This window comes from Thermobia domestica, chromosome 17 (assembly GCF_964235325.1).
Source record: "Thermobia domestica chromosome 17, izTheDome1.hap1.1, whole genome shotgun sequence".
Taxonomy (NCBI): Eukaryota; Metazoa; Arthropoda; class Insecta; order Zygentoma; family Lepismatidae; genus Thermobia; species Thermobia domestica.
The window spans coordinates 67,944,669-68,016,757 of NC_137470.1; the positions used below are offsets into that span (position 1 = coordinate 67,944,669).

The 72,089-nt window shown below is 35.7% G+C and overlaps 1 long non-coding RNA gene across 1 annotated transcript; it reads left to right on the forward strand.

Moving 5' to 3' along the window:
- The first annotated feature begins 28,318 nt into the window (after positions 1–28,318).
- Positions 28,319–56,675, forward strand: LOC145674287 (uncharacterized). The gene is made up of 3 exons (XR_014128884.1): positions 28,319–28,435; positions 38,456–38,523; positions 56,435–56,675. It is a non-coding gene; the product is annotated as an uncharacterized LOC145674287 (long non-coding RNA).
- The last annotated feature ends 15,414 nt before the right edge of the window (positions 56,676–72,089 follow it).

A 72,089-nucleotide genomic window follows, 5' to 3' on the forward strand; every position in this document is an offset into this window, starting at 1 on the left:
TGATTTCACATTCTGTTGGTTCTGGGTTCGATTCCCGTTGTATAATTAAATGAACCTTTTATCATTTGTAATGTTGATACTTCCTATCTAAGATAACATGGAAACTATTCTATTTCTTTCTATCTTAGTATTGAGACGACTTTCTTCAGTATACTCGGAATAGAATAGTGACCTATGAAACACGACTACAAGATGACGTCAGACGTATCAACCTTGATTCGTACTGTCTGGGAATGTAACGTGTTTAGCGAACAATTGATGAATACGTAAGAAAAATCGTTAGTAGGTAAAAAATACGACTCGTCAAAAACAAAGGTTATTGTTCCCAGCGAATGCTCATGTTTCTCCTACTTCTACTACTACTGCCAATAGAAATATTAATGTTTTAAGCAATTTATCATTTCAGATACGTTCCATATCAACAAAAAAACTTGAAATTGAATAATCAAAAACTTCATAAAATGCAAAATATGCAGCCAAGTCCCGACTTTTCATTAATAATAATAATACTAATAATACTTATAATAATAATAATAATAATAATAATAATAACAGAATTACAACACCAATTACGTAAAGAATACCTTCCAGTAAGGAAAAATGCCACAATCGGTTTCAAACTCCCGTATCTGCCATACGAGTGTCATGCTTTGTCAACCTTTTTTTTTTTTTTCAATTCGTCCCAACCGCGGTATTGTTGGCCTATGGCACCTCACTTACTTTCGACTTATTCCAAACACGACAGGGACAGTAACACAGAAATAACGAGGATACTTAAAATTTCGACTTTGCTCTTCAGAGGGATTCGAACCCTCAATTTGTTTCACCTCTCAATCGTCAGTAACCTGCCACAGATACCTCATACAAAGAAATAAAATAAACTAGTAATTACTGAAGATGCAAATAAAAACTTTCTATTTGTACACGTGTTGATACAATTCGAAGGATCAAAAGATAATGTTTCCCGTCTTTTATTCTTTGGAAGTTAGAAGTTAATGTGACGAAGAATAGTAATGTAAATCTGGATAATCGTTCAAAACGATGAGGTAGTCTCAACTTGAAGAACGTTTTGTGATATTGTTCTATTGACGATGGTGTATATAACTTGCTTTTGAGTTAAAGAAGGAAATCTCGAGTAAGTCATAGTGACACTCACATAAGCAACGTCTCCTTGTACGATCACTAGCATTTGTGTATAGTCTTACATTCAACGATTTTAACTAGCTAATTGTTTGACTGGAATCTGAAGTGACGCGGTACGGAAGTGGTTATCGCATTGTAGTTCTATTCGGGTGACCCAGGCTCAAGTCCCGGAAATGTTCAAAATCAAAGAGCGCTTTGACTGACTAACGGAACATATTACATTTTTTCTTAATTTAACTCAGCGAAGGGTACGTGATGGTAGTGCTAAATAATAATAGACGCACTGAAAACAGTGCAAAAAGTTTTTGCAATTTAGATCTTATTATAAATATATAATTTAGTGATGTAATATGGGGTAGTTCAGTGCAGTGCTGTTTGAAATAAATACTTTTAGAACAAACAAAAAAATACAATAGAAAAACAATACTCCCGCTGCGTGTGAAGTGCGAGCAGTGAAAATGGTGTGAAATAATAAGGAGCGAGAAATCTACGGGAACTGAGTGCTGATCTGTGTTATTGTGAAGTAACAAATCTGCATGATACTTTCCTGAACAAAGTTCACAAGGTCGTCTGTAATGACGGTTGACCTCCCACTGTACTACTTATCACGCACATTTTAGCGTCCTTCTTAAAATTGTCTACTCCAGCGACAGACCATCTGCTTGCTCGTGATGTTAGGTCCATAGGCCTGGCACAACTGAAGACGGATTTCAGTTTGCGCTATGCCTTGTGCATTCAAAGGCTTTATAACTGCCCGCACTTCACATGTGGCGGAAACTGGAATAGGAAACCACTTCCACCTTCAAGGACTGCCACGACCCTTCTGAGAGCAGTAGGAAAGTTTCCCTGGCGCATGCGACAAGGTAGGACTTGACTCTCTCACGTCAATGCAGTCGCTGCCCGCCATATACGGTTTCCTAGCTACGGGACACGTGGGATTAAAGTCACTTTCTGGATGGGCCTCGTACAAATATTTTTATATGGGTGTTCCGTACAAATATTTTTATAAGTGTGTGAAGCGACGTGCCGGAGGGGGCAAGCCGGGCGACGTAAGAGGAGCGCAAAATTCTGGAAGAAAAAAGAAAACATATTTATATAAAATAGAAAGAAAAAGTAATAAAAAACCAAGGAAGAGGAGGGTATATAAAAAACCGTGCTCAAAACCAAGGAAGAGGAGGGTTTATTTTTGAAAATTTTCTTGCGCTTTGCGCTAACCATGATGGCACTTCGCGGATGATCTTTCGACTTCACTCATATGTACGAGGGGAGGGAGCCGTCGAATACTCTCGCTCCGGGCGCTGATTTTCCAAGGCACGGCACTCCTCATGTACTCAACTGCTTTTTAAATTTTGAAAACAGGACCTAAATGTGAATCATGAATTTCACCTTCCGAACGGGATCTAAACTGTACTTTTCTAAAATATTTTATATTTCTTCTATATTCATTTTACTTGCATCAAACAAGATAACTTCTGTAAAATTAAGTAGGTTTCGATTATCGAACGTGCTGCAGTCAAACGCAGAAAGTTTATCACAACCATCAACCTGCAAAAGTGCGTTTCTTCTTCGCTGGATGTGAGGTGAATAGTATTTCCTCAAGAACTGAGTCTCAGTAAGTATTTAATACGTCCGACAACCGACCAGGTTATTACGTAAAAAGCGAGTTAGACTCGTGTTCCGCCGTTTTCGAATAAACATACAAAACGTGTCTGACTCGGTCTTAGGATCGGAAGTATTAACTAACAAGAGTAGATACTGCTTTTGTTCATATTTTGAGTGAAGTTTGCTGTAGTCTTCCATCAGGGCAACCCCATGTTCAGCTACATCATTAATAATGTTAACACTCGCCCAACGGAGATTGGGTCATTTTTTACCCTAAATATTTTATTTTAACTTTTTTTCTATTTCTTCTTCCTTTTTCCGGTCATCCACCTAAATATGCTTCTTTTAACCTATGTACTATGTAGTAACACTTATATTACCCTAACCTTCCTTATTTGTCAAGCACAAATAAACAATCCTTTGTCTGGGTCTTGAATGACCCGGTCTTCGCTATTTACGTGAACGATATTTTATTTGTCTTGTCTATCTCACACACGGGCGGTACTTTCAAATGCCCTGGGCGGTACTTTCAATTGCCCCGTTTTTAATTCGCAAACCTTATTTTGACAGAGAATGTTCAGGTATTAAGAAAAAGTAAGGTACCATACTTAAAAACATGTATGAAAAGGAAAAGGAAACAAAAATTGAACTACCTTCCTCCAATGCTTAAGTAATATTTAAATGACTCCATACATGACACACTATTCAGTGTGATCGATTTCGCTATACGTGATATACACCAGGGCATACAGAAAATTTTAAAAATATATATGCTTTAGTCCGACTAAGAATTTTAAATTTATAAGCTTAGTTTATATCAAAAGGTGTTTCCAATAATGTGGAGCATGAAGATAATATAGTGAATCAGATATTACGGCAAAAGTAAGTGATTAGCCTAAGCCTTATACCGTACTAAAACACAATACACAAATTTTTACATACTTTAATTGAAAAAAAAAACTTTTCTTGCTTTCATATGAGCAAATTCCTTTATCACATTCGCATAGTCCAATGTTTCAGCCAATTCGTGTTCCATTGATATCATAACTAGACCACCTAAGCGTGTTTCAGATATGGAAGAACGTAGACAATTTTTAATAAGCTTAGAGTAAGTTTCGAAAAACTTCTTTCTTTACTTGCCACAGTTACTGGTAAGGTATACAAAATCATAAGTGCAACACTGACATTGGAAGCAAAGTTATATTCCTTAATTAATTTTAGTCTCTTTTGTTGAACTTTTAGTCTTAATTATAGCCGATAATAGTTTCAGTTCGTCTTTCAAATCACTGGGGTTAATATATTTCGATTCTTCGCGTATTAAAATGCAGGCACTTTTCAGACAAAAGTTCAGGTGGCATATTTTTAAGATTACTTATATCGTAAATAAAAACGAAATACTCGCTGTGATGTTTAAGTTGCACAAACCTTTGTCTTAAAGCTAACACAATCACGTCTAGAAGTTTGTAATAAAAATCTATCTTGTATCTTATTTGTGGATCTTCAATAGCTTCATCCTCTGCCTTGTACTGAAGCTGTGTCTTCTTTCGCTTCGAGCTTGCACTGTATTACGTATCCGTGGAACATCTATATCTAATGCTGATGCCAACTCCATCGCATCAACTAAGTAAGGTTGGAACTTTGCATAATTTCTGCTCCTCTCAAAGTATTTAGATATATTTTGAAGAAACCCGACTGCATCCGAAACATGAGAATCAATGCTTTGGAGACTTATGCTTACTATGTTTATGTGGAGTGAAAAGTCATACCAGATAACGAGTGAGCAAAGAAAGTAAAGCCACGCAGCTGGTTTGCTATACATAGAGAATCGCGGGCGACCATTCTATCTGTTCTATTGTCGTTACTTATTTGAAGTAAGGCATCATAAAAAAATCTATCCTATCTAAGTGGCATTAGAGCATCGATTCGGCTCTGCCACCGCGTGGTGCTGAATAGTTTTAAAGTGAGGCTGCTAATATGTTCCTTTAGTGTAGCCCAACGTTGAACTCACGCAGAAAAGAAGTCATAAACATTTTTCATTATACAGAAAATGAAACGGTGGACTGAGATGTTCTGGCTGCATCGTTAACGACAAAGTTTAGTAAAGGAACATAAAAGGCTTGGGAATTTATTTCTAATATTCTCTTCTGAATACCTGAATGTTTGCTTTTCATATTGGAACCATTGTCATATCTTTGGCCCTTCTTGTCTTCGATAGGAAGCTCATTTCCTTTAGCTGTTTATTACTTCTGTCAGTCCTAGACCAGTGGTGTCTGTTACTGGTACGAAACCAGGAAAGTGTACGCAAATTTTTACAAGGCATTCTTCATTACTGTAAACGATTGTAGTTATTTGCTCTGTAACAGAAATATATCGTGTACAGTTTAGTATTATATTATAAAATGTTGCAACTCTCAACAAAGACAGTATTTTACTTTTAATTTACTCACTAAGAATTGGAATAATTTCATTTTGAACATCTTTTACTTAGTAATGGTGGTATTTATTTTGTCATTTCATGATTCTTTTAATGGGTACGGCCATAACGCTGTCAAATTTATATTGCTTAAATATAAAAACAATTATATATAACGTGTTCTCTAAAATACAATTGTTGATAAGATATGGAGAATTTGTAAATTGGTTAAAATCTCACAGCTAGAACCGAAATGTCTCTAGGTGTTGTAGGCTATAGAACCGCTTGTCTCAAGTGGGATTGTACCTTTTGTATACTTGGAGTGGAGCGTTAGAATATTGCTGAATAGAAAAAAAAATATATCAAAGACACTTGATAATCTTATCCGCCCTAGTTGAAAATCTTATCTACGCCGCTGCAAGGGAAATCTTGAACAAGATACCTGTGGCTAGTAGTTTGATCATTGAAAATGAGGGGGAATGACTTGAATTTCCTGAGTGAGTATTTTCCTGAATGAGAGTGAATTAAGTTTAATTACATTCTCAGGTGAACACAAGTTTATTTTTCCATGTGGGCCTATTACGACCCATTATATTTTGATACTATTCTTTTCCTTTCCAAATTTTGCCGCCCACTAGATATGCCGCCCTGGGCGGTGGCACGGCTCGATCCCCCTCGCGCCGGCCCCTACCTCACATCGTCCGATTTGTTGCCATTTATTCACTCTGCATTATCACTTCTATTCATTATCACTTGCTCATTCCTTTAGTATGCTTCAACATGTCAGCAGTTTTGCCAGGTGGCAAGAAAATACTCACAAAACGGGAAATTCATATCAGTAGCGGGAATGCAGGATATTTTCTTCCAAATATGTACGATATGAGATAATTTTCTTCAAAATATGTACCCATGGAAACGCATGGTAATATATATATGCATATCTGGGTGTGTTTGTGTGTCTTATATAATTGCGGGAAACATTGAATCATATTAGAAAATTCCGTGTCTATACGGACGGGAAATTTCCCTTCATAAACTGGTAACACTGCCTGTCAGAGTAAATATCAAACATTTTTATCCTATTTGACTCATGCAGACGAAGAATTTAAATAAATTGTGCGCGTCTGTTCTCTGTGCGGTAATAATATTTCGAGCAAAAGTTTTTGAAATCTTCAGATGGGATACTTCGTGAACTGATTAGACAGCAAAAAGAAAGTGCTGAAGCTATCATAGTCTGGGTTCTGGCTGCTCGCTCCCATTTTTACCTTCTAGATCCGCCACTGAAGACCAGTATGCTCACCACTAATATCAAACTTTAAATTAATTGGAAATCAAGTAATAAGACAATGGTCTCCATTAAAAAAAAAACAATTAAAATATTGATGGGTCAAAAATGACTATGTTTGTTGGATACGTTACTTCTAGTATCTTCGCTGGGCGAGTGTTAAATGAACTAGCTATTGCCTTGCTTTTCTTGTAGGATTCGTTGTGTTTCCAGGCACTTACGCCTGTTTGCAAAAATTCTCATGGTAGATCCAGGATTTTGAAAACCTCATGCTGCTACTAGACACAAAATCTTGCAAGACCTTCGTAAGAACGATATCATTATAAATTTTGGACGTTTCAATAAGTCATTGTCTTCATTTTTTTTGAAGTATCCAACATTTTCCTATTAGTTTCCTGGGGAGCATCGTCATCAAAAGAAGCAAGCGCAACAAGCTCTTCTGATAGGCACCACAAATGTCGGAGAAACTTTTTCACTACACACTTTGAAATTTCCTCATTGACACTTTGATTTTCCTTTAAATTTCTCAAAAGTTGCAAGTCATTTCTAGGGACAGTACAAGCAGATGGAGCTTGAAACCAGCTGTTAACGTAAACTTTCACAACAAATGAACAAATGTTACGAATTCTTGTTTATTCTTGTTTGAAAAATTTGAACTGATCTCTAAATAAGTATATCTCTAGCGAGTAATTTGCTTTTGCCATCCATCGGGCTCGACACACTTCCCCTAGAGCTCTGAAATGTATACCACTTTCTGAACTTCTCCAAGGAATATGATTGTCAGCTCTAAATTTTTTTGTAATGTTATGGTGGTTGAAACTCCTGAAATTGCTTTTTAGTAAACTGAATGATATGTGTTTCATTCTTGGTAACATTTTTATGAAGTAAATGGTCGTATGTGGCGGGTTTGAAATTACTGTGGTCAATCGGGTTCCACAAACCCTTACGTTACTTAAACAGCTACATGTCAGGCCCTGTTGAAGCTACAATTGACTTACTAACAACTTCCCCAAGCATAATTCCGTCGATGTGACGTCGGCAAGCCAAATAAAGCATTTCTTTTTTCATCTTTTGCTTTAGAAGAACACATACTCCACTATGCACCCAGTTTTAATTGATATTGCACGAAAACACATACATTTCATTGGTCTGTAACTCTCTAGCATTCCTATAGCTTGTTTAACAGCACAAGCTATTGCTTCCCCTGTTCCTGATTGAAGTTCCGGAAGAGTCAGTTACAAGCTCAATGCCGTTTCCTGAAACATTATTTGCTAACATATTAACCGTTTCACTACCTGAAATATCCTCTAAAAGTTTTCCGTCCCAGTGAACGGTCAAATGCACACTAACTGAAAATTGACTATTTAAGTCTTGAGTTCTCTTTTCTCTGCTTTTGATTCTGAGAGGGCAAATAGAAGATTTGCTCACATTATAGTCGGAAGGATCGCATCCCACACTTTGTAGTGTACTAGTCAAAACAACAGCTGTCCTTCTGTCACTCAAATAGGCTACACCAAGGTTTGCAGCTACATTGTTCTGTTAATATCCTTTCTACCTCTTTTATTTGGAGGTGGATCACAAGATGAAACCACTTCTTCGTGTATTGAACTACTTTCACTTTCAGTTGAACTGTTTTGTTCACATGCATCTGAAAGAATTGATGTTCGTTCAAAACTTAATACACTATGTGATCAAAAGTATCCGGATACCCCAAAAACATACGTTTTTAATATTAGGTGCATTGTGCTGCCACCTACTGCCAGGTACTCATTATCAGCGTCCTCAGTAGTCTTTAGGCATCGTGAGAAAGCAGAATGGGGCGCCTTGCTTAACTCATGGACTTCGAAAGTGGTCAGGTGATTGGGTGCCACTTGTGTCAGAAGTCTGTACGCGAGATTTCCACACTCCTAAACATCCCTAAGTCCACTGTGTCTGATGTAATAATGAAGTGGAAACATGAAGGGACACGTACAGCACAAAAGCGTACAGGCTTACCTCGTCTGTTGACTGACAGACACCACCGACAGTTCTCCTTTAGCCTAACCGGCATAACCGTGGGACGTAAAACTCAAATTTCAAAAAACCACCGACAGTTAAGAGGGTCGTAAAGTGTAATAGGCAGACATCTATCCAGACCATCACACAGGAATTCCGAACTGCATCAGGATTCGCTCCAAGTGCTAAGACAGGCGTGAGGTAAGAAACCTTGGATGTCATGGTCTAGCGGCTGCTCACAAGCCACATATCACGCAGGTTAATGCCAAACGACGCCTCGCTTGGTGTAAGGAGCGTAAACATTGGAGGATTGAACAGTGGAAAAACGTTGTATGGAGTGACGTATCACGGTACACAATGTGACGATCCTATGGCAGGGTGTGGGTATGGCGAATGCCCGGTGAACGTCATCTATCAGCGTGTGTAGTGCCAACAGTAAAATTCGGAGGTGGTGGTGTTATGCTGTGATCGTGGTTTTCTTCGAGGGGGCTTGCACCCCTTGTTATTTTCCGTGCCACTCTCACAGCGCAGGCCTACATTGATGTTTTAAGCATCTTCTTGGTTCCTACTGTTGAAGAGCAATTCGGGGATGGTGATTGCATCTTTCAACACGATGGAGCACCTGTTCATACTGCACGGCCTGTGGCGGAGTGGTTACACGAGCATAACATCTCTGTAATGGACTGTACTGCGCACAGTCCTGACTTGAAACTTATAGAATACCTTCGGGATGTTTTGGAACGCCAACTTCGTGCCAGGCCTCACCGACCTACATCGATACCTCTCTTCAGTTCAGTATTCCGTGAAGAATGGGCTGCCATTCCCCAAGAAACCTTCCAGCACCTGATTGCAAGTATGCCTGCAAGAGTGGAAACTGTCATCAAGGCAAGGGTGCGCCAACACCATATTGAATTCCAGCAGTGCCGTGGAGGGCGCCACGAACGCGTAAATCATTTTCAGCCAGGTTTCCGGATACTTTTGATCACATGGTGTATTTTAATTTCTTCTTCACGCTCTTTCATTTTCTCCAAACGTGCTTTTCTTTCCCTTGAATCTGCTTCATTCTTTACAAATTTCATGTCAACATTTCCCATTTTACCGGGTCGTTCTTTTTGTCTCTGAGCGATCAGAAAACCTTTATCTTCTTCTACTTTCATCATATTGAGAACATTAGCGAGGGTAATATGAAAAAGACTTCCAGAGACATCTCTAAATCATTTTCTTTCTTCTTCAATCTTTCTGAGCACCTGTCTCTGTTTAATTTGTTCTTCAGCTTTTGCAAATCTTTAAACAGATTTTCAATTTTATCAAGCATATCTTTATTTTTTAATCTTGTAGGAATATTAGCCTTTTCCCAAATCTGAATCACATCACTAGCAGCACAGTGAGCTGTGTCCCTTATATTTAAGTTTAATTCCTATTTATAACGAAAGAAAATACTAAGAATGGTAACTTTGTGTTATTCGGTGATATGTATATTTGACAACTAGCCAAATATTTGTAGATGTTCTCGTTGCAACGGTCTCCTTACTAATACTTGCCATTCTTAAAGATCTCAAAGTCCAAACACCAAACAGCATGAAATAATTCCTAACTCACTGACTTAACAAACTGTCAATGCACCTTTTTCTTAAAGCATTTAACTCTCTTGGGCTGATAAGTTATCTTTTGATAAATTTTAGTTCACTAAACTACGCTAAAGCAACGAGATAAAGTAGAGTTTAACAAGTTACTATAAACTGGAATAATATGTTTTTACAAACATTTTAATGTATTGTCTGTAGGAATAACGTAGAACAGAGCATTTAAAAACACACACAGACAAAACTGCACAAACACTCTTCGAAGTACAATAGCTAATAGGAAACTGAGCTCTTAATTCGGGCCTGAATAGCACGGCGAAGTGGGGCGAGTCTGGACATAAAAAATTCGGTCTCAACGTGAAACCTGGTGTGATTTTCCAATCATTCCCAGCGTAAATAATTACTTATTTGTAGGGCGGTGTATTTATTGTTATTAACCATTGTTGACAATGTTGAAAATTTGCAATTGTTTAAAGCAAGAATACCAACGTTTAATTTTGAAGGAAAATTTCCCTTGTGTCACAAAAATGACAATACTGCGTATACATCTTCGTGGGTCCATGCCGAAAAGCCTTAGTATTGTTGTATGGCTTTAATTTAAGCAGAATTACCGATGCGAAAGTATACTGAAAAACAGAATTGGAAGGTTACTTACGAATTATTGTAGACTGTAAAACATTACAAAACTGAACGGGCCCACATGCATTTTGCATGTTTGTACTTACAATTTTGCGCCCTGGACTTATTTAAATAACGAAATATTTGTTAATAGGTGTTGTTTTGACTCTTAACCATTTTTTGCATCCCACCCTTGTAGGCATGCGACTTGTGACTGCTGAGAGGTTTATATGAAAGTACTGTCCTATTTTAGTAATTTGATTGATAATGTCATGTTCGTCTTTAGCAGTGTGATTATTTTAGTAGCAATTTCATTTTAAAAAATCGATTATGTTGAATAATAGCGACCCCTAATACACTTTTTTTTAAAAAAACTAAAGAATTTATGGAAGTCGGTTTCTAAATAGTAGATCAAAACTCAGTTAAATTATTAAAGTTAGTTCTTAAGGAACACCCTCTATATTACTTTCTATTTTATTATGACCGAAACAATAGTTTTACAACATCGAAATTATAAAACTGTGTAATTTTCTGAAGACATTTCACACCAAGTTTATCCGCACTTGATAACAAGGATGTCTTAGAGTAGTGTCATAAGCGTTGATTTCACATTCTGGTGGTTCTGGGTTCGATTCCCGTTGTATAAATAAAGGAACCTTTTATCATTTGAGTTGTTGATACTTCCTATTTAAGATAACATGGAAAATATTCAATTTCTCTCGATCTTAGTATTGAGTCGACTTTCTTCAGTATACTCGGAATAGAATAGTGACCTACGAAACACAACTACAAGATGACGTCAGACGTATCAACCTTGATTCGTACTGTCTGGGAATGTAACCTAATTAGCGAACAATTGATGGATACGTAAGAAAAATCGTTAGTAGTTCAAAAATACGACTGATCAAAAACAAAGGTTATTGTTTCCGAGCGAATGCTCGTGTTTCTACTACTTCTTCTACTACTGCCAATAGAAATATTAATGTTTTAAGCAATTTGCCATTTCAGATATGTTCCATATCAACAAAAAATATTGAAATTGAACAATCAAAAACTTCATAAAATGTAAAATATGCAGCCAAGTCTCGACTTTTCAATAATAATAATAATAATAATAATAATAATAATAAAATAACAGAATTACAACACAATTACGTAAACAATACCTTCCAGTAAGGAAAAACTTGTCACAATGGGTTTCGAACCCCCGTCCCTGCCATACGAGTGTCATGCTTTGTCAATCTTTTTTTTCTTTTTCAATTCGTCCCAACCGCGGTATTGTTGGCCTATGGCACCTCACTTACTGTCGACTTATTCCAAACATGAAAGGGACACGAACACAGAAATAACAATGATACTTAAAATTTCGACTTTGCTCTTCAGAGGGATTGGAACCCCCAATGGGTTTCACCTCTCAATCGTCAGTAATCTGCCACAGATACCTCATACAAAGATAATAAAATAAACTAGTAGTTACGGAAGATGCAAATAGAACTTTCTATTTGTACACGTGTTGATACAATTCGAAGAATCAAAAAATAACGTCTGCCGTCTTTTATATCTTTGGAAGTTAGAAGTTAAGGTGACGAAGAATAGTAATGTAAATCTGGATAATCGTTCAAAACGATGAGGTAGTCTCAACTTGAAGAACGTTTTGTGATATTGTTCTATTGACGAAGGTCCATATAACTTGCTTTTCAGTTAAAGAAGGAAATCTCGGGTAAGTCATAGTGACACTCACATAAAGAATGTCTGCTTATACGACCACTAGCATTTCTGTATGATCTTACATGCAACGATTTTAACTAGCTAATTGTTTGACTGGAATCTCAAGTGACGCGATACGGAAGTGGTTATCCCGGAAATGATCAAATCCCGGAAATGATCAAACATTTTTAGATGTTTCAATTTTAATTTTAATACACAAACTGTGTAGCAAACAAGATTTCTTCACAAAGAGAAAGATGTTGAAATGAGGAGATTTTTAGAAGTTATCTCAATAGAAGCAAACATTTAAAAATTATTTCCAGCAATTATTCTACATTTGATAATTTCACCTTCTTTCAAGCATTTTCTGATTCCTTGCGTGGTCAGTGTTTTTATTTCTCTGAACATACAGCATACAACAAAATAATACACAGCAATATTCCGATTAATATATGGTATTCATTGGACAACATGCTCTGAACCAGAGATATCCATCTCAAAATGGAGAAATGTTTCGTGGTTCATCTACTCGGAATTCTACTTTCATAAAGACCTGACACAGTATTACGAATTGCTGTCAGTACCGAGAAAAATTACGCGCAAGTTGGGTTGCATCTACCCAGGCGTTTATTAAATTGCAAATTACCTGGACACCTATAATAGAATTTGTGCACTTAGAGGGGAGGCACTTTTGCTGGTAGCTGTACGTTTGTGTATTCTACTTCGTTTTGGATATATAAGTCTAAATATTAGGAGAGCATATCAAGATATATATATATATATACCGGCTGGTTCATTTACGACGTACAGTACTGAAGTTGGACAACCAACCATACAATGAAGTAAGCTGGGTTACCTAAGGGGATAACCTGCTGCTTACAAAAGCCATTTGTGTTCGTCTAAAAAAATGTATCATACATTTAAGAACTATATTAGGGTATTCATGCGAGTCACTTTCGCCGATTCTAAAGGTAACGAATTGTATTCGAATAGTATAAGAGACATGGAATTTGTTTAGAAATTATTAAAGTTCAAAGAAACATAGATTTAACAACAATCCACATTTACGGTAAATGTGGTAAAAGAAAGAAAGAAATAAATATAAGGAAAATAACCCTAACGTCCGAGTCAAGAAAACTGCTAAGGCAGGTTACGTGTTTCAGCAATTACCCCATGACGAAAGAACTGTTGCATCAATCGTGAGTTGTTGTTCATAATTAAGTCTAGCAAAAATTTTGAATAATAAACTAGCAATTAGTAAACAACGCACTGATCTAATTCGTTCACCAATTGAACAGAAAAATCTTATTTTAGACAATCTAAACTACACTTATAATTTCCAATTAGCAGACAACAGCGGGTTTCAAAACCATTACTTAATAACACATCTTCCATCTAAAATACATAACCTCTTGCTACTGACTTAAGCCACACATTCCAGATAATAGCATCAAACCCATCAGTATGATCATTAGGAATACAATTAAGTCATAGAGAAACCATCTTATCTATTTAAAAATAAGATTACACTATCGTAATTTACTGAACGTTCTAAAGTAGCATGCACACCGAAACAAACGATAGAGAATACTAGCATACGAACATTTGGAGAACATTCGTAGATCTTCATTTGCATTCCCTGCTGCAAATTCCGTGCGTAGTTTAGACCACCAACAACAACTTAATTTGAGTCAGTATTATCACAGGCAGTAGTCGAAATATCACACTCAAGTGTCTAAAATTATACATAAGTTTAAATAATCTATATTATACTATGTTGAACATTTATGTTCATTCCATTTTTGCGAATAGTAATTATGCTAGTATGTGCACAGGATATAGTAGCTTAGACGATTTGTATTAACACAACGTAGGGAGGCAATAAGTTAAGCTAAACTACATAAAAAGCACAAATTTGTATTATAGAATTATACATACCCGCACCAAAATTACATGCCTGGACATTAACCGGACACACACACCTTGACGAAAAGCAGATGTATTCGTTGTTGCTCGTTCGTTAGTCTTATCTACTGTTCGATTCTTTGTAAATGAGACTGAAAAATCATCCAGTAAAGCCTTAGGAATAAAATCAACTATATCTATTAATTTTAAGCATCTTTCAAAAATGTATTCACGTGTGTTTAAAATAATTTAGACCTATATTTCGAGTTAACAAAACATTTCACACTGACAAAGTACTAACCCAATGAAAATTACGAAACTGAATTACATTTTCTAATGTTTCATTCGCTGTTAATCAATTGTTAAATCATATCACTGAATCAATACAGCAAAAAATATAACAATAATAACATCTGAAATTGTCATATTTTGTGTGGTGCTTATATTCCATTTCATAGGGTCTACCAGTTTACAATGAGTTGTACGTCTGTAGTTGTAATTTAGGTGATTACAGATTCATTTGTAATGCCGTAATTATGACGGTATCTTGTAACTTAAGCTCTAGCATCTACCACACAGTGTCGAGTCCTAAAATACTACACAGCAAAGGCCGTTGAAAGAATGATTCAAATTGTTATTGTTAACTTTGTTACATATGCTTTTAAAAACATGAAACGTGATAAAGCACCAGCACAAGATGCAGTTAACATTAGACATACTAAAAGAAGCTGGTTAGAAAGTGAAAAAAATCCTAACACAGCTTTATACTAGGATGCAAGAAGGTAGTGTCCTTGTGAAACAAAAAAAGTACCATGATGATATTGTTGCACAATAAAAGAGACATCTATCTACGGAATTACAGACTCATAAGTCTCTTTCCGCCAATAAAGTATTAACAAAAGTACTGACGCGTCGACTAGAAATACAGCTAGACCTCGTCCAACCAAGAGAACAGATCGAATTTAGGAGTTACTATTGCACAAGAAACCATATCAAAATAGTGAACGAACTGATCCAAATATCAGGCGAGTATAGGTTGTCTCTATCAAAGTCGTTGCAAATATCTATCAAGAAGTCAGTGCGACTATTTTGTTATTTGATTTTTCAAAGACTGTACGAATTAAAAAGAGAATACGACAGGGAAATATAATTTCTCCCTAAATGTTTACAAACACGCTTGAAAGTGTATTTCGTTTTTTTTTTTTTTTTAATTGGGAAAATTAGGGAATAACCATTAACGGGGAATGTCAGCCCCATCTACATGTCACCTATGATATAATTCTCTTATCTAACAACAATGCAGAAATTCAAATATGATAGAAGAGCTAAATCTATCAACAAGGAAGTCGGTTTAAAAATTAATATGGAGAAATTGAAGGAGCTGCTTAACATGTTTACAATGAAATCAAAGAAGAAATGGAAGACACACAGTTAGAAAAATATAAAACGTAAGTTTACCTGAGGCAGAAGATCTCTATGGCTGGAAACATTAAAGAAAAAGAAATACAGACGCATCGAACTAGATTGAAGTGCCTTCAGAAGAAACAACTTCACATTGGAAAGTAGATGAAGATGTGCCTGGAATGGAAAAAAGTTTAACGAATGCATTCTACCTGTTTTAAGTTATGGATCGGAGACTTGCACAATTTTAAAATCAGACACTTACTGTCTTCAGACTGTACAAAGAAACATGGAGAAACATTTTCTCTGTATAAGCCGAGAAAAAGAGGAAAAGTAATACATGGATCAGAAAGACAACAGGAATGACAGATAAAATCACGAAAATAAGGGGCCTCGTCAATTCTCCCAGTACGACAATATCTTGATGCAGTGTATCTTGAACGATGGATTGGTCATGGGGGTCCTATCGTGTGACCACCACGGTTCCCAGATTTAATCTCTGTTGATTTTTTCTTGAGGTAATTCACTAAGGAGCAAGTGTTTAAAGCGGAACCTGAAAGCCGTCGGATTCTACAACAAAGCATTATTCACGCATGTGTCTGTGTGACACCAGCGATGCTTCGAAGAGTACATGCCAATACACATGAACATTTCACTCAGTGAATCAGGCATAACGAACAAGCATTTAAACACTTATATTACGAATAAAGTCAAAAACATTTTGTCTTGCATTATAAGTTTCATTGGTAGATGTCTCTAGAAATAAACCTAAATTAGTACTACAGACGTAGAAGTCTTCGTAAGCTGGTATACCCTATGAGATGGAATATAAGTACTACATAAAAGTATGAACATTTGAGATGTTATTATTGTTATATTAATTGCTGTATTGATTCAGTGATATGATTTAACAATTGATTAACAGTATATCTGATACAATATCAGATACAGCAGATTGATACAATATTTGCTTTTCATCGAGATGTGTGTGTCTGGTTAATGTCCAGGCATGTAATTTTGGTGCGAGTATGTAAAATTCTATAATACAAATTTGTGCTTTTTATGTAGTTTAGCTTAACTTATTGCCTCCCTACGTTGTGTTAATACAAATCGTCTAAGCTACTATATCCTGTGCACATACTAGCATAATTACTATTCGCAAAAATGGAATGAACATAAATGTTCAACATAGTATAATATAGATTATTTAAACTTATGTATAATTTTAGACACTTGGGTGTGATATTTCGACTACTGCCTGTGATAATACTGACTCAAATTAAGTTGTTGTTGGTGGTCTAAACTACGCACGGAATTTGCAGCAGGGAATGCATATGAAGATCTACGAATGTTCTCCAAATGTTTGTATGCTAGTATTCTCTATCGTTTGTTTCGGTGTGCATGCTACTTTAGAACGTTCAGCAAATTACGATAGTGTAATCTTATTTTTAAATAGATAAGATGGTTTCTCTATGACTTAATTGTATTCCTAATGTTCATACTGATGGGTTTGATACTATTATCTGGCATGTGTGGCTTAAGTCAGTAGCGAGAGGTTATTTATTTTAAATGGAAGATGTGTTATTAATTGATAGTTTTGAAACCCGCTGTCGTCTGCTAATATGAAATTATAGGTGTGGTTTAGATTTTCTAAAATAAGATTTTTCTGTTCAATTGGTGAACGAATTAGATCAGTGCGTTGTTTACTAATTGCTAGTTTATTAATCAGAATTTTTGCTAGACTTAATTATGAACAATAACTCACGATTGATGCAACAGTTCTTTCGTCATGGGGTAATTGCTGAAACACGTAACCTGCCTTAGCAGTTTTCTTGACTCGGACGTTTTGGTTATTTTCCTTTTTTATTTCTTTCTTTTACCTTATTTACCGTAAATGTGGATTGTTGTTAAATCTGTTTCTTGGAAAAAGGATTTTTGTAACCATGTTATCCCCTTAGGCAACCCAGCTTACTTCACTGTATGGTTGGTTGTCCAACTTCATTATTGTAGGGCACAAACGAACTTACTGGTATATATATATATATATATATATATATATATATATATATATATATATATATATATAAGGTGAACCTTTCATCTTGGAACTTTTAAACTAATAAAAGCCTTGAAATTTTGCACAAAGCAATTATGGGCGGGAAATATTGTTTGGGACACTTTGCGATACCACAAGCTTAACAGCGTTTGCACACGTCCCCGGCAATGCCGGATCCGGTTCCGACAATGCCGGCGATGGAATCGGCGGCAATGAGATCAAATGGTAGCTTGCACACGCTTTTCGACCCGGCAAAAAAGCCAGCGGAACTCCCGGCTCCGGCAAGTGCAGCTGGACTAGCCGCCGATATGTCGGTGTCGGCTCCGGCTCCGGTTTTGTCGGCGGCAATGTTTTCTTATGCGTGGATGCACACGCAGCCGGTAAAGACGGAGCCGGCTTGCTGATAGGTTTCTTCAATCTAGCTAGAGTGAGTGAGTGGCAAGGCGTTGTGTATTCTTGTTTCTTTTCCTGTATTTGGATTTTTTGTTTGCTTCAGTTTTTTTTTTAATATTTTCTTTTTTTCACATCATATGAATATATAATGAAGAATGAAATAATCAAAATGGCTGTGAGGTACCACAAATATAGCGGCTTGCTATTTACATAAATTCTCAGCAAGGGAAATTCGGATCTTGTTTGAATTATCCAACTACGGCAACGCGGAAAGTGAGTTTCACAGATGTATGTATGTATATTAATTTGTTATCTTCTACAGCAGAAACTTACTTAAACGATTTAAACAAAGGGTCATTGGATTCGGTTTGATAGAGAATATGTGAGCATATATGAAGTCATAATTTTAAAAAAATCAACATGGCGGAAATGAGCAAAATGGAGATACGAAGCAATCTAGGATAGTTGTCCAGTGTTATCCTGTTAATTATGCAACCCAGTATGTACGGTATAAATATACATCATGATCGTAGAAGTAGGCATTCCCAAGCATAATAAAGCTTGTAAATAAAATTAAAGTAAATAAAAACTACAACACAACTACAGAAAGAACTGAAAAAACACAAACAGAACAAGAAAATTTCCATTCTTGTGGTTGCATACTGTTTTACCCTATAGATCATAATAAAAATATTCATGTACTTTGTCTTGTCTGGCATTTGTTCCATAGAACGATTGTGGGCTGAGTGAATAGGCAGCCGCAATGTTGCCTTTCCAAAACCTATTATTATTATTATTATTATTATTATTATTATTATTATTATTATTATTATTATTATTATTATTATTATTATTATTATTAATAGCTTGATATCAGCCTGTTTCAATTTTGGGAAATTTAAATAGATGTTAAAATTATGGCAACAAAATTGAAAAAAAAAAGAAAAAGAAACCAAAAGAAGGCCATATACCTCGTGCGCTCACATCCACACACACAAAGAACAAATAACCTTGTTTTTTCGATCTTCTGTTTAGTCTCCCCGAGGGAAAAATATAGAAATATAATAGTTTGCAGGACTCCTTCCATCAATCATTGATAGCCATTAGGTTTCTTCTAAACATTTTCCTTTTGTGTGTATTGTCTTTAGTATATAATTTGGAAAGGGGGGTGGTTGTTGAAAGAGGGAAAGGAATGCATAAAGAAGAATATCTTGTATAATAGTATGCTTTGATTTAATCAACACAACAGGCTACAGCCGAAATTGCCTATGTTTTTGTTTTACAAGATGCAAGATGCATTGCAAACCGTTACCTATGAATGTTATATCGGACATACTACATATGTAGGCCTATCTAGAACAAAATCTCCCCTGGAAAAAAATCCTCCTATGCTGAAGAAAATTATAATTTAGTTCCGTTTCCTCCGTTCGATTCCAGGAATGTACTCGATTCGTCTATCTATATGCAACTATGCAAGCCCGCAGGGGATCAAGGACAGAAGTAGGTCAAGTTGACAGGAGGTGGATTAAACTGACGTTTAACATTTATATGAAACTATTCTGGAGTGCCATACTTTCTGCGTGAGTGTAGCTATATGTTACTTATTTCCGCTTGAAGTAGCTTTTTGATTTAGTGGATTGTTTTCTGCAGTGCACTGAAGTTTTGCTTCAGTGACAATTCATTTCATCGTTCATCGAGCGACAATGACTAAAGTGTTTCAGTACGATGTTTTGAATTTCATTGAATTAGTGGAAGTGAGACCTTGTCTATGGGACTAGACTACAGATTCATATAAAGACAAGGTCGAAAAGCAGAAAGCCTGGAAAGAAGTATATACAAACCTTGCACAAGACTTCGACACCATGGACAAAAAGAAACGAGAAGCGGCAGGTATGTATAGGATAATATAAAACAATAGTGATTCAAACACTTTCTGTTTACTTACAGTTGATACATAAAATGTAGATTATATGTAAATGAAAATAAAATGTACAATCGAAGACATAGAAATGGGCCACTTCGATGTTTTCTTCTGGGTACGGACAATTTACCAGCGTTCAATTTGCCACCAAAATTCGACAAAGCGGACAATTTGCTACCAGTTTTCGCAAATTCTTGACAATTTGACACTATTGGATTGTGGGTTTAAGTATAGGGTTACTGCCTATTATGACTTGTCAAAATTATTAATTTAGCCATATTTTTCTGCGAATGCTTTTGATTAGACCTATGTACGGACCAATTTACAATATACCTTTGTGTACTAAAGAAAAAATATTTGGGAATTTAGACGTTAATGCTCCTACGTCACTCGATTGACGTAATACAATTAACCTTGTTCTTTGCATTGAGCTATTTCTCAGATATTGAACGACCCTTCCATTTATTCATGTCAGTCTGTAATATTACACGACTCTTGCAAAAAAAAAAAATCTGAACAGCGCTGAATATGATTACTAATTCGTTGTACTAAGAATTCGAACGTTTGTTTAGACATGCGAAAGTAATTAATTAAAAAAATTTCGAATCATATGTCCGCAGCTTTTCATATAATGTATAAAACGAACCTTCCACATGACGCACTGTCAACAATGAATGGATCCAAATCTTTCTAGTGCTGCTTTGTTTCCTTTTTCTTCGCCGTAAGTACAGCAAGGCAAGGATATATCGTTTATTTGTTCCTGGACTCATGTTCTCTCCTTCACGTTCAAACTCAAACTATCTCTCGGCACCGGCATTACCGGGATGTGTGTGCCAAGCAGCGCCGGCACCGACATTGCCGGGACCGGCTCCGGTTTTGCCGGCTGCGTGTGCAAAGCAGCCCCGGTTCCGGTTCCGGCATTGTCGGTGCCGGATCCGGCATTGCCGGGGACGTGTGCAAATGCTCTTACAGTGTTGCTAACCCAACATAAAAGTCTATTTGTTTCTAAATAGAACTAGGTGAGGTTTTATATTTCAAATTTCCATGTAAAGTTTAAGATATACTATGTCATTTGTTTTGTAGTCTTTCAAACTTTTATTCTTCCATTTATACATACACTATACATCAACAACGATACCTTTATATGTATATATTGTCAATAATAATGTTTACCATGACAACCGATTAATTAGGGCTACTTGTTTTCTCTTTTAACTGTATATATGTTTGGTTATTGCGCCTCTGATCATGTATCGACAAAATAGGTACAGATTGACAATATCATTATAATAACAATATACCGTTGTATAAAATGTCGCCCAGAACGGGAATTCCGTAACAGAATTACAGTGAAGGAAAGAACCCTGGATATTTTCAAACATTCACCTTTCGAATAGCCCTTGTACTAATTATCATTATTACATCAGCCCTCGTATTAATTATTATTACATCAATATAAGTAGTCTTCTTCTCCATATGTATTAATTCATTCATAACAACATTTTATTTTATTACGAGTCACATATCAGAAAAGCGTCGATTCATTAAAAAAATATATTGATTACGGGTCTATTAAAAAATTATAGCTAGCTGGTGGGTTACACAGAGTTACTAGTTAACGGTTCCTTTTGGCATTGAGCGATCCGTATACAAACAACATTGATTATAGTTAAGATCGTCATCATATCAAATGTCAACTAGATCAGAAGGCATTAATTACACTTAGAAACTTCAACTTAAGACTGATGTCACAAATTTCAGTTTTACACAATCAGATTTCTTTTGAACACGTAAGATAAAAATGAAGATGAACACAACACTACAAGTTATCACAAAGACAGAATGAACCAACAACATAAAATATTTCAAACAACAAGTATGTCATAATCATATCACAACATATTGCACACTTATAAAATTCAAATGAAATACTCATAACTCGTAACATCCAAGAGAATATATTAAGGATTGTTATCCAAGTTTAGTTTAGTTAACACGTCAGGGTTAACCAAATTAGCTTTAGCTATTTGTTTCATGTGATTTCCGAAGGTTGCCATACCTTCAGCTCATCAATATTACGAAATCCTATAGATTTGCCTGTTTTAGCAAGCTTCAGAAATACCATGTCACCAACTTTGATCTGATATTTATTTTCCTGTTTTTGCTCTACTTTTTCATTACGTCGCTGAAACTTCTGATGAAGACCAGCTCTAGGTGGATCTACAATAACAAGTATCTTCTTTTCAGCTACTTTCTCCACTACGATGGGCAAAATATCTTCAGTTCGTCCAACAAAATACTCGCTGTTTGTGATGACGTCCTTTACAGCATTGGCTCTTGCATCTTCAACTGCCTGGTTTGACATTTCTATGCCAAGAATTTGAGCACATTTCTTAGCAAGAGTAAATCCAATTCCTCCAGTGGCACAACACACATCTATCACGGAAGTTTCTTCGTCAACTTCAACCACTTCCGCGATGGAAGTATAAAGCTGCTCGGCTCCCGAAGTATTCACTTGAAAATAAGAATCTGGAGATATTCGGAAACTCATGTCACAGATAGTTTCTTTCACATATTCTTTCCCGAACAACAGCCGGAGTGGTGGAGGTTTCTCACCTTCTTCCTTTCCAGTGAAGGTCTGGAAATAAAGCGATGTTACATTCAAGATGTTTCCTTCCCTGTTTTGGAAATAATCTTTCAAATCATCCTTAATCTTCCCTATAGGCAAATGCCTCAGAAAGTCTGCAAGTCCTTCATTCTTCTCTTTTCTTTCTTCTGCCCAACCTGTTAAATCCAGATTCCTTCTCAGCAGCAAATCCGTCAATCGCGTGAGTGAAGATTTTATTTTTCAGTCTTCTTCTTCAACTGTCCTTCATAAGTAACATCCCACAAAGGTATTGTAGCCTGTTTTATTCTATCTTCTACAGGTAACTCAACTTTCACCTTTTTAGAATCGTTATCATCAGACTTTTCCAATTTTCGCTTACGTTGATCAGTTTCGGCAACTTCGGCTGAATAACTCGCTTCTTCCAACTATATCCATTCAAGGTCTTTACTGCCTCCTGTTGGTCTTCTTCAGTTTTGAAGACCAAATAAATCCAAGGACTCGCTCTTTCCGGTGACGTAATAGTATGGCTTCCCAACTTCAAATCGTCTGTCAACAATTTCTTCAATCCTTCTAACCTGTATAATCTCGGCAGACCTTTCACTTCAATTTTGAATACGCCTGTAGTAGTAGTGGTGGTGGTCTCCTTAGCCGGAGATGATGGTTCTTCGTTAATTGTAGCATCTTCCCCATCACCGTTCACCACAGGTTCAGTTGTTTCGTTTTCATCCTGTTCTTCAATATTTTCATTTCGTCCATCGATCTTCTTCTGGCCTTCTTCCGGTTCTATTTTCATATTCACACCAGTACCATTTACTTTTTCAATCAACACTTGCAAGTTTTCTTTCAAATTATGCTGTAGGTGATCAACATTTTCTTGTATACCTTGTACTTTATCTGCAAGAGATTTGTGTTGCGTCAGTATCTGTTCTAGCCTTTCATCGTTCGATTTTTGTATCTGTTCTAGCTTTTCAACGTTCGATTTTTGTATCTGTTCTAGCTTTTCAACGTTCGATTTTAGTATTTGTTCCAGCGATTTTTGCATCTGTTCCAGCTTTTCATCATTCGATTTTTGTATTTGTTCCAGCTTAACAGTTAGTAGTTGACTCGATTTTTGCATCTGTTCCAGCTTAACAGATAGTAGTTGACTAATCGTATCAACAAGATTACACTGACCATGTTCGGTCACAGTTTCGGTATTTTCAGGCATGGTTTCCACTAAAGTACTTGGTACGTCCATAACATCTGAACTTTGCATATCACTAGTTCTTTTAATTCTTTTCCCACTTCTCAAAACGATGAAACTCATAAAAGAGATAATATATGTATACAAATATACCTCGTCCTTACTCGTATTCAGAACTTAAGGTCGTTATACTCCCGGGTCTACGGCACCAGATAAAACGAAAATACTTAATTTATTTAGTATTTTTCGTTTTATACATACACTATACATCAACAACCATACCTTTATATGTATATATTGTCAATAATAATGTTTACCATGACAACCGATTAATTACCTGTTTACTCTTTTAACTGTATATATGTTTGGTTATTACGCCTCTGATCATGTATCGACAAAATAGGTACAGATTGACAATATCATTATAATAACAATATACCGTTGTAAGTTGAATCTTGGAACAAAATATTGAGATTTATGTCCGAAGCTTGGTAGATACTTTCATGCTTCCAGTTTTGCGCAAATATAACCGTCTCGTGCAACACTACCGCATACTTCTGAAGAAGATTATGTTACTACCTTTACACACCTCTCCAAAGTCTGTGTGTGGAAGGGGAACGTGACGAACTGTGGAACCTCCTCTTTTCCACAATAATTTCGGTTAGTTCTTCTGTTGATATGTTAGCCGAAATTGGAGGTTTCGTTACTATTACTTCTGATCAATCGATCAAATCGATATAATCCGCATATCCTTCAATGCTTTGCCTACTGCAATTGCCAATTAGAACTATAGTTTTGTATTTTCAGCCATCAAAATAGAGACCCTTAAAATCAGTAGCTTTACACTCTAGATTTTTTTTTTTTTTTTTTTTTTTTGCTAATTTCCTACGGATTTCCTTTTTATCTACTACCTTGTCTTGGTTAGTTTTGTTCAGTAAATTCATATGTTCTAAAACAGCGGATACAATTTTAGCAGCCGACCTATTCGAGACACCTGTTACATCTTTTTTGTTACTCATTTGTTTAGGGCTCACTATTGTTTATTTAGGTTTACTTTAGATTTTATTCTCTGAAGATAGCTCCATGCGAACTCTTCATCGTCTGAATTCGGGGTGGAAGCGCTTAATGTATGTTTCAAGTGCGGGTTTGAGGCTAATGATTATAACCCTCTTGTAATTGGTACCGCAGCATCATAATCGATATATATGTCATGATTTCTTTTGAGCCTATGAGTTTCTGCTTTACCTACATTACAACTTGTCATCTTTCTCTGATTTCTCTGATCTAATATGAGCTCCCACTCCAAAAGCGGTATTTAATTTGATTTATCACACTTACAGGTTAATCTATCGCAGTATTTACAAGAGAAAATATCAAATAAGTTCTGAGCATCGTTCTTAAATTTCTTTAATTTGGCTCTTAATGGGGAGTATCTCGTTTCTTAATGGGGTTAATGGTCATTTTGCATTTTGACTTATAATTCAAAATCATATTCTTAATTCGAAGGCAAGACAATACAGGAAGAGAGGCTCGCAGCCGTATCGTTCCTAGTTTATTTGAATTCAGCAACGTAAGCGCCGCCTTCGGAAAGCCAGTGTTGTACATTTTGCATAAAGATGCGAAAAAGTGATATTCTCTTAAAGTTTGAGAGTTCTGAGCTGGGCTCAACACGAAGGTTTTTCGTGTGTTAATATGGTAGTTATGAAAGTTAGTTAAGCTCTTAATAGTTATTTGCGTATATTGAAACCATATATTTCATGTTTTATGTATTAATAGTATTGTCTGGTAAAATGTTCTTATTACCTAAAATCATTTTATTTGAACAAAACATTATGCACTTTACGGCCAGGGGGACCCGGTGAAATATTGTTTTAAAATCAAGATATTTGACAGGGCTTCATTTCGTACCAATGCACAACTTTTGATAACTACTCAATCCTGAATATCTGAAATGAAAACTTTCGGCCCACCCTAATATATATACTGTTGTTTACGTTATTAATAACTAATATATATATATATATATATATATATATATATATGACATTATTCAGCTTATTGCTCCAAACCAAATTCAATGGTATCTTTGATAACAAATTAAGTTTAAATTCAGCACCGGTAGGTTATATTTGAAATTGAAATATGTTTGTTCCATGAACAGTTTCTAGAAAGCTGCAGATTATCATTATTTCAAATGAAACAAAGGTTTATACTGTTAATGTTAAGTGCAAGTTAACTTTAAAAATTTCCAGGTATGTGTGAGTCTAGCCTTATTTCAGGGAAATAAGTGTTATTTCAATGTAAGAGATCGCATTTCTTAACAATAATTACTTAAATTATGCCAACACTGCTGCATTTTCCCTTTCAGACTTTACCTAGAGGACTCGACGGATTGAACTACGTCTACACTACTAAAATAAACCCTGATTCTCTAAAAGTTCAGATCATATTACCATTATTTACATTAAAAGAGATGTCAGAACAGGTTAGTGCAATATACTTTTGTATTAATGGTCAACAATTATTGGGTGACATAAAAATACTTAGCATTATAATCTATGTAATTAAAAAATAAAAAATATAATGAATGTTCATAAGGAATATAAATGCAGGACGAAATGTTTGTTAAATGTGTTGCTACAGTACAAGTTAAATTAAGTTTACACATATACAAGGATGTTCAGTAATTCCTAGCTTTAACCCCGTACCATCTTCATAAATCCTCAATGTATTTTCGTATGAAAACTTAATATCTCAAAATTTAAATGAAAATAAAGGTTAGTATTTTTAGCCTAACTGCATTTTTCAGTGTTGAAGCAGTGATTGTGGAGACTTACGTTTCATAGTTTTGGAGTGCATGACCACCATGAAGTTTTGTTTTTCCATGGGAAGTATACAAAGGATTCACACTGAGATGTCACAAACGTCGAAGTTGAGCCCTGCAGTATGCACCCTTCAATCAACACGACAACATATGTTGTCTATGAAATAATTCTTGAGTACAGGCGAATAGCAGCCAAAACGTCCTAAGGAACTGTATTGTGTTGCAGTATACTGGACATATTTAAGATTCCAATAAATCAGATCCCAAAATATCTGAGCAGTAGATAAGAAGAAGGAATGGCATAAAACATCCAATGCTGTTTTTGTCCTTTTTGAGTCTAGAACTCCGAATTTCTTTGCATGATACGATTCAGACTGAAAGCTGTCTCTATTGGTTTGATCCTGATACTAAGCATCAGTGAATGGTGTGGTGCCACTCCTGGGTCCCCGCGGTCAAATAAGTTTTCAATAGATAAATTTTCAAAGAAGATCCTGCCTTCAAGTACTGTGTTTTATCCGTGGCCTACTTACCTTAAAAGTCTGTTATCACGAACAAGCATTACGCTAATTATTGAGCCAGTTAAACAAAGCTTCTAAGGCTACACAACGTTGAAAATTGTCTGAAAGTATTATCATATTTTACGATAATTAAAGACTTTGGGGCAAAAACCCGTGAAGTCCAAAAAGTGAAAGTGTAAAGGAGATTCGATTTTCTCATCCAATTTTCTTCAAACTTGGCACATATATACTAGACAAAAAAAAAATCCACACGTATTTTTCTGTTTCTTTCGCAAATTAGGTTAAGGGGGTCAAAGGACCCCTTTTCATAAAAGGGCCACATTAAAGAAACGAAACTCTGACGATGCAAAGATGACTTCAAAGTAGGAAATGCGGGTTTTGTCGTTTTTGCGAGAAAAAAGTTTCAGGGGGCAATGGCTTCCTTCGAAATGACAAAGGACACCGCACAATCTTTACGGAAATTACATTTCAGTGAAATTGCTTGATATTGTGATATGTTGTAGATATTGTGTACCTGAGAAAAAGTCTGAATAGGCAAAACCAAAAATCACTGACCGTTTGGCCACTACAGGCCATATATATATATATATATATATATATATATATATATATATATATATATATATAGCACAAACACAGAAGTTCTATGGCTACGGAAATATGTCATTGCTACAAAATGATAGAGGTCCATCGAACAGAACTGCGGATATGCAGTTGTGTAGTACTATTTCTAAATCAAAATAATCGCATTTTTAATTTTTTGCCCCAAAGGCTTAACGTTTTCGGCAACGTGGTATGTTGAATATACAGTATTGGAAGTACAAATATCAAGAAATATACGAAAAAATAGAACTGTACATAACAGGTAACGCAGAAAAAAATACGATGTCGACTAAATATTGTGAGCTATTTGTGCTAGTTGGAGTGAGGAGAAATAAGTATTTAACATAAATGTTATTTTTGTAGTTATATAATGTAAATTTCGAATCCTTGTAGAAGTTAAACAAAAATATGGTATGATGTATTTTTTCTTAAAATATAAGTTTCACATAAAGAAAAAGAAGTAATGCTATAGTTCAATATGTACTGTTAAATCATATGCGTCTTGTGCAATTTATTTCTACACAGGTGATCGTCAACTGCGCCAGGAAAGTGGAAGATATTGATCAACTGCCATTACCCACCATCATGAAAAGAGAGTTGAGGGAAAGAGCACAGAGAGTAGATAATGCAGAACGACTGCGTGAAAGCATTGAGAGAATTTTTGCCATGTTCGATCCGTGGGTATTATTTGCTTTTTTTCTTGTCTAATATATTTAACTATTGTTAATGAAAATGAAACTAAATAATTGTGCAAAAGTGTAGGAGAAACTCAAATATTCGCCTTACTGCTTATACTTAGTATAATATAAAATCAGACCTGCGAAGACGATATGGAAGGGGAAAGGAAGATGCCTGGATATATGAGGTCTTCAGCGACCATCTTCAAAACTGCAATATTGGATTTATTGCGAAAATGTTAAATGGGAACCAATAAAGTTGTTAGAGTGCACTCAGAGAAATTAATCAGTGAATTCGTTAGCTTATTAATAACGAAATTATAATCAGTCGTAGGGAACAATATAAAAAGAGTCAAAATATGCAATTCTTTAGTCATGAGTACAGATAAATCTAAAATAATGCTACTGTGATTTGTTACACCGCCGGTTACACGAAAATTAGATATATTTTATCGTTTACTATTAAACGCTGATGCAAATCCAGTGTGAGAATTTTCAAGGTGTCCAATGAGGTCCTCATGAGTCCCAACGTATTTCCGCTGTTCCTATTATAGCCACAGGATTTGATTTCACATATTAATTACCGTTTTCAGTTTATTGAGTGTCTCAACAGTGATATAAAAAACATTGGACTTATGAACAAAGAAAGCAATATTAAGTTTATTATGAATAGTTTTATTATGAATAATTTTCCAAATGTCTTTCTAGCAGACAAGCTAAAGTAGAGTGCATCTACATTTAAAAGTGTTAACCAAATTCAATATTGCAGCTATTAAGATAGGTGCTGAAATGCTCATATGTTTTGTCATTTTTCTTTCCTTTCATACATCATACGCATATATTTTTTTAATTTATTTTCTACGCCGCTAAATTGTGTTTGGATTTTAGCACATTCTTTAACATTGTATAATGTCACAGTTCACAGTTTTAGCGAACCTCATAAGTAATTATTTTCTCGCAAAAAATTAATTTATTTAGGTCGTAGACGTATCTCCCCCTGGTGAAACATTAAATTTCAACTACTTATCTCCTGAAAAATATTTAGACATCATTTAATAATAATAATGTTTCAAAAGATAGTATATGGACTATGTTGCATACAGTTTCATAACTATATTATTTGTATATTTTTCTCATATGAACGATTTTCTTACCATTACTTCATAAACGTTTTGAAACAAGATTATGTTAAGCAGCCAAAGTTTTACACTGACAAAAATTCGCTATCCGTTATTCGTTATATTGTATACACGACTCCAAAAGTACGTTAACACCTGCAATTTCTCTCTTTCCTGCAATAGCAGGCAACCCAAAAATATCGGCGGTTGGGTTGGTTGCGAATTCGAAAGGAGTTGGACCAAACGTCAATTTTGTAACAAATATAACAGTGTGACAAACAGCAAATAAGAGAATAAAACAAATTGTTAAGAATGACAATTTTATTATTGTGACGGAGTTGAATGACAACAAAAGTCAAAAAATGATCTTATTTAAGCAGTTCAAACAAGATGAATGGCAAGAAACAGATATCAGAGGAAAACATTTCTCTCCTTCCACCCCCAAAAAATAACCTCATAAAAAGAAAACGTTACATATGATAAGCTTTAATATAAAATGCCCACTCAAATTTTGAAAGTTGAGACCCGAAAGGCAAGAACACCTGAACCGAAGTGAATGAAATTCTGCACAGGTATTGCAGACCTAAAATGAGGAAACACGGGTTTCGTATTTTCCTGGAAAAAGAGGTTGGGTGGGGCACGGACCCCTCCAAACCTTTGATCACGAAGTAACAAAAGTGCTACAGGTAGTAACAGTATATCAGATGTGTGTAAAGGACATGAAGAATTGCAGCGAAACTTTACGTATGAATAATACTCAAAAAATAAACCAATGCAGTTTTTTTTTTTATTTTCTGCAGAAAAAATGGTTTTAGGGGAGGCAAAAGCCTCCACCCAAAATTTTGAAATTTGACTCCCGAAAGGCAAAAACAAATGAACCGAACTGAATGAAATTGTGCACAGATATTGTAGATGCACCGATCCAAACTTTGATCACGAAAAATCAAAAGTGCTAATAACAGTATTTCAGATGTGTGTAAAGAACAGGAAGAACTGCAACGAAACTTTGTATATGGACAATACGCAAGAAATAAAGCATACGGGTTTTTATGTTCTGTGGAAAAAAGTTTTAGGGGGAAAATCTCCCATCCAAAATTTTGAAAGTTGACGCCGTAAAGCCATAAAGAATTGAACCGATGTGAATGAAATTGTGCACAGATATTGTAGACATAATGTGAGGTAATACGGCTTTCGTATTTTCATGAAAAAAGGGTTTGGTGGGGCACTACACCTCCAAATCTTTGATCACGATATATCAAAAGTGGTAGTAACAGTATGTCAGATGTGTGTAAAGGACATGAAGAATTGCAACGAAACTTTGTGTATGAACAATAGGCAAAAAATAAACGAATACGTTTTTTTTATTTTCGGTGAAAAACGGTTTTGGGGCGAAAGCCCTCGTCCAAAATTTTGGAATTTGACCCACAAAGGCAAGAAGTAATGGATCGAAGTGAGTGAAATGTACAAGGGCGCCGATACTCCCAGGGGGCCGGGGGGCTGGGCCCCTCCAAAGTTCATGTGGACCCCTATTATATTTATGAATATACAATATTTGACAGAATTTGAATGCAATTTTTCTTAAAATCCTCATATATATATACCTTCTGCATCAGAATTGCCCTCCCCCCCCAGATTTACAGAGAAATCGGCGCCCTTGGAGATGTGGGCTAGTAGCTTATTCTTTGAGCGAGTAAAATTTCGTTGCTTACTTGCAACCCTTGTCTATATAATATCTACATACAATTTCATTTGCTTCGGTCCATTCCTACCTGCGCTATTACGGTAATATTTACTTTTTTTCGTATGGGACCTACGCCACAACAGTCTTTCAGCAAAATTTAAAATACTTTTCATGTATTGTTTTGCAAATTGTGCCTATACGAAGCTTCGTTTCAATTCTCCATATTCTTCAGGAACTTCTGACATGTGCTTTTTGCACTTTTGATATTTCGTAATCAACGATTTAGAAGATCCGTGCCTCAATCAACCGCTTTTTTCTAGTAAAACTCGAAACCAAATTATCTCCTTTTACGTCTACAATATCTGTGCCCAATGTTATTCAATTTGGTGCACTTCTTCTTACCCTTTGGGCCCCAAATTTCAAACTTTTGGGTGGGACCTTTTACCCCCTAAAATCGTTTTTCCAAAGAAAATAAAAAATCGTATTCGTTTATTTTTGCCTATTGTTCATACACAAAGTTTCGTTGCAATTCTTCATGTCCTTTACATACGTCTGACATACGATTACTACCACTTTTGATATATCGTGATCAAAGATTTGAAGGTGACAGTGCCCCACCAAACCCTTCTTTCCATGAAAATACGAAAGTCGTATTCCCTCATATTATGTCTACAATATCTGCGCACAATTTTATTCACTTCGGTTCAATTCTTTTTGACTTTCCGGCGTCAACTTTCAAAATTTTGGATGGGAGATTTTCCCCCTAAAACTTTTTTCCACAGAACATAAAAACCCGTATGCTTTATTTCTTGCGTATTGTCCATATACAAAGTTTCGTTGCAGTTCTTCCTGTTTTTTATACACATCTGACATACTGTTCCTAGCACTTTTGATTTTCCGTGATCAAAGTTTGGATCGGTGCATCTACAATACCTGTGCAGAATTTCATTCACTTCGGTTCAGGTGTTCTTGCCTTTCGGGTCTCAACTTTCAAAATTTGAGTGGGGATTTTATATTAAAGCTTTACATTATGTAACTTTTTCTTTCTTTTTTTTTGAGGCTATTCTTTGGGAGGTGGAAAAAGAGAAATGTTTTCCTCTGATATCTGTTTCTTGCCATTCATCTTGTTTGAACTGCTTAAATAAGATCATTTTTTAACTTTTGTTGTCATTCAACTCTGCTTCGTCTTCATAAACCTGTACCAGCATATTATGGGTTTCTTTCGGTGGCTTGCCAAGCTTAAAACAAAACATCAAACTGATCCTTTGTTCGTTCATTTTATTGTTATCAGTTTCGAACCTGACACACTAACACTCACTTGGTTTAACGCGTCTCACACAGACCACAGTTGACTCACAAATTGAACAACGGTGGGTCCACAATGGCGGCCTTGACGCTACTCATCTGCAGTGTTTCGTTGCGCCATTGTTGCCAGGTCGAGCGCAGTGACTTCATTCACTGAACTTTATTGTCAGAGGTTGTATACATAGTGTGAATTACGTACTCTTTTCACTTTTATACGAGACACCTCTATAATGAGCACTTCTATATAAGACCTCTTTATCCAGAAACTTCACCTAAATCATAATTTGCTCTTCTGCAAAAACCTTTTGCTCCTCTCGGAACTTTTATCGTCAATGACCTACTTTTCTCAAATTTATTTTGCACACTGCTATACTTCATAGATGATAATGCCTAATACATAGCTTTTTAGCTTAAAAATTGCTGACCATTTTGGTTTTTGTTCTACATCGATAGAACAACTCAATGACGCAGCTTCGAAAACAAATATGTGTGCCACTCGAAACCAAATTTCATTAAAATTAAAATAATGGTTGTTTTGAACTAACAACATGGTAAGGTAACTGCATATCATAACTCAGATGTTTTAAAAATTGTCAAGCAACAATTGATTCCTTTCTTGGACCACTTGACATGGATTTAAATTCATTTTAGAGAGGCCTGCGACTCAGTTAGGAGGGAAATATTCTACAATTTTGAGTAGTTCGGTATATTGAAAAAAGTAGTTAACTAATGTGTGTTTAAATAGAACCCAAAATTAAGTCCGAGTAGGAAAATACTTGTTAATGACCTTCTGCGTCATAAGTGACCTGGAACAAGATGTCGTCATTATTATTCAATTTTCTTAGGATTATGTCATACGAAAATAAAATGTAGCCTATAGCGCATAGCACTCATCTGTTTATGACGTATGCTGATGATATCAATCTAATAGAAGATGACACGAGGGAAATAGAAAGAAACACGGAGAGTTTATTAAACGCATGCATAAGCATGGACTTAGAAGTAATTGCAGGAAAAATGAATACACGAAAAATTCGATGCGTAATACTCCCAATTATGGGTACTTTATACAGTAATGTAACCTTGTCACTAAGATCATATATATAAAGGTAATCAAGAACGTTCTGTCGCTTTTTCACTCACCACATTCGTACATCAGTACGTCACCAAAGACTTATGTGGAAGATCAAAAATAGTCCCCATCAGCATCGACGACATTCTGCCAACGCTCTGGAAAGCCATGGATTCCATTGCGGTAGAACTTGGTGGACCGCGAAGCGAAGAAGGTATCAAGTACATTTTGCACCTCTATTAGGGATTTGAACTGGTGTATTCTAAGATGATTGTCCAAGGAATGGAGCAGTTGGTGATCGGACGATGCAATGTCCGGGAGTATGGCGAATGAAATGAAATGAAATCTTTAGTGTTACGTCCTTCGGTTATGCCGGTTAGGCTAAAGGGGACGGTGATTATGAGAAATGAATGAAATGGTGGAATGAAGAAAGGAGAGGAAACGGGAGAACCCCGAGAAAACCCACGACCACGGTGTTTGTCCAACACAAAGTCCACACGGCACGAGTTGGGATCGAACCAGGGACCCCAAGCACCGCAGGTGAACGCTCTACCACTGAGCCACCGCGCCTATGGCGAATGCAATAGTGTTTCCCATCCAAGGCGGAGAATGATGTCCCGAGTCATCCTAGCCACGTGGGACTTAACGTTGTCCTGTAACAGAAGAATCACTTTGTGATTCAGAACGAAGGCTCCAGAATTTTGAGTTTTCTTGAACAGGGCTCAACTGCTAACAGTACACAGTTGTATTGATCCTCTGACCAGTTTGTAACAGTTCCCAAAGCACAATGCCGCGAGCAGTCTACCAAACACACAGGAGGACCTTCTTCTGGTGCAGTGCTGGTTTGGGCTGTTTTGGGACCGGTTCATGGGATGCTAACCAATGACGACGGCACCAGGATTCACTTCTTCGTATAGGACCCACTTCTCATCACATGTCAACAGCCCATCTAGAAATCTCTCCTTCCTCAGACGAGACAGCAAAGAAACAAAGGCATCTCTCCCGTTGCCTTCTGATCCAGAGTCAAATCATGTGGGACCCATCGATCCAACTTGTCATGATTCCCAAGTTCATGGAGGTGCTGTCGAATGGTTTCTCGACTCACACTAAATTGTAGTACCAGTTTCTCACATGTCTGGTCACTGTTCGCCTCAATTGCTGACTGAAAATCTTCATTTTGTGCATGTATTGGTCTTTCGGCACGTGATGCATCTTCGAGTGTTTCCTCAAAGTCCTTAAACTTGCTAAACCACCGCTGAACTGCCCGTGTAGTCACGACACCCACACCAAAGGCCTGCCACGCCTTTCGTCCCGCTGCAGCGGCGTTTGACGCTGTGTGGAGGTCCCAAGTTCACTCTGTCCTTACCCAAGTTCACGGTGTAACCAACTTACCACAACCAGGCAGTGTTGTATATACCCACACCGACAACTGAACATCTCTCTCCCTATCTCCATTCGCAATGAACTCACGGTGTGAGAGCCAATGGAACACAGACCTCCACAAAAAGCAATAAAACTTTCTTGGTTACCTTTATATACAGACATTTATCATCCACTGTATATCTGTTCACAATTTTCTCACAACATTAAGCTCGATCATCTACGTTAGTGTTACTCTAAGATTGAAAGTATTTCAATTTATGTGGTTTAAATGTTAACCGTCTATGTATAGTATTAAATAATGTAAATTCAGGGATCTAGAATGGTGAACTCAGAGGTTGCATGACTCTATTTACTTTTTCCGGACTGCGAAAAAATATATTTTCCATATTATTCAACTGCAACTGCAACTTTGGCAACTGCAAGTATGGTAACTGCAAATGTACCTTAACCATTCATTTTATGTCATACTCAATCGACATCGACAATACGATTATACTATTCAATAACAAATTGTGTTTGTGGTGGCTTTCTGTGATATCAAATATTAAAAGTTCTCTTAACGATTGTTGTTGGTTGGATTTATTAAACAACAAACAACGTGCTCACACTCTACATTGAAGGATATTACGATGAGTGCGTATACGATCAGCGTCAACGATTTTACAATGACTGATGTAATAATCGTAGAGACACAGACGTGCGCGATAACCAATTAAGAAGTTTCAAATTCAGAAACTATGTGCGACATAAAAGTTGTCGATATACTGTTCCTCTCTTCTATGGAACATGTTTGTACGTAAAATACTTCCTTCAGAACTAACTTTTATTTCATATAGGTAATACTATATGAACACGCTGTATAACATTCAATCAGAAAGATTAATTTCAATATGCATAATAGTCACAGTGCTGTTTACAGCAATTTGATATCCCGAACCATTCCAAAGATGTGATTAGCATTTGTAAACTTTGCAATATTGATTAAATTAGGTAAGTGAGAGAACTACTTCTAATAACAACTGCCAAAAGAAGGTGGAAAAAGAAGGTAGCATTGTGGAATTAAAGAGAAACAACGCTCATTTTAAGATTTAAGAAAATAATACGTAATGTTGAGCAACTTAACAATTTTCGTCCATGCATTTCACATAACTATAATGGTCATACCTGCCAAGCTTTTTTATGAGGATACGGGATACTTTCGATCCTCTCGCCCCCAAACTTTCCAACACAAAGCAATAAACTATAGCTCTAGTTATGAATAACAGTATAATAGACGAAAGTTCCCTAAGCTGCAACTACTTTTCTATCTTCGTTTGCTCCAATTAATTGTACGGACTGACAACATTTAAAGTCCAACTACAAAAGAATCGCTTTAAAAGCTGAAAATGATGTCTCATGAAAATGATTTATATGAAAGCAACATGCAAATAATCTTGTTTTATATAAATCAGTGATACAATCTACCTTCAATATTCTTCATGCGTTAAGCAATATTTATTTACATGGATGTATTTGTCAAAATTACGTTTGTAATCTGATGAAAAGCTGATTTCCCCATGCTTCGTATGCAATTGCCAGGGCCAGATTTACATATTTCTAAGCCTTAGGCCAAAGCATAATTCTGTGACCTAGCCTCTCAAAAATACTACCGTATATATCTTGTTAACATATCTAATGTCTTGCTTGAGAAAGTCACTCATCCTCCCTGTGCTTGCAGATGTAGAAGCACTTTAAGCCATCTTATGTTTGCTTGTTTTTTGGCGTTGGAGAGTGTGCGAGTGTTCACCAGATGCAATGGAAAAAGTAGCATTGCTAATTTCGCTCGCTTTCAAGTTGGAGAGAGTGGTGTGATAAGTTGCTGGAAGCTGTTACAGGTTGCAGGCTTATTGTTCATTGAGTAAATACAGGATCCCCAGATAATGTCAGATTTTTTATTTTTTTTATTTTTCACTTTTCGAATAAGCCTGTAATTTCACCTGATATTATTGATAGGAGAAATTGGACGGGATTAAAATACAGAATATTTGCCTGCTTAACATGTATCCAAAATCGCTCAAGTTTTTCATCCATAACAAAAAATTGGCACGGCCCATCGTCCTGGGGTTTCGAGATTTGGATTATATGTAATAAAATACATCGAATACATACCCCAACAGCACAAGATGTGCTAAGCATGTGCCACTTAGGTGTCCCAGCTATTTTTTGTGTACCCTACACTTGGTACATATGGTATTCATGTGCTAAGTATGTACTTCAGCTACCTAAAGTTTCAGGTGCTTCTTACACCTAATTGCTATTTGCGACTATGTACCACAAATGTAGCATTTATATGCATGGCTCAATTTCGCACTGTGATAGTCATTTGTTTTTATGTCGTCACTTGGGACATATATATTTCATGTTCGAGGTACTTACTTTAGGTGCATACTTTTTCAGATACTTATGACACATAATTGATATCTGCAGCGACATACGAAAGACAATCAGCTGTTTGCATTTGCTCATGTGCAATAACATGCAACGGTTTTTCGCGCTTTCTTCTCCAACTTCTGTTCTTCTAGTACACAATCGCTTAGAAAAAAGAAGCAACAAACTCATCAAATTTGGGAGATGAATTTAGAAAAAAGAAATGGCATAACTGATGAATAAAAATTAAGATGAATCTTTCATGCATACGTGAACAGTTAATTATTTACGTAGTTAGGAATAAAGAATTGCATTTTTAGATGCCAACTATCGCCAATCATTTGAAAGTGAATATGGAAGAACAATGAAATAAAGTAAAGAGACGCGCGTCATTTCGTTATAAAATTATATGGAGAGCGGATTTTATCTGATCTCAAACTGTTATCATCGAGTATACAGGGTTACAAGAGAACTCTGATTAGCCAAATTAAAAAGACCCCAAGGATTTATCCCTCTACAAGCAACGTTTTCTTCATCTCCTCCATGGCCAAGTTGGATGAGCACGCGCCTAGTAATCAAAGGGTTGGTGGTTCATGCCCACCTCCAGATATTTTTTTAATTTTTTTAAAGTGTTTTTTAGACTCGCCTTAATGTAAACAAATTACGCATATAGGCGATTTAACATATTTTGGGGGGAGTTATTTTCCTTACGGTACGGGGAAAACATACTTAGAAAATACTATGTAAATGTCAGGCATGTGTCTAGGGACGGACATAGACTGTGACTATCACTTGCTATCCATGTGATTTCTCTCTCATGGGTACAGTACATAAGGCACATACTGGGCACATTCCCATATACCTGAGGGAGCAAGATAGGCATATGACTGCTATATGATTGTGCTGTTAGGGTACCTTGGAGTCCGTTGTCCAAAAATTTTATTTGTGTGTTTGTGTGTGTGTCTGTGGCTGTGTTATTAATCAAAACAGTGGTACTAATCTTTCTGCTTGCTTGGATTTAACTGGATCACCTGGAATTTCTTCCATTTCTTTAGCCCCGTTAGTATCTGGAGAAACCTGAGACAGTGAGTGATGGTGGCGGATCTCAATTTGGTGACAGAAGGTGAGTACCGCGAATATAATTGTAATAGCTTTATGTGAGGTAAATTTTCCAGCTACAGAGAAAAATGAATTCATCTTGCTTGTTGCTTTAAAAACATTATATTGAAACACTTGTCACAAAAATTAGTCAGTTAACCCAAGAGTCTATCCTTATAGCAATTTAATGAGAAAAATATTGAAAGGAATTGTTTGGTATAATTTGCTGAAATGAGTAAAGGTTTATTCGAAGATAAGTTATTATGCGTTAATTTTAGGCTATTTTGTATCTAAATTCCCATTCTTGATAACTTTTGTGTACGAAGTAATATTTCTTAATTTTCCTTACACAAACTAAATTTGCATTTGAATTTAACATTCCTTTTGTTCATTTGTTTTACAAGGTACAAGTTCAATGATCTTGTCCATAATAATATTAAGTCAAAATTTCAGGTTCTCACAACATGCGTCTAATGAAAATTTGATGCGATATTTGCTTCAATAAAGAACGTAAGAAAAATGTGAAAGAACTGATCTGTCTAGCGTTAAATCAGAAAGTAATGTGCACGACACATCTCAATGTTGAAGTTAAAATTTCTCCAAACTCTTGAAATCAACTTATACCAGTGGTTCTCAACCTAAATCCTATCACGACCTCCATTTTATCACATGCTCATGCCAGCGACCCCCTTATAATTTCTCGTCTGTAATAAGCTTGTGCTGCATTTTTGATATACCTATTGCGGAAATCTCACGGTACCCATCTATTTCTATAATAGTAGAATCGATTTGTTGTATGTAGTGGACAGAGTAGCTTCCCTAAAACCGAATGAATAAAAAAGCAAATTTAGCCATTTCATTAATATTACAAATATTGAATATGATGCGTCATACTGTTTCAAAATAGAGACCGTTTGAAAATTTTAAAACTTCACAACACCCTTAATTTTGGGTCATACGATAAAAAGTAAAGTGATTTCTAATTTTGGTTTAAAAATTTGGACAGTTGTTAAAAAAGTTACTGAGTACTTTAAATGACTTCACGAAGATTAAACCAGACATGGTCGCATTAGTGAAACCACATCATGCTCAAGTATCTCTCATACCATGCTTTCAATCTTAATCGTATTTCAATATTCAGTTGTTTTTTTTTTTTCATTTGTATTTTTCTGGTGTTTCAATATCCAATTCTCAATAGTTTCATATCGTATCTCTTTCGTTTAAATTGATTTTCAAATAACTCTGCACCTGTTGAAAATGTTTAGTAAACCTAGTTTTTGGATCAAAAGATCCAATACATTTCAAGCAAAAATTTTCTTGTAGGCTTTATATCTGGAGAACTACATACAGTGTTGCCAAACCAAAACTATCACTTAATTCAGTATGACTGCTTATTCCGTAAAAAAAATAAAAAGAAATTGATTTAGGGGCTGTTCAAAAATTTTATTGTCCGTGATGCAAATTATCCAATATATTTCATTCAATCAAACATTTTCTCGTACGCCCGATATCTCGAGAACTACATAGAGCGTAGCTAAACCCAAGCTCAGTGTGATGTGCTACTTCCGTTAAACATACGAAAACTCGATTTAGGGACCGCTCAAAAATTTCGCAGCCTCTAAACTAAAAAAAAAAAAATCTAATATATTTCATTCAATCAAAAATTTTCTTTTACGCCCCATATCTGGAGAGCTACATATAATGTAACCAAACCCAAACTATCACTTAACTCAGTATCATGTCTTTATTCCGTAAAAAAAATACGAAAACTAGAATCAGGGGCCCTTCAAAAATTTTGTAGCTCCTAATCTAAAAAAATAATATATTCCTTTCAATCGAACATTTTCTTGAACGCCCCATATTTGGAGAACCACATACAGTGTTGCCAAAGCAAAACTATCACTTAACTCTGTGTGATGTTTTTATTCCGAAAAATATACGAAAACTGGATTTAGAGGCAATTCAAAACTTTTGTGGCTCTAATCTTAAAAAATCCAAAATATTTCATCCAATCAAACATTTTCTTGTACGCCCCATATCTGTAGAACTATATATAGTGTAGCCAAGCCGGAACTATCACTTAACACAGTATAATGTGCTTATTACGTTAAAGATACGAAAACACGATTTAGGGCAATTCAAAAATTTTTTGGCCTCTGATCTAAAAAAAATCCAATATATTTCCTCCATGTCTAATGATATGTATAATCCTGCTGCACATATATCGTAAGTCATGACTGTTGACTACGCAACAATGAAAGCCTCAGGTTAGGTGTTCGTACAATTGGTTGGATGAGTAATGTATGCATCTGGTCGTAGGAGCTTCATTGTGACATATACAAAGCAATTGTGGAGAAACCACGATTTGTCTTCAAAGATTGCTCATCACACTAAATTATGTGATGTGCCACATGCTAGGGTTGGGCCTCATCGCAGGAAACCTGTTTTACAACATATCACTTTTACAAATGGTTGAAAACACTGACAATCTGGGGTACTTGGGAGAGGAATACGTCTACAGTATATTTTCGAATTATGTTTGCGAATTATGTTTATGCCACGTTTTATGGATATACATCCAGTGGTACAGAAACCTTCTTGCACAATGTATTTACAATTCGTTGGCAACACTGACGAAATGGGTACGTGTGGGTGAAAAGTGATATTATCAAACCCTTACCTGTGTCACGTTCTAGCTATGAGCGAAAAAGGAGCATGATGGGCTCAGGCGCTTACGTGTAAGGCACCGTAATATTCATTTATATTTCTGTCAAATACGCTATACATAGGGTCACAAACATCAACAAACGGGCCCCTTATATGGCCAGGTTGTGGGTTTGCCAGTGATTTGAAGACGGTTTCGTACTTCTCACAGCAAGAGATTTCAGACGATATATAGGTTTTTCCCAGGTACTTGGTCCCGGGATGGAATCATCCCTAGTTAGTGCTCTTTTTCATAAGCACATGTTGGATTGGTACCACTTAATATGGTTTTATTGGAGACTTTGTCAGGCAATACTCCATATATATACTTGCATCTTTCACAATTTCGGCATTTTTAATTAATTAATTTAAACGTTAGAAAGATGTTTAAAGACTGATGGTCCACTTTGAATGAAATCGACGTTGTTTATTTTATTCTTACTGGAAAATGTCTGAATTTTTAGAAATCAATTACTGAGCACAGATCATTACGAAGGATATAGACTTTCTGAACAAATAAAAAAGTAGTGTCCGAAGAGAAGGAAAAGATTCCAAATTCATGCCAAAGTTTTATCAAAACCTACTCACGTTAGAGAGTTAAAACTTGGTGTATAAAATCCATCTTGAAAACAACAGGGCATGTGTACCAGCGTTTTCGGAAATTTCGTGTTGAAGATGGTCGAAGGCAATTCTTATATAATTTTTCTTAACATATAAAAATGACACAGTCTAGTCACCACTCGAAAACGCTGAATTGTCTCAAATGAACATTTCAACAGACGTTGCTATGTGCTCACGTGGAATATTTTTCATGTTCTTTTGATTCTGTTCACTATTTGGGAGAAAAATAGTTACAAATATATGAATCGCTGATTTGAGAAACGTCATAAGTTAGCCATATGCCGAAAATAAGTTTCATACAGCTTTGATTCTTGATAGCTACACCGTTGGGTTGTGATATGTCAAAAGTATCGCTAATAGTTCATGCAATATCGGTTTGTATTTCGGCATTATTGACATTATTGACTTATGACGTTTCTCAAATCAGTGATTCACAGAAGAAAGCAGATCTCACGAGCTTCTCAAGTTAGTGAGACGCTAATTGGTTTATAAACTGACTATCAAGTAAACCCACGCTAACACGTACCTCACTGCTTTTCTGAAACTCCATTTTAATTCGTAAAGGAATAATTTATATTTTTTTCTGAGTATATGAAATGTCATCAAGGTTTTTATTTTCCTTAATCAGAGGTGTAAACTACTTAAGTGATTAAAGTTGCTAGCACTTGTCTAGGATTTTTTTTCATAATATCGCTTTTATTAAAATACTTGTTCTAAAGGTATATTAGAATGTGTACCAAAAATACAATACCTGACGGTCTTATGGCCTAGGGGTAATGGTAATAGAAAAATGTTCGATTTGCAACATATCTGGAACATATTAGAACAATTCAGGAGCCCATGGGAAATCGAACACCCTGAACCGTTCACCCACGGTCTTTTACGACCTCCATTTTAGGGGTGCATTTATTCCCTTTTATGAGCACTTCTTGGGGGGTGTACTCGTTCTCTTTTATGAGTACATTTTAAGGGGTGGACTCGTTCCCTTTTATGATCACTTTTTCCACACCTTATTTTACCATAGTAGGTAATACATAAGACTACGTAACATAGCCGGGATGTATTCGTTTCCTTTTTATGATCACTTTTTCAAACCCTATTTTAACATAATGAACATAACAGAGCTAAACATAGCACAGAACACATAACAGACACAAGACTACGGGGGGTTGTATTCGTTCTCTTTTATGAGCAATTTTCCAACCCCTATGACCATATTTTTCCAACCCCTATTTTAACATAGCAGAGCGTTCCACCCCTAATTGAACATAGCATAGATTACATAAGACTACGTAACATAGCAGTGGTGTACAGGTTTCCTTTTAAAACCCTTATTTTAACATAGCAAATAATACATAGCAGTTGCTCTATTTTTCCACCCCAATTTGAACATAGTCCATTTTAGGGGTGGATTCGTTCTCTTTTATGAGCATATTTTCCATCCCCTATTTTAGCATAGCATCGTTTTCTTTTATGATCATATTTTCCAACTCCTATTCGAACTTAGCAGAGAATACATAAGACTACGAACATAGCAAAAACTACTCCAACCCTTATTTTAACATAGCAGAAATTACATAAGACTACGAACATGGCAGAACCCCTATTTTAACATAGCAGAAATTACACTGAGACTACGAGCATAAAGGAGAATACATAAGATTCGTTCCACCCCTATTTAAACATAGCAGAACTAATAAAAGAGTATGACTTATTTTCCAACCCCTATTTTAACATAGCAGAGCGTTCCACCCCTAATTGAACATAGCATAGATTACATAAGACTACGTAACATAGCAGTGGTGTACTCGTTTCCTTTTTCAACCCATATTTTAACATAGCAGAAATTAAACTGAGACTACGAGCATAGAGGAGAATACATAAGATTCGTTCCACCTCTATTTAAACATAGCAGAACTAATAAAAGAGTATGACTTATTTTCCAACCCCTATTTTAACATAGCAGAAATTACATAAGACTACGAAACATTTTAAGGGTGTATTTGTTCCCTTTTATGAGCTCTTTTTAGGGGGTGTGCTCGTTCCGTTTTTCCACCCCTTATAGCAGAGACTACGAACACATAGTAGAGCATGAGGGGTGGACTCGTTCCCTTCTTACTTTACCATAGCAGAAAATACATAAGACTACGTAACATAGCAGGGATGTATTCGTTCCAAAAATTACATAAGACTACGAACACCCTGAACCGTTCAGCCATGGTCTTTTACGACCTCCAGTTTAGGGGGTGTACTCGTTTCCTTTTAGGAATGTATTCGTTCTCTATTTTAACATAACAGAAATAGCAGACAATGAGCATATTATAGCAAAGACTACCAACATAGTAAGGGGATGTACTCGTCTCCAAGATAGCAGAAATTGCATAAGACTATGTAAAATAGCAGGGGTGTATTCGTTCCAACCCCTATTTTAACATAACAGAAATAGCAGACAATGAGCACATTATAGCAAAGATTACTGAACCGTCCACCCACGGTCTTTTACGGCCTCCATTTTGGGGGTGGACATATCAGTAGCACAGATAGTCATTTTAGCGGGTGTATTCATTCTCTTTGATGACCACTTTTTCCACCCCTAAGAAAAGACTACGAACATAGCAAATTCGTTCCACCCCTATTTTAACATAGCAGAGCTAATAAAAGACTATAAACACATTTTCCAACCCCTATGTAACATAGCAGAAATTACATAAGACTATCAACACGAAGCAGATGTAATAAGAGATTGGCTTATTTTTCCAACCCCATTTTAACATAGCAAAATTACGTAAGACGATGAACACAGATACTACGAAAACACAACTATGTAACATAGCAAAAAGGCTACTAACATAATAGAGGCATACTCGTTCTCTTTTATAACCCCTATTTTAACATAGCAGAGCTCATAAAAGACTATGAGCATATTTTCCAACCCTTATGTAACACAGCAGAAATTACATAAAGTATGAACACGAAGCAGAGCTAATAAAAGAGTTTGGCTTATTTTTCCATCCCTATTTTAACCCTTATCCGGGCAAGACATTTTTGTAACGTAAACGGGCAACCGGGGCCTGTGAGGCCCATTATATATTTTAAGTGCAGAATACACAAAATCAATGCCTATTGTCACTTACTGTTCAGACTATTCTAGAATGTACCGGTATATATTTTTGCCAAGTAGCGAAACTTCGTGTCACGCTTTTGTAAGCCGACCAAGCAGAATAGCAAATCCGGTCCAGACATTTTTGTAACGTAAACGAGCAACCGGGGCCTGTCAGGCCCAGTATATATTTTAAGTGCAGAAGACTCAAAATTCAATGTCGGTTACCACATACTGTTCCGACTAAAGGTTATAATAGTCACGTGTTCAATATATAATTATGGGACAATTTGATCTAATATTTGACAGGAATTTCACTAAAGTTATACGGGGCCTCCTAGGCCCCGGTTGCGTCAGGAAAAGATTTTCAAATTAGAAAAGCTTTACCAACTCGATATGTTCATGATTTTAACTTCGACGAAAGATGGAAGATTTCAGTATTTTATGTCTTCGAAATATGTATGGTTACTGAGAAATTTAAAAAAATGAAGCTACTGGGCCTGGGAGGCCCCGGTTGCCCGGATAAGGGTTAACATAGCAGACATTACATAACACTATGAACACAGAGACCACGAACGCATATTTTAACAACACTCCTATACTAAGATAGCAAAGACTAATGGGGTGTAATCGTTCCCTTTTATGAGCACATTTTCCAACCCCTAATTAACATAGCAGAGATTACATAACAATATGAACATATATTACAACCCCTATTTAACACAGCATAGAAAGTACTAATAGTAGGAGTGTACTCGTTCCCTTTCATCAACCCTCATATTAACATAAGACTATAACACAATCCAATCAGAAATTACACAGAGACTACGAACACCTATCTTCACAACCCCTATGTATAAAAGAGTATGGCCTATTTTTTAAATCACTATTTCACATAGCACAAATTACAATCCCTATTTTATACAGCAGAGAATATGAACCAATAGCAGGAGTGTAATCGTTCCCTTTTATTAACCCCTATGTAACATAGCAGAATTTACACAAGCATTCATAAAGTACTACATGTCCCAAAAGTACTGACCATCGAGGTCAAAGGTCAAATATTTAAACCAGAATAACTCGTGAACGGAGCAACACATTGAGATGCTGTTTCCACATTTAGTAATAGGTCATCAATTACTACATGTCCCAAAAGTACTGACCATCGAGGTCAAAGGTCAAATATTTAAACCCTAATAACTCGTAAATGGAGCAACATATTGAGGTGCTATTTCCCCATTTAGTAATACGTCATCTAATACTATATGTCCTAAAAGTACTGACCATGGAGGTCAAAGGTCAAATATTTAAACCCTAATAACTCGTAAATGGAGCAACATATTGAGGTGCTATTTCCCCATTTAGTAATACGTCATCTAATACTATATGTCCCAAAAGTACTGACCATGGAGGTCAAAGGTCAAATATTTAAACCAGAATAACTCGTAAACGGAGCAACACATTGAGATGCTGTTTCCGCATTTAGCAATAGGTCACCAACTACTTCATGTGCCAAAAGTACTGACCATCAAGATCAAAGGTCAAATATTTAAACGTAAATAACTCGTAAACGGAGCAACATATTGAGGTGATGTTTCCATATTTAGTAATGGTTCATCTAGTACTACATGTTCCAAAAGTACTGACTAGCAAAGGTCAAATATTTAAACGTAAATAACTCGTAAACCGAGTGACGGATAAATTTGTGTGACCTATTCAATTTTGTACCAAGAAGAAAAGAGCGAAGAAGGAATAAATTTGAGTCAAATATTTACTTTTGTATTAACGAGAAAAGCCAAGAAAGGCCACTTTAAGAATTTTGGTGTTTTATACCTTTTTAGGCTATTCAAATAAATAAAAAATAAATTTATACCAAGTAGAAAAAGCAAAGATACGCCATTTTAACTAGCAGAGAATTTTATATCCTCTTGTACTATTTAAACAAACGAAGGGATAAATTTGAGTGACATATTCAATTTTGTACCAATGAAAAATGCCCTTTTAACTAGCTCAGAATTTCTATACCTTTTGACGCTATTCAAATAAACGAAGAAATAAATTTATACCAAGCAGAAAAAGCAAAGAAGGACCATTTTAACTAACTCATAATTTACATCATTTTGTACTACTCAAACAAAGAAATACATTTGACTGGAGTATTTAGTTTTCTGCTAGCCAGAAAAACCAAAGAAGAGCCATTTTAACTACCTGAGTATTTTATATAATTTTGTAATATTTAAGCAAACAATGGAATATATTAGTACTAACCGGAAAAAGCGAGAAAAGGTCCATTTTAACTAGTTTAGGATTTATGTATCTTTTGTACTACTCCAATAAACCAGAAAAAACGAGGAAATGCCATTTTAACTAGCTCAGAATTTCTATTGCTTTACTGCTACTCAAATAAACGAAGGAATGACTTGAGTGTGTTATTTGAATTTGTAACAACCAGAAAAACCGAAGTACCATTTTAAATAGCTGAGTATTTTAAACTGTTTTTACTATTTAAATAAGCAAAGGAATAAATTTGTACTAACCAGAAAAAGCGAAAAACGAACATTTTAACTAGCTCAGAATTGATGTACCTTTTGTACTGCTCAAGTAAACGAAGAAAACAGAAGAAGGGCCATTTTAACTAGCTCAACATGTTATACGTTTTTTTTACTATTTAAACCAAGAGAGGAATAAATTTGTACCAACGAGAAAAAAACGAAAAAAGACCATTTTAACTAGCTCCGAATTTATGTACCATTTGTACTACTCAAATAAACGAAGAAAACCGAAGAAGGGTCAGTTTGACTAGCTCAGAATTTTATACCATTTTGTTCAATTTAAATAAATCAAAGGAATAAATTAGTACTGACCGAAAAAACAAAACATTTACCCTATTCAATTTTGTAAGAACCAGAAAAGAATGTATTATTTAAAAAATGAAGAAAGGTCCATGTTCACTAGCTGAGCATTTTATACCGTTTTGTAATATTTAAATAGTAAAAAATGGAAAAAAATTCTGAGCTAGTTCCAATGGGACTTTTTCGCTTTTCCTGGTTAGTACAAATTTATTCCTTTACTTATTTAAATAATAGAAAATGGTTTAAAATACTCAGCTAGTTAAAATATTCCTTCTTCGCTTTTTCTCGTTGGTAAATTCTGCTATGTTACATAGGGGTTAATAAAAGGGAACGATTACACTTCTGCTTTGGGTTCATATTCTCTGCTGTATTAAATAGGGGTTGTAATCTGTGCTATGTGAAATAGTGATTTAAAAAAAGGCCATACTCTTTTATACATAGGGGTTGTGAAAATAGGTGTTCGTAGACTCTGTGTAATTTCTGATTGGATTTTGTTATAGTCATATGTTAATAAAAGGATTGATGAAAGGGAACGAGTACACTCCTACTATTAGTTCTTTCTATGCTGTGTTAAATAGGGGTTGTAATATATGTTCATAGTCTTATGTAATTTCTGCTATGTTACATAGGGGTTAGAAAATGTGTTTATAGTTTTTTATTAGCTCTGCTATGTTAAAATAGGGGTAGAACGAATTTGCTATGTTCGTAGTCTTTTCTTAGGGGTGGAAAAAGTGGTCATCAAAGAGAATGAATACACCCGCTAAAATGACTATCTGTGCTGCTGCTATGTCCACCCCTAAAATGGAGGCCGTAAAAGACCGTGGGTGGACGGTTCAGTAATCTTTGCTATAATGTGCTCATTGTCTGCTATTTCTGTTTTGTTAAAATAGGGGTTGGAACGAGTACACCCCTGCTATTTTACATAGTCTTATGTAATTTCTGCTATCTTGGAAACGAGTACATCCCCTTACTATGTTGGTAGTCTTTGCTATAATATGCTCATTGTCTGCTATTTCTGTTATGTTAAAATGGAGATGGAATATATCCCTAAAAGGAAACGAGTACACCCCCTAATCTGGAGGTCGTAAAAGACCATGGCTGGACGGTTCAGGGTGTTGGTAGTCTTATGTAATTTTTGGAACGAATACATTCCTGCTATGTTACGTAGTCTTATGTATTATCTGCTATGGTAAAATAAGAAGGGAACGAGTCCACCCCTAATTCTCTACTATGTGTTCGTAGTCTCTGTTATAAGGGGTGGAAAAACGGAACGAGCACACCCCCTAAAAAGAGCTCATAAAAGGGAACAAATACACCCTTAAAATGTTTCGTAGTCTTATGTAATTTCTGCTATGTTAAAATAGGGGTTGGAAAATAAGTCACACTCTTTTATTAGTTCTGCTATGTTTAAATAGGGGTGGAACGAATCTTATGTATTCTCCTCTATGCTCGTAGTCTCAGTTTAATTTCTGCTTTGTTAAAATATGGGTTGAAAAAGGAAACGAGTACACCACTGCTATGTTACGTAGTCTTATGTAATCTATGCTATGTTCAATTAGGGGTGGAACGCTCTGCTATGTTAAAATAGGGGTTGGAAAAATATGGTCATAGGGGTTGGAAAATATGCTCAGAAAAGGAAACGATGCTATGTTAAAATAGGGGATGGAAAATATGCTCATAAAAGAACGAGTCCACCCCTAAAATGGACTATGTTCAAATAGGGGTGGAAAAATAAACCAACTGCTATGTATTATTTGCTATGTTAAAATAAGGGTTGGAAAAGGAAACCTGTACACCACTGCTATGTTACGTAGTCTTATGTAATCTATGCTATGTTTAATTAGGGGTGGAACGCTCTGCTATGCTAAAATAGGGGTTGGAAAAATATGGTCATAGGGGTTGGAAAAGTGCTCATAAAAGAGAACAAATACCCCCCCCCCCGTAGTCTTATGTCTGCTATGTGTTCTGTGCTATGTTTAGCTCTGCTATGTTCGTTATGTTAAAATAGGGTTTGAAAAAGTGATCTTAAAAGGAAACGAACACATTTCTGCTATGTTACGTAGTCTTATGTATTACCTGCTATGGTAAAATAAGGGGTGGAAAAAGTGATCATAAAAGATAACGAGTCCACCCCTTAAAATGTACTCATAAAAGAAAATGAGTACACCCCTAAAAAGTGCTCATAAAAGGGAACAAATACACCCCTAAAATGGAGGTCGTAAAAGACCGTGGTTGGACGGTTCAAGGTTTTTGATTTCCCATGGGCTCCTGAATTGTTCTAATATGTTCCAGGTGTGTTCCAGATCGACCATTTTTCTACTACTGGTAATATAAATTACTTATTAAAAATGAGTTGATACATGTTCAAGCGTTATCGGTAATTCTTTTTCCGTTATAATGTCTTAGTTTCTCTTTTCATACTTATAAACTATGAAAACTGGGGAAACATTTAGCTTTGTATTATATTTTTAAACATTGTTAGCACTTAAACCAGGCTTGGTTTTTATCGTTTCACTTTGATTAAAATGAGTATCCTAAAATGAGAATGAGGGGTCTAATTTCCCTATGACAAAAAATGACTGCTACATTGTCTGAAATTCATTCTTAAATGTAGATAACACTTAAGCCAAGCTAACTTTTCTTCACCTCATTTTAATTCAAATACATGTGGAACAAGGGACCTAACTTCAAAACTGAAATTTTCTAGGATAGGACTTTGAACTTTATTGTCAAAGTCGCATCAAAAAAATATTATTCACTATCAACACTAAGAAAAAGTTTACAATTATGTTTTTGTTGCAAGCATAAGAAATATGTTTTAATAAAACAACGAACTACATATTCTTCCCCAGAATATTTTTTTTTTCATTTTGGAGTTACAGCAGCAAGCATCCAAGCAATTCATATTGAAAGTCGGGAAAGAAGGTTACATTTGCACTCATGTCTAAAATTATTGTCGTATGTCTATAAATATGTTGTTCTAGGAATATAATTTGATAACAAATTCGCCCGGTGTTTCTTATAATGTTAGTATGTGTATAATCGGCAAAGACATGTATGTGGAAAATTTCATGTCAAAAGAGTAATAAATAAGAATAAAACTTTGTTGTCCATTTAGCAACATTTAGTTTTACTCATTCTAATTTTCGTATTTATAATTCTTTTCCTATGAAATTTACCACGAATTTGCATTTCCCGATTATACACATAGTATCAGTATTAAAAGTGCCCTGCAAAATCATTATCAAATTACATTCTTACAAGAAGAATAGAAGTCAGTGGAGAGCTTTTGTGAACGCGGCATTGAACCTCCGGGTTCCATAGGCCATAGAGTTAGTTAGTTAGTTACAAGAAGACAGTTATATATACGCGACAATAATTTTGAACATAAGTGTAACTTTCAAGCATTGTCCATAATGAATTATTCTCGTTCGAGTAATGAACACTTCACTCAATGTAGGCCTACAAATGTAACTACATCCACTTACCCTGTTGCATATACGTATATATGGAGGCTTGGGGGAAGACCATAGTAAACGTCACTTCCGGCACAATTGAGTTATCAAATAGAATGGGCTGGGATTGTACAACAGAGCAATATGTAGGTAGATTACGTACGGAATTGTCCCTATGTATGGCATTAAAGCTTGGTTAATATGTGTCACTGTAATATATTAAACTTTCTTTTCGAGTGTACTCAAGAGTTAGAAAATGGCCCTAACCATTGTTGGCTCGAAATTATTGCATCATATTTCTTTTCCTTGTCAATGAGATAGAAGGTAGACTCATCGTTGAACATGATTTGTTTGTCTTTAACACTAGAAGTCAGCATTGAATATTGTAACATTAAATATGCGTGGGGTCAAATTCGACCCCACATTTATCTTAGCAGTAATTACGTTTGGATATTTATTTATTTCACTGGTTTCGAGTTAATTAAACATTTTAAATAATAGTAAGGCGTACATATATAACCCATATAATTATCAATATTTAATACAAGTAAAAGTGTAAGAAATATCATAAAATATATCATGTTGGGGTCAAAAAGGACCCCCTAAGCGGACTTCTAGTGTTAAAGCATTCAATGGTTGGCCAGCAAGTTGGACTTCTTTGCCACCGGTGTTCACCTTCGGGGTATGTACATACTCTAACTTGTACCACTTCATAACCAGATGACGTGTCAATATTAATCAACCTGTTGCCTGAATCGCTCTCGCCTTCGGAGCAAGCGATCCCGGGTTCGATTCCCGGTGGGGGCACTTTGTCGAAAAAGTGTAAAACGCTTTTTCAGGCCAGCCAACCTGAATGAGGTTTTCCTGCGTTTTTTCTCATTCACACCAGGCAAATGCAAGGATGGTACCTAACATATAAGTCCCAGGCCGCTTCCTTCCTTCCCCCATCCCTTCTTCCTTCCCTTTCCCCGAATTGTGTGCCCGCCGCGGGACGTCATCCCTCAAAACGTGAAGGGCTAAATGGCCTTAGATGCCGAAAGCCCGGAGGAAATTTGAAATTTGAATTTGTTTGCACTGTCATGACAGAGATAAACTTAACAAACTCTATGATACAAAGCGTATCCTGCTCCTGAGTCATCATTTTAACTCGGGCATAGAAAGATGGAATGGTAAATACAAAAGCGATGCAGAATTGGTAAGGAACTAGACAATGTTTTATTCTGTAAAGGAACGTCATACCGGTCATGATCAACAGTGTCGAGAGCATGCAGGATTGAAGAACAAACATTATTTTTGAATCAGCGAATAGAAACACCAATATATTGTTTAATTAATGTGTGTCCCATAATAAAACTGAACATTCGTCAATATGCCTTTACGCGCTTAGTCTTATATAGCGTTTTATGGAATACAGAGGTTTTTCAGCCTACATTTGGCCAATTTCAACTTGCCTAAAAATTTACAAGAATTCCTGGCGCCAGGTCCGTAAGTCCTCGATGTGTTTCCCTTGCTTCCTAACAATACTCCAACACCGTAATTTCTACTGTAATAGGATTCTCTAAAAAACTGGAAGGGGAATCTTGTCCCATTCCCTTTGCACAGCTTTCCAAAGTCCTTCCACAGTTGTCACACGCCGTTTTACCAAAGCCCGCTTCAGCAATCCAAATCCACAATAGTCCATATGACTTGCATCTGGAGATTTAACAGGTACCTCATTGAAAGGTATCACCTGTATAACACTTGCCTCCTCCATCTCCGTGAAGAATGCGAGGTACGATCGTGAGGTATGTGATGAGACCTTGTCCATGTGAATGCGCAGCAGATTGGCGTCATTTCCGTATATTGGTGGAATCTCATGCTCTTAGATCGGCCGCATGATCTGCTTCTGAAAATACTGCGAATTTATTTTGTAGTTCTTCGCCACTCTACGAATCTTCAGTTTACCTCGGTAACAGTAGCCAGTAACGACCATGAACCCTTTTGGGAAGGATTCTTTACAGATTCGGACCCACCTTCTGAAGTTCTTGGTGTCTTTCTCTCGGTACATGGCTCTCGGTTTGCCGCAGTCGGAAAGGTAAATTCATTCTTCATCGAGCGTTACGACGTACATCCACCTTTGTTTTGCCAGATACCGTTGGCATAGCTTCCGGGCGTTACAATTTCGTTCCTTTTGGTGGGCATCCTTGAGAAGATAGCCGCGAGCTTTCATGACTTTTTCCAGCTTGAGTTGATGGTGTAACATCCGGCTCACAGTCCCCAAAGACACGTCAAGACGATTAGCCATACACCTTTCTGTTGGCGGATTTTCTTGCATTGTCATTTTGCGAAGTTTCCTCTGCATGGTGGAGGTGGCCTTGGTGCATTCCCGCTTTCTAGGCAACTTCGTTGGTGACCCAAATGGTGGAGCTCTTTAATAATTTTTTTATTTCACTTAAACTGATGTTGCAACCATTCTTATTGCACTGTTTTCTAATGACAGAAACACTAAAGTGGGCGTCATAAATAGCCGCAACATAGCCTTCCCAAACCCGGCTTAGTTTGGGCGGCATTTTAGTCACAGAGCGGAAAACTACACACTTGGAAACAAATTTAACACAACACTCACAACAAAGGTCCTGTTTCGTGCGTTATTGTCGACCTTAAAAACAACTCCTTTCCCAGGAAGCCACTGCACAACACTGCAGGACGATGCGAGCCAGGTCGTGTGAGTCTATTCTGCACGGGAGGGGGAAGGAACGAAATCGGCCAGACGTAGGCTGAACAACCTATGTATATGCTGAGAGAAGTATTGCTGATTTGTCTGTGTATATCGGTAGTGAAATGAGACTAAATCGTAATTCTGCAGTCAGTTCAAACAAATATTACCGTCCCCAATGGTTGTGACATTGAACAGTACTCAAAAACATCTACTCTCCAGTATTCGTAAGATTCTGAAATACATCGACACTATCTGATGGAAAATGCTGAGATACAACTTCCGGGCCAGCATATATCAAAGTATTAGATGAAATTCATCCCAGGTGAGTCCAAAGTCCAGACGACAGTTGTATTTTCAGCTCCTTGAGTAACAGTTGTGCATTTCCGAGTGCAGGTTGTCGGGTTTGTTCAGATATAGAAATTTGTTTTTTATTGGTCAAGTCAAGCATGGATCAAAAAAGCCCACAGTCCTTTTGAAACTGTATGGTCAACTTGGTGACACCAAGTGGGGGCGGAAGGGAGTGACAATGTTTTTTTTTTTTTTCAATTTCTTACGTCCTTAGTTTTCAAGATATCAGATTGAAATTTAGATACGGATTGAGTGTTCTTTTCAGAATTTCTGAATTTTTTGAGATTCCTACGAGAACCCGGGCCCGGGAACGAGGGGAGCGACTATTCCAAGGGGGTGATTCTTTTCAAAAAATTACCAGTTCTTCCCAAATTTCCCGATTCAGGTGTATGATACGGACATGTCAGTGGTACCGTTGGAAATGGCTCGTTATACTGCACCATAAAACGACGTTTGAGCCATGACTCTAGGCCAAATAGTAATGACGTAGTGAATATATATATAGATATATATATAATAAAAAGTTTAACTGTATGTCTGCCTGTGGGACTGTGTGTGGCCTGAGGACCAGACGAGTGGACCGAGAGTTGACAAATTTTTGGTCACGGGTACCTTGGTCCAGGCCCCAGACCAAAACGAAACGCCTTTTTTTAATTCGAACTAAGGGAGTCCCAGGCGTTTGCCGGGACATGTAAAAGTAGTAGAAAATGACCGATATTAGTGTCGAATTCATAGTTTTTGCTCTAGCTGAGATCAATGGTGAAATTCCGATCACATTAACTTCCAAAATCCCTGTATTTACCTACGAGCCGGGGTCACCTGCTGGGTGGGATTACCGAGACATGTAAAATAATCCAAAATGATCGACATTAGCGTGAAATCCATAGTTTTCCCTGAGACGAATGATGATACTCTCACAGGCTTTGACATCCAAATACAGCCCCAACGGCTGCGGGGCAGAGGCGTTCTTTTTTTTAAATTTCACCTGGAGTTTCAGGTGGCATTTACCGGGATACGAGTATGAAAAGTAATAGAAAATGACCGATATGTTTTTCCTTTCGTTATTCAGTTTGTTTACATAAATATTTTATCTAACCCATGCGAAGAATGGGTATTTCAGCTCTAGTATATATATGGCTCACCTTTTTTTGCCCTTTGCTTTAAAGATAGAAGATTGACATTTTGCACACACATTTTGTACATAACTACATATTTTTCGAGATATTTTCAAATTCCTTCGTGGAACCAGGTCCAGCACAGAGAAATAAAAATTCCGGGGGTTATTTTTTAAAAAAAAATGTTCCGGTTTTTTTTTTTAATTTCCCGGTTTAGGTGTATGAGTTGGATAAGCAACTGGAAAGTATGCTATATTTTAAAAAACGAGGTATGAACCATGATCCTACGATAAACAGTAAGGAAACAGTAGCTGTTTGACTGAATGTTTAAAATTTACCTCAAAAAATGGAAATCCTTAAATTACTATCTCCATATTCCCAATACAGATCATATGAATTCGGACGCCTTGCCAAAATTAATACAAAGTAGAAGTTAAATTAATTTTAAGTCAATAGGAATATAACTATGAGGCAAAATAGGAGTTAAACGCAAGTTGCGAATTGAACTAACCAAAATGCAGTTTACGGAGAAAAATTCAAAACGAAGACTAAACCAGTAATATTAAGTAACGCAAATCTCAACAAAATATAACTATTTATATAATGAACCTTACTAAATGTATAACTGCATTTTAAAACGTTTTTTTTTTTGTTGTTGTTGTTTTTTGTTGTTATGTCAATGCAACACAAAAAACAATCGTTTGGAAATTACTTGAAACATATCGATGTATTAAGCCCTCAATAAATCAATTTAATATTTTCAGAAATGATTTTGTAGAAACAGAATATCTTAGCCTATGTACTGTATTTTAACACAAGCCTTTACTTTTCCCATTCCTCCAGTTCTTCTTCTAATTTTAAGTGTTACAAATTGTTTTAAGTTATATTTATACAGAAAATAAGTTTGGATAGCATCTTTCTTGTTTCTAATTTTAGTTAATTACACATAGTTTGCATCGTTTCATTGAATTGTAATATTTACTGAAATGTTATTGACATGTGTTATTTAGTTGTTGATTAAAATTTTGTCCATTTTATTTTCAGTAATTTTGATTCCACAGAGTGCTAACATCAGTGCTTCAAAATACATGTTCATATCCTGTACATCGGAGTCGGATATACGTTTTTTCTATACTTTATTTATTTTGCTGCTTACTAAGTTGTTCCAGGAAATTTGTTTATGTACACGGATGAAAATTATGTTTTTCTTTTAAGAAGCCCTGTATGAAAATTTAAGAATATGAGAATATTTTAACCCTATAAGTACCATGCGGGGTGAATAAATTTTGCCATGGCATTGAAATGTTCAATTTTATGCTGGATAAAGTATGCTCTAAAAATTTGTATTTTTTTTCATTGTTCATTTGAATGTAACTTTCAATTTTGATAGTAAAAGTGCCTTATAATCGACTTCGTTTTTATAAGAAATAATTCGTTTGGTGCCACCAGATTTGACCTGTCTTTGGTACTAGATGTAACCCATCTTGATATTGTCGAAATTTCATTTTAGTTTAAAATCTGCATTGCTCTGTAAAGATGTTACTTTTATATGTTATTCAAGCGTTGAAGTTTACAAGTGTGGCAAATTTTATAGAAAAACTGAACCTCATTATTTTTTCTTTACGACGTTTTATTTTAAATTGTGCATGAACTTAATAAAATGTGGCTTGTCCGATTTATTATTTTCTGCAAATCTTAATACTTCCTCAATGAAAAAATCTTTAAAATGAAAGTGTAATCACAAAGCAAACAATTTAATATTATTTTATTATTTTACATAATTGGACATTCTGTATTGAATTCCTACACATAGAGCGTAATTTTATAATTATTGGTTGCACTTAAATGATTCAATGTTGAAATCTGAATCATTTTAAAATCAAATAATGTATATAAAACAAATTTGTATTAAAACTGTATTTAAGAATGTTGTAGCATTAGATTATGTACTTTCTGTTATTTTGTCAACATCGTAAGATCTTATTAGAAATTAAGATCACCCAGTAAATTGTCCTAAATTGCAACACGGCAAGTATAATCAAATTTTTACTAAATCTTATTAAGATAATTGGAACAATACTGATCAATGTTTATCAAGTGACAATCAACTTTTAACTGTAATTTGAAACTTGAAATCATTGTTATTTTTCGAGACTGCTTGTTTAATGGTGTACAATATTAGAAATAATGCGTTATTATAGCCTCTGCAGATTTAGCACTCGTAAAAGTCAAATTGTATGTAATTCATATAAATGTTTGTAGGCCTACTTCATGTGTGTGTGTGTGTGTACTTTGTATACGAATTATTATGCTCGAAAATTAAATGTTCGTAAAAGATAGGCCTATATACTTTTCAAAATGTGTATGTTTGCCATTTTACATGTAAGCCCTTGTAACTTATGAAACTATTTTCCATTTATTATATATTAAAAACAATCATAGCTTCATATAATATTTTATCTATGAAATTATTTCTGTTGCTGATCATGAAGCAGATATTAAACTTCTACTTGGTACTGTATCTATCTTATTATAATAAAAATATTTTGTATACATAACGTCGTAGTTGACAATCGCCGTTCCGCCACATTTAGTAGTACAGTGCAATATTTAGCAGGTTTCACACAGACACATAAAGTGCACTTGTTATTAAACGTAAATAGGATTATTCTTTATGTAAAATTCACAAGTATTTATTCCATGTCAAGGAGCACATAATCTAGTAACTAAACTCCATGAACACAGTATAGAAAATACTAAAAGTTGTTTATTCCCACTTTTAAGCTATTAATTAATATATTCTAGAACTGAAGTGGTGATTTTCAATTCCAAAAATGTTATACATTTATCGACAACTAGATACTTCTAAAAAGCAGATTAACAATAGAAGTAAAAACACAAATGATCATATATATATATATATATATATATATATATATATATATATATATATATATATTCATCTTTCTCATCTCAACCTCAGGTTGGTGGGCAACACGCAAAGTTTTGAAACTTTTCTCTCCTGTAGGAAAGCTGTTTTATATTTTGATATTTCTAACTGCATCTACATATTCTATCCTTGATTTTCCTCTTCCTGGTTTTCCTTCTGCTTTCTCTCTGTCAACACGGTAATCCAATCAGAGTGCCGAATAAGATGGCGAAGCATGCTGTTTTTTTCTTTTTCCTATTATCTTCATAATCTGTCGTCCTTCATTAGCTTCCTTTAGCACGTCTTTATTACCTTTCCTTTAGGTCCATAATGTGCGCAGAATTCTGCGCCAACACCACATTTCAAATGCTTCCAGCTTGGATATTTCAGCTTTTCTCAATGTCCACGTCTCTGATCCGTAAAGCGCCACGCTTCATACCAGTGTCTTAATAAGTCGTTTTCGAACATCCAATGACACATTTCTTTATGTTACCAGTCTTCTTGTAATAATGAATGTTTCTTTAGCCTGCGCTATTCTTGAACTTAAACTTTCTTCCATCCGAGAGGGAACGTCCTAAATAGGGGAACGTTTTTAACGTCTTCGATTTTCTCTCCATCAACCCCTATGTTTGCCCCTTCCTGTACTGCTCTTGTGCACTTTATCACTTTGGTTTTCTTCTTATTTATCTTCATTTGCATTTTTATCAGTTGGTCGGTCAAGTTTGAAAGTCCTTCCTGCAAATCCTTCTCGTTCTCCGCTATTAGTGTCATGTCATTGGCAAACCTTATTTTGCTGAAAACCTGGCCATTTACTTTTACTCCTTTCTCGTTTATATTAAAGAATTCTTTCATATCCTCTTCTATATAGACGTTGAGCAGGAGAGGTGAAAGTCCACATCCCTGCCTTACTCATTTACTTATTCTTAATTCCTTCTGATCTCTTCCTACAATAGCTATCTGGTTCCCGCATAGTTGGTATATTATTATTTTGTCTCTGTAATACACCTTCAGATTCCTCAATGCTCTGAACATGATATTCCAATCTACATTGTCAAAAAGCTTATCTTATATATACAAATGCTATCACAATTGATTTGTGTATTCTGATGTGTTGTTCCATTGTCAACCGTAGATTCAATATTCCTTCCCTTGTTACCCTTTTTCCCCTGGATCCTAACTGGTCCTCCGATCCTAACTGGTAATACATATAACATTACAGACAAAAGCTTTAAAGATATTTTATAAGCATCGTTAAATGCCTCGGTACATGCTTACTTTATGAGGGTCTTAATCATAATGGCTATGAATACCTACAGCGTTTACAAGACTGGCAATATTCGACTCAATTTGCCTTAAGATCGAACTAGAAACACTGCACTGCAAACTTTTCTCATATAACGTAAAGTTGTACTTTTAAGTGGTAATACATCAGCATATTAAACAACTTATATCTACATGAAAAAAGAGAAAACAACAATACCGCACTTGTTGTGCAGTGTTGCAAACTAACGACGCTATAATCTCATAATCATCAGTAAGCAACCATTTATTTAGCATTCTACTAAAGGAATAACGCAAGTGAGACGAACAGTGTAAACCATTTCCAAAGTACCTTGATGTCGAATACTACGGTCATCATATAATGTATTTCGAACGAATAGAAACAAAGTTACTAGGAATTGAACACGTGAGTTTTTTAAAAGGACTTTAACTCGAAAAAGTTGTTAGATAAGTATCACATCGAATTACATACATAGTTTTTACTTGACATGAAAATGTCAATGTCGTTTATGATCTCAATATTGATATCTCAAACTATCAGGAATATATGAAAAATGGTAAAATTTGATAGATTTCTTAAATGTTGTATTTCTGGGAACTTTAAAAATAGCTTTTACTTACTTTGCTTCTATAACATTAAAACAATACTTTTTCACAGGTATAACTACAATAGGTTCTTACAGTAACATAATTTTAAGTAGTGTCACAAACTTAAAGTTTTGCCATATTACCAGAATGGTTTGAGATATCAAATTACTATAAACGACATTTTTATTTTATCATCTATTGAATTGGATTAGGTTCTTTTCTAAGTATTTATTTTTTTTAAATAAATAATTTTTAAAAACTCAGATTTTTATCCCATAACTTTGGTCCTAATCATTCGAAATCCGCCATTATAATCACGGTATTCTAAAGTACTTTGAATGTATATTGTTTTGTCTCTCTTACGAGCGTTATTGCTGCTCTAGAACTCTCCAAAATTGGGAAATTTATGATACTGTAGTGTCTTTAGTTTGCAATACTGTATAATAAGTATAATATTGTAAGTTTTCCTTTTATATGCAAATTTCAAATGTGCTATAACCTGACGTAGTTCGATACTAAAAACTGCAGCTTTATGTTGAGTTGGCAACTCTGTTAACATTGTGATATCAGAGTGTATGGCAAACAATATATCCTTGCTGATGTACAGATGATGAAAATTCCAGCGCTTTCTGTCTATTACTTTGAGAGTTACAAGGGCGTATCGAGATAAATGGTCAATCCTGTATATAGATTGGTAGATAGATAGATGGATCCATAGCTTTCGTGGCCGCTGAGATAAGTATTGATACTCAGAATGCTGTGTATGTCCATGTTCAACAACATCGACATGTGAGGTGAGAACGGATGAAAACAAAATGTCAAAAATGACCAAGGTTAGTATCGAATACACAGTTTTTGCAATCGGGAAATCGGCTGATCCGTTTGAAATGACTTTTCAAGCATAGTTATTACCAGGGCCAGGATCTTGTTGACAAGTCAATTTTTTTTCTGTTACGCATAGGACAAGGCAAGTTGAAGTAAAAACGTTATTCATCAACTCTAGGTTCTAAAAATATATTTTTTTAGGGTCAACATTTGGTCACTTTTTGCCGTTTTGAAGGTTTAGGTCATTTTTTTTATATTTTGAGGTAACTTTTAGATCACTTGTGGTCTTTTTTATTATTTTTCTTCTACATAAGGACATCTTAAAATGAACACTGTTTACGGATTTGAAGAACACGAAGTTAAATAATCTCTTTTCCTGTTTCCTGACTATTGGGGTGGAAAAACTGCATTCCTAACAAGCTAATGAATACTAAGCTGTAGATGGTTGACGAAGGGTGGGAGTTGGTAGGTGGTGAGACAGATGGGTTTGGATTGTTGACCAATATTATCAGTGAATAACTAAAAATAAATTGGAAGGCGTTCAAAGATTTTAAACTTTTTTAAATCTATTATTCTCGTGTATACAGTCTAGACTTGCGAACTTTGATTCATAGTTTCAAACTTGTACTGAACTTTACTTCCTACTTTCAACTCACGAGTGAGTTGACACCTTCAGTACTTGATCATTGAACACAACATTTGATCAATGGGCTGTAGCTAACTGAAACAAAACTTTTGAAAATGACAGAAAGGATATTTAAAATCTAATAGATATTCAAAAAATGTCCATGTTTAACGAAGTAAAAGTTCAAGTTTAAAGTCATTTTTTGTGAATTTTAGTGTCATTTTATAGGTCACTTTTTAGAAAAGTTTAGGTCAACAAGATCCGGGCCCTGGTTATTACCTACTTCAAGCAGTGTCTTTATCATGGCTATTTAATTCAAGGGTGTGTTCCAATTTTTACCGAAACACTTTCATTGTAAGAGAAAAGGATTTCAAATATTATCCATAAACCTATTTTGCCCGTTCGAAGAAATGGCATTTCAACTCATATACATAAAATCGAAACTACATGTTTGATGGCTAAATCTTCCTAGACCGTTAGACAGATTTTATTTTTTTTTCGTATATGCATAGACCATGGAGTAATTCTTTTCTATTACATTAATTCATCATAAGCGCGTATTCTAAGCGAGGTAGAAGTGTATCAAAAATATATGCCAAAAATACTATACGGAGAAACATTTTCTATATAAATGAAAATAAATGTAACGATGTTTCGTCGCCAACTGCTCGCAGATCAATTCACCAAGTTTCATTATTTTTAGTACTCAAGTGGACCATGGCCTAACATATGATATTATTCTGCCGGTATGGAGATGAGTAGAGGAGGGTGGAAATGAGTGAAATAATAATAATTGAAAACGACCGATATTAGTGTCTATCCATAGTTTCCTGGGTCGTTGAGGTGAACAGTCTCGATCGCGCTTAAGTTTACATTTATCCCTCATCGGCATTCTGAAGTGAGAGATTGTTGGGAGAGATTGACAAGTAAAAATAATAGAAACCAACCGATCAGGACTAGATTAGAAACCTTAGATATTCTAAGCATTTAAATTATATTGTTGCGCACGTATATATTCAAGATATCAACAGTAATAAACCCTAACATATTTGTTTTATTTTTCAAAATTAAACAAAATTCACAGTATGATGGAAAAATATTGATTCATGTATGCAACTTTATTTATATTGGCAAGTTGTATCCTATATACCGCACCCTCCCTACAAAAGTGCCACAACTCAAAAAAGATAGTTTTGAGTAAATCACATTTGAAAGTGTTGGTAATACATTCACTTAAATGTTATTCATTAGTGAAACTAGCGCTCTCGTGCAGTTTCTAGAAAAGCTAGGGCCAGGATTCTTATATTTCCAGATAGACGGCAGCCTCACTAATCCGAATATATACATAACTTAAAATTGACAATGTTTGAGTTGTGGCACTTTTGTAGTAAGGGTGCGATATATTTAATTACCAAGTCTTTGATCAAAAGTCTAATTGTTACTATTATCAACCTCTATCATTACGGTTATTATTGCTTTACTTCCGTCATTGAGATTATGTTTTAGACGACGTAAGTGTGTGCGTGTTTCTTAAACTGAGATACAGAAATTATTTATTTCACAGACTACACACAATGTTTCCCTGCTTTATTTAGGCTATATAAGGGGATTTAACCATCAATTTCATGACCCTTGTCTTAGGTCTGGCATTCTCTCAATGCTCTGGTTATTTATATATATATATATATATATATATATATATATATATATATATATATATATATATATATATATATATATATATATATATATATATATGTGTGTGTGTGTGTGTGTGTGTGTGTGTGTCAGTTTGGCTTTGTATTTTTTTTTTCATTTATGTGGTTCTCCTTTCCCTTGGTGCTTCAGCATGTGCTTAATTTGTTTAATTGTTAATCCACTCATGTGCTGAACCCATGTCTTCATATAAAAAACTTTCTTCATCTTATTTGCATTTATAGTTGCATATGCGTTTGAATTGGCATTTAAAATGCAAGAGTTGGTAAAATACTTATTTATTGTATTCTATTTCTACGATGGAAAAAACAAATGATCAACTATTTCATCGTATAAGTCTTTGAAATGAATATGACACTCCTGAAGTCGCTTAAGTTCTGAACCACTCTGCAGTGTGTGAAAAGTGAGTGAAAGTAGGGAGGGATGATATTACGGATTTATCTTATTGCACTTTGAATGTAATGCTTATTCCAAAAGGAAAAAGGACTTAAATAATTTCCACAAACCTCTATCCACAATCCAAAAACGGCTATATCAGCAAGTTAATAAAAATGATGCAAATAGGTAAGAAGTAATGATAAGAAAGTAGACATATCTTCAAAAATTGACGACTATTGGCTCATTTACTATGCATTAAATAGTGTAATATTTCACTTAGTCCCGCATTATGTTGTTACAATGAAAAACATAGATAAATTACCATTAAACATGTCTGCATCATGAATGAGAAAATAGTAATATATACATATGCGGCGGATTTTTTAAAACTTATTATTAAAGCAAAACATTATGCCCCAATGCTTTCTGATAGAGAGGTATTGATATGTTAATGCCTTCTATAAATTCAATATATTTGATTACATAAGGCTGCCAAAAAAAAGTTATTTTTTGTACCATGTGCCATATTAAGCATTGTTCAAAGTCTGAAATATCTCATCAAAGTGCTTTTAGTATTTTGACCCAGCTAACTTTAAATTTCTTCAATCAACATGTTTAGGAGCAACTTTCAAATTTCTCAGCATAGGACCTCAATGAATAGTATGTCACGGTAGGGCATTTCATCAGTCAGACATTGAAAACCTATCTTCATTTTATTTGCATTTATACTTTACCATACAAGGGTTGGTAATATAGTTATTTATTGTATTCTATTTCTACGATGGAAAGCCAGAAATGATAAACTGTTTCGTCGTATCTCCCTTTAGATTCCCGTCACTACCTTATCCCCTTGTTTTTTGTAAGGTTAAGCTGGTATTTTTTTTATTATCATTATTGCCAAAAAGCATGTCTGCTCCTCTGATATTATACACCAAAGAAGAAGAGAAGACAGTGATCCAATTTGTCTAATTCGAAGATGTATCAGAGACTAAAATTTATCGGAGACATTCCTCACAATACAGACACAGTGTCCTACCGCGTAGAAATGTGCACGAATGGATATATGAATTTACAAGTGGCCAAATAAGCGTGACACATAAGAAGCAGGGCTGCATCAACTTAAGCCGCATACTCGACCGCTACAACAATCAAGGTGACACAGTTTTGTGCAGAATAGTCACATGAGATGAAACATAGGTTCCTCAAGATGAACGAGAATCCAGTGACAGAGAAAGTGTCCAGTGTAAATCCCCAGGATCTCTAATGAAAAATATATTGAAGACACAAACTTCCGTGAGGATAGTTATCCTAAACTTGTTATTGGAATGAAATGAATCTATAGTGGAAGCTAATCACAAAACGGATGTGCTAAGTTAACATTGCAATATTCAGTAATTTACCAACAATCTTAAAACGGCAATTTGCTTCTAACAGCGAGATACACTGTCAAGGACATTACTTTTGTCGGATAATTACTGCTCTCTCGTCTTCCTTGCTACACATTGTCAGTAGAGCGCCCGTGCTCTATTTGCAATATAGGAGAAAGTAAAACTGAATAATTATGATGAATTTTGTTGAAGCGCCACAAAATAACCTTAAAATATGCGAAGACAGAAGTCAGTGCGCACAACACAATGAGAGTTATGTTGACATTGTTGGTAAATTTTAAATTTTAACTCTTAGTTCTGTTGTTCGTACGTAAATGTCAATTTGCTGTTGATAGTTCTCGCTGTGATTTTAACTAATGCAAATACGAGGGTCGTTCCGAAAGTAAAGCTTTCTACTTTTTATGGAAACTAATGGAACACGTAAATAACAACAGCGCAGCTAAACAGAGCAATATTTCAGTTACTGGCTGGATTTTTCCACATAGTTCTGTTATATGATTGACGTTTCGCCTCGCGCAGGTTCTTCTCGTTTTTTTCTTCAAAGGAATAGATCTCGCTTTGGTAGACGTGAATGGTTTATTGAAGTTAATAAGAAAATAAAAAGTTTACAAGTTCCACAACAAACAACTACAAAATGTCACTGATCGTTCTTTCAGTAGAATTATTAAAATTCCACTTTAGGTAGAAAATAGAAACACTAGATACGATGAAATACAAGAATATACGAATATAATACGAAGATATATATGTTGAGATACTTGTAAAGATATATGTTGCATACAAAGATACATGTTACACGTAAAGATACAGACCGCAGAGCGAATAGCAATAATATGTAAGTTCTTCCCGGAATGTGCCAATCTTGTATAGTAACTAAAGCCATCGTAAGCACAAAGATCAAATTATCACATGAGTTTAGGTCGACACGTAGACGCACGTGGAGACCTATCATACAAACTTTGAAATTGGGCTTAGTAATCCAGGCTCTCACTGCGTGATGTACACGCGCGTACATTATCATACTTCCTTAAGAAAAGAAACCATTACGAAAGTGAGTATTTTGAAAGTAATAACAGTAAATAAATGAAAAATAACAGTAAATAAATGTTCATACAACTGTTTCCACCATTCGTTATGCATTTTTGACAACAATGAACAAGAGCCTGCATACCGTGCTTGTAAAATTCGGAACCAGCTGAGGCTAACCACTTACTTACAGCTTTGACAAGCAGGGCATTACAACCGACATTCAGCTTTGTACGCAATTCTCTGCTCGTTATCCGGCGACCAGCACAGATGATTTGATCAAGACGCTCTTCATTGCAAGGGATGACAGCTGTGCAGGGTGGACCGGGCCCTGGCTAATCATGAACACACTTTTCACCTCCTTGAAAATGCCGTACCCATCGTCTCACATTACTCACGTCTATTGTATCGACTCCATAAATCTTTACCAAGCGTCAATGGATTTCGATTGGCGCAATTCCTTCACCAGTGAGGAATTCAATCACACATCGTTATTTTATACGCACGGCCATATCAGGCTCCATTTTGGAACACTCCTATGCTGGCACCAACTACCGCAGAAAAACGGGACAAGCTGCAAACAAAAGAGGAAAGTTCAGGCATTAACACTACGTCAACGATATTTGGCACGGACATACGAAGTCAACACAAAAATAGGAGGTATTAATTTCGGAACGACCTAGATCGGATGTGATATATTTTTAATAGACCCAACATTAATTCTTGATAGTGTTAAACATGAACAAAATAGCTACTATACGTTAGCAAATGGTCAATTTTCAGTCAGTATAATGTTCGAGCTCGTATCCGTACAAACAAAATTTGAATGGTTTACATGGAGAAAGAATTGCTAAGAATTCATTCTCTACAATGTCTGCGAACTTTTCTCAATACTCTGCTATAGTAACATAATGTGACCATTCAACATCTTGTGTTTGTAACATTACATCATCAATCGATTTTGAGTCTCCATCTGTACATAATTTCAGATGCTTACCCTGCAGATGTGGAACAAGAAGTGGATATGACATCAACATTTCTTTTGATTTGTCTAACGGTCGTAGATGTTCTTCTGTCGAAACGTATAGTCATTCCCTTTTTTCAACAGATTTTGACAAGCTGCAATTTCAGTATAGTTTTTACAATACCGGCGTATATAATTCATAAGCTCTAAAAATGATTTTAGCTCTTTAGGTGACTGTACTTTCCAAACCTTTGATTGCATTGTATCGCCAATTTGATAACCGTTGTCAGATACAATGTGTCCAAGTGACAATGTGTCCAATATATTTTCCTTCATAAATTTACGTTTCTATATAGATTATATCATTCCTGCTTTCTTTAATCTATTGAATACGCCTTTCAGAACCTCCAATTTTTGATCTTGTTCATCAGTAAATAGAGGAACATCATCCACGTAAAATTTCAATTTGAAGGAAACACATTTGCTAACGTTATTGTTAATATGAGTGAGCATACTGCATGAGCACTAAGATATCCTTGAAGAAGACGTTCAAATGTGTAGCTTCCGATTTCTGGGATATTAAAACAGTGGTGCCCACCCCCCTCATGTCCATGACGCACCCCCCCTCAATTGCCTATCCGTAGGTGTTCTTCCATGAAAAAAAAAATCTTTTCGATTAATTTTTACACCCTCTCAAACATATTTATATAGATTTTTAACCCCCCCCCAAATATTTCAATGACGCCGTTTGCGTCATAGCCCCCCCTTGTGGGCACCCCTGATTAAAACTTGCAAGATAAAGATTTTTGGTTCCTGGTTGTCTGCTGCGTGAGATTCACAAAATTCTTATAGTTATGTGCTGCGAAATTCTACTTTCACTAACAATGGCAGTCCATTAGCGATGAGTCGAGAGGCGCTATGGTGGGTGGTCTTTGGAGCGAGTAGAGGCAAAAGAAGAAGTGTCGGTTGCAGTCTTCAATTTTTTTTTTTTAACGGCAAAGAAAATTTTCTACCTACGAAAAATAAAGAATTCGCTTTGCAGAAGAAAGGAAACAAAAAATATGTTTCTTGAATTTCAAAATTAATTGAATTTAAATATTTATTTTAATCTAAATATATGACTAGTTAATCAAGTGTGTGCGAGTAATTGTCACACTCTAGTTACGTCCCACAAGGGACGTACGCAGGACTTCATTTCGGAGGGGGACCAAGTTCAATACGAGGAAAAGTTTTATTAAAATTTGTAAAATTATCCCCAAAATTAGATAAAATGCACATAAAAGTAGCGATTTCGGTTAGGGTCCGGAGACCCAGGACTCACCCCTAAGGCAGGGGCATGCGATAGTTTATGGCCCTCATAAATATGCTGAAACTCCACTGCTAAGGACACAATTGAGACAGAAAACAAGGGCACAAACCCGTATTCATGCAACAACTACCAAAAACTTACGCTGACATTTTCATTGCACTATTATTATCCATCTCTATCACTGTCTTTCTAAGCCTTGGAGCACAATCTTAGGACGTTAAATTTTGAAAAAAAGACAAAAAGAAAAAGAAAATGAAAATGAAATGAAACGAAATCTTTGAGTTTTACATTCCACACTTGTGTGGGGTAGGCTAGTGGAAACGATTATTATAAGAATGGATAATATAGTGGAATAAAGAAAGTGGTAAGAAACAGGAGAACCTCGAAAAAAAACACGTACACTGTGTTTATCCATTGGGCTGTACTGTTGGATAAACCAGCTTAACAAGAAAGCAGGAAATCGACACTTGAATATATATATATATATATATATATATATATATATATATATATATATATATATATATATATATGTGTGTGTGTGTGTGTGTGTGTGTGTGTGTGTGTAGGATGTCTCAAAAGTCCCCTGACATACGGTAACTCTGTTATTATCCACAACACAACTCAATAAAATTGCTGTATTTTATGTTAACGTGTCGATGGCCAGCCCGCATTTCGAAGAGTAACTTCATTTGCTGATGTTGTGGGTCCAGGTAAATAACAACGTTGCTTGTTTAACATTGGGCGCAAAAAGAGTGTATAGCCTAAACTGTTCGTCCGATTTAAAAAACAAAATCCTTCACTTTAGATTGAAAACATCATATTTGGAAACGGTTTTCCCCTCTTACATTTTGTCGTAACTCTGATATTAACAGAGTTACCCTATAACCGCTACCAGGTTATAGAAGGATTTTTTGTGGACGTTATGTATATTTCGTAAAGAGAGTGATCATTTTTTTTTCGATTTGTACTTTATTCTGCAACGCATATAAGTTCTTTCTTCGGTGGGAATTGCTTCTTTCCCACACACTTGGACAAAGAAGTCTTTCATCATTTTCTCATATATATATTTAAAACATTGCTTTTAGTGAGAACGTTTCAGTTGGTGACGAACCATTTCAGTGTTTCTCCCTGACTCATTATATACACAGTATATATTCTATAGTTATTGGGAACTGAGTTAAGTGCTTTCTTTAATCGCTTATGGAAACATTACTATAGATTAGAGAAATACGGGCTGACCAGATGTTCCAGCAACCAAAGTGGCACCAACTGCGTTGTTTCGTAGTTCGTTATCTGTACTTTCTCACGCCAAAGTTATCGCCGTGTCTAGTGCATTATGGGCAGTTGACTAAAATTAACACAAATTGTTTTCCATATTCTGTTTCTATGTGCATACAGGTGAGTTAACTGAGTGATTTTTGAAATGAACTGCCAACACTTTTTAGTTGACCATTGCAACCCGTACCTTGAGCTTCGGTGCTCAGGGAGTTTGACTCCAGGTCTGGAAGCCGTAGCCACGCATCTTGCGTCGAGCTTCAAGTCGGACTTTTTGTTAAGGGGCACAAGCTATTTAGCCGGTGAAGGACGTTTTCTTACGGCTAGCCCCAACTAGTGAAGTCCCAGGTCCGCAGACCTTGTGCGTACATGTAAGTTATACACGCGCCCTCCAACATCAGCATTCTACTTTTTTCTAATTTGCTGAAGACTCATCTTTACCCTGCAGGATTGTTAGGGCAGCAAATGGATTCATCGTGGGACGATCCAGACAACTTTTCCCCAGTGCTAACCCCCCAAGTGTGTCAATGGTGTGAGAGAAGCATTTACTGTGAAATCCGAATTATAATCTTATATATTTAAAGGGCTATCGCGCACTGAAAAGGCAAAGTGTGATTTCAGTGACGAAAATTATTTTACATATTCGGTGTTCAGTGTTGTGTTCATTCCTCTTCGCTATTTTATTTTTTTTTATATATGATTGTGTTCTAATAAATAAGTATAGTGTCATTTAATCCAGTGTGTTTTCGTTGTTTGTATGAGTGATGTTTGTGTGCGTTATGGTCTGGATGACCGTCTTATCGTCCGTGAGGTTTTCGAGACGAGACACAGGAACCTCTCGGCGCCCAATGCTCATCTCATTATTGAGACCGACGAGCGATTTGGGAACAGTTTGTAACTCTTCTTGGAGAGGTCCTTCATCGTCCTGTCCAGGTAAGTTCCAGTCTCAGGAGAATACTTATTGGTAGAACCACAAACCACGAACAGCGACCAGAACTCCAGGCGGTTACAAATAAATGTCTGCCGACCAGATTACACGAATTGGTTACAACCCTATGTCAGGGGACTTTTGAGACACCCTACATATACGTACATATACACATTCACACACACACACATATATATATATATATATATATATATATATATATATATATATATATATATATATATATATATATTAGAAGAAACAAATATTGAATAAAAGAATAAAATAAACCGGTCCAACTTCTGATCAGGCACGTTGCAGAATCAAAGAAAGCAGTGGTGGTTCCTGAGGGAAGGTACGTTGGTCAAAATTAACATGCTCTCGTTACAAGATAAGGGAAGGAAACTTGCGTAATGTCCTAACAAGAATTAGGACTTCCCCCAACAAAAGTCACTGAAAGAAATCCAAATGATGTCAGCTTGATTGGTATATTGTGCAAGTCAAAAGGTAGCTAGAATCACAGGAAAGGGCAACACATCACATTGACGGAGAGCCTCACTCTATCCCTTTCGGGATCCCATGGTACAATTTGTACCATACGGGTGTGTCATGGTACATTGCGTAATAACTCTCCTACTTGAGCTTTTTCGCACGTTTTTTTTCAAGTCCAGAGCCATTGTAAAACACGTTACGTATGGTTTCACACCTTCCTGCGTCCAGACATAGGAGGTGATGACGTCATAATTTTATATATATATTTGCTTTTATATGTTTTCTTTTTCGCCTATGTTCATTATTTTTTTGCCGGCTTATTTTTGCACGTAGACGATTGAAATTTTGCACAAACATTCAGTCAAACAAGTAGTATTTACCAGATTTTTTTCAGATTTCTGCGATTAAACAGGGGGGATCCAGAGGGGCAAAAAGTTGAAAAAAGGGGTATTTGTACCAAAAACTCCCTTTCTTCGAGATTTTCCCGCCTTAGATGCATGATGGAGACATGCGAATGGTACCGCCTGAAAGGCAGTTCTATTCTGAAGAGAATGATGGCTGAAACATGACCCTAGGGTAATTAGGGAAGTGTCAGGGAATTTTTATCAAAATATACTTCTGTATAGGGGAATTTTGGACATTTTCGGTATCTTTTTAGGGGGGCTTATTTTTGCACCTAGAAGATTGAAATTGTGCACAAACATTCAGTCCACCGAGTGGTATTTAACAGATTTTTTTAGATATTTCTGTGTTAAAAGAGGGGAGTACAGAGAAGCTAAAATTTGAAAAAAGGGATATTTTTACCAAAAAAATCTTTTTCACGGGATTTTCCCGCCTTAGATACATGATAGAGACATGTGAGTGATAACGCCTGAAAGACAGTTCTATTCTGAAGAGAATGATGTGCAAACCATGATCCTAGGGTAATTAGGGATATCTCAGGGAATGTTTACAAATATCCCACTGTATACG